Source organism: Lepidochelys olivacea (assembly GCF_965140295.1).
Source record: "Lepidochelys olivacea isolate rLepOli2 genome assembly, chromosome: 6".
Classification (NCBI taxonomy): domain Eukaryota; kingdom Metazoa; phylum Chordata; order Testudines; family Cheloniidae; genus Lepidochelys; species Lepidochelys olivacea.
In genome coordinates, this window is record NC_140416.1 from 21,737,478 (window position 1) to 21,809,129 (window position 71,652).

Here is a 71,652-nt window from a genome sequence, read left to right on the forward strand (position 1 = left end):
AACAACTAACCCCGAGACAAAAGTGCTTCATCATTTGTTTTTAGTAAAAAGAGTTTCTAAAAGTAAGAGATTGTCTTCTAGATACTGCCTGAGTGTCTGAGAGTGTTGCCTCCATGACCATGGGGCCAGATCTTCCATTCATTTACATGAGCTTTACACTGGTGTAATTGCATTGACTTCGTTGCTTAGTATTTACTAATTCACTGCTTTGCAGCAGGGTCAGCAAGAGGAGAATTGGACTCTTGGAACTAGAGTATCATATTTGCTCTTCTGTACATGTTGTGTGTACTGTTTATCTTCTCTGTGATAAGTGGAAAATTTTAATACAGATGAAGTTATCAACTAAGTCAAATGAATTTAGTTGTGGAGAGACAATGCAGTAAGTGGAGGGAGGTGGCAGGGGAAGGGCAAATGAAGCAGGTTGTTAATGTTAAAATTGCATTGCAGAAATTAACGAAATAATGTTGCCGTGCAGGACACAGGTTGAGAGTGGTGGTGGGCATGGAGCCACCTGGCCAGCAGGGTAGAGAACCTTGCCCCAGGTGTAAATGAGGTGCAGAGTACTGGCGAATCAGACATCGTGTGGGCATTCTGGTGAATTTCAGGGTGTTTTGATATGAATATGGGAATGATCAGGGCCTCCCAGTGATGGGCTGCAGTGATTGTTAAAGGTTGGCTCCTCTTCAAGACCAAAACTGCACTAACCCCACCCTCCTCCGCTGCCTTGGTGCTGTGGCCCAATGCAAGTTGCAGACATGTTTTAAAGCATGAGCTCTGCATGCCACTGGCACAACACTACACCTGGGAGCACCCCAGTGGGGTGAGGAAACATCCAAAAACCTCTGCTGGGGGGGCACCAGGCTGCACAACTTTCCTATCTCCTCCCGCAACGGGCCCCATCTCCTTCTTACCTCATGTCTCCGGAAGGCAGGCTGGCGTGCAAGCGTGAGACAGGCAGCGGCCCTCTGGCCCCTTCCAAGGTGATCCGAGGACAGGCCTGTTCTCCTCTCCTATAGCTTTGTGAGCCCTCCCCTCTGCTCTCCCCATCCTGTCACTTTAATGGCCTGATTTTCAGAGGGGCTGAAAATGGGATGGCAGTGGGAGCTGAGCACCTTTGAAAATCAGGCCATTGTTGTGACTCCCCTTCCCTTCTCCCTCAGCCAGCTGTGCCCCCCTCGTCCTTTCCTGTCTTGAGTTTCTCTTCCCCTTCCTTCTCTGCCCTTTCCCACTTCCCTGAAGGAAGCTGAAATCCCACTAGCTGCTGAGGATGGAGAAAGCACTCAGAGCAGTACAACCAGCCAGGGAGCAGTAATTACTGCCAGCCTCTGGAGGCTACCGCAGTGAAAACAGCATCTCCTAGTGGCACGATGAGCAAATTGCTGTGGGGAAAACCTGTGTTTTCAGGCCTAGCTGCCTGGAATAAACAGCCTGATCAGAGGACAGCTGCAAAAACCCAGTGCCCACCAAATGGAGCCTGTTAGCTCATATACACTCTGGCATCTAGGGGTAAAGATGAGCCGGGCAGAAAAAAGGGAAAAGGAGGAGCTGTGCTGCTTGGCTAGGTTGTTTTTCACTGGCTCATCCTTTTTATCAATTATTGTTATTTATTTGTGTTGTGGGACTACGTTGGAGTCCCAGGACCAGGACCACGACCGCGTTGGGCTCAGCGCCGTACAAACAGACAGTCCCTACCTCAAAGCGTTTACAATCTCTTTTGTAGCAAAGGACTCCACCAGCTTGACAATCCCATTTCAAAAGTCAAACATCATTCCCTTTGTCACTAATTACACCAGAAATAATTAAAACCAACCACCCAACCAAAACAAGAACCAATCAACCAACCCCCATAAAAATAAAATAAATCTAATTCCCCATTTCCTTTACTGTGTGTTTAATTTTTTCCATTTCTCGCCATGTAGACTCTGAAATGAGTTTAGGCCCAGATTCTGCAGCTAGATCCATGCAAGCAGGCTCTGGTGCCTGTACTAATCCCCAACGGATCGGTTCTAACCTTGCTTATAACTAGTTTTGTAATTTAGCTCTCATCAAAGGCTAAAAAGATCAGGAAACCATTTCTAGTCACGTTAGGTTTTGTTTCCACTTTTTTTTTTTCAATCTATATTTTGGGCCTATTCTTAAAGTACGCGCCAGACAGTCCCTTTTTAGGTGAGTTATTTTCTTCAGCAAGGCCTAGCAATCCTACCTCTCCCCTTAATGTTAACTAAGTAGAGGGTGACCAGTAGGAGAAAGATCAAAATGAAACCATGGACCCAATAAGGCATGTTAACATCACTTCCGTCACTTCCTTCCATCTTTCCTTCAAAATGTAACTGCTTTGGCCCCAGTTCTGCATGAGTTCACCTGAGGAGCTCTTTTTAGGCTTAGGGCTTTAAAAGGTCTTTGAGGCAGGTACCTTGCCCTCATATTTATATTAATAAACATTTGGCAATTGAGTAAATCTTTTTTTCTGGGCTGAGCATTGCGTGTTTGATAGGCATTTATGGGGACTCCTTTCATACTATAGATGCTAATTTAGGGAAAAAGTTGATTTTGTGGTTAAGACACACAGCCTTCCTGTGTGACCTTCGCCAAGTCACTTAATCTCTTTGTACCTCAATTTCTTATCTGTAAAATGGGGATAATACTTCCCTTTGTCTGTCATGGCTGTTTAGATAATAAACTCTTCAGGGCAGAGATTGACTCTTATTTTGTTTGTACAGCACCAAGCACAGAGGCGCTTCATTTTTCGTTGGGGTGTCTAGGCACCACCATAATACAAAAAGTAATAATATGGGCAAGAGGCTTAGATCATACGTTGGATTTTTTATAAAGCTGAAAAAATGAATAGTGCTCTTCCTAGATCTGAATCCCTTAGTGTCATCCCCATTTCATACATCGTTCAACTGAGGCACAAAGACGTTGGTGTGTGACTTATCTATAGGCACACAGTGCTTCATTGATAGAGCCAGGATTATAAACTTGGGCTCTGATCTGTGGCCATTGGGGGGTGTGTGTGTGTCTGTGTGGGTCTGCTTTATGACATATCTCCAACACAATTAGGTCCTAACGCTGGTACAGCTGGTCACGAGAGGATTATCTTACGGTAGGTGGCTCCTTCATTGTGTACTGCCTGTGTTATATTTGCTGTACTGCCCCTCTTCCTGAGGACCACACAGTCGGGGTGCCTGGGCATTCCCTTCCTCTTGACTGTTATGTGACCGAGAAGCTCAAGAAATGGATTATGGCAGTTCTGTTCCCAGCTCTACTACTCACCTGGTGGGTGACCTTGGCAAGACTCATCGCCACTCTGCACCTCAGTTTCCCAATCTGTAAAATGGACACAACCACACTGCCATCCTTTGCAAAGCACTGTGAGATCTACTGCTGCTAAGAGCTAGGTGTTAGTGTTATAATGGTCAGGGGGAGTGGATGTAAATTAAAGCAGGCATTATGTCAAGCAGAACGGTGCCTACTGTGGTGGTTTCAGAGCTCCAACTTGGCTAGGTCGGGGTGGGCAAACTTTTTGGCTTGAGGGCCACATCTGGGTATGGAAATTGTGTGGCGGGCCATGAATGCTCATGAATTTGGGGGTTGGGGTGTTGGAGGGGGTGAGGGCTCTGGGGTTGAGCCAGAAACGAGGCGTTCAGGGTGCAGGAGGGGGCTCTGGCCTGGGGCAGGGGTTGGGGTGTGTGTGTGAGGGTGCTGACTCTGGGATGGGGCTGGGGAGGAGTGGTTTGGGGTACAGAAGGGTTCTCTGGGCTGGGACCGAGGGGTTCAGAGAGCGGGAGTGGGTCAGGGGTGCAGGCTCTGGATGGTGCTTACCTCGAGCAGCTCCCAGAAGCAGCAGCATATCGTCCCGCCTTGACTCCTAAGCAGAAGCATGGCCAGGCGGCTCTACACGCTGCCCATTTGCAGGCACCGCCCCTACAGCTCCCATTGGCCATGGTTCCTGGCCAATGGGAGCTGCAGAGGCAGCATGTGGAGCCCCCTGGCTGCCCCTACATGTAGGAGCCGGAGGGTGGATATGCCACTGCTTCTGGGAGCTGCATGGAGTCACGGCACACGCAGAGCGGGGCAAGCCCCCAACCCCGCTCCCCAGCTGGAGCTCTCAAGGGCCGGATTAAAACATCTGAAGGGCCCGATGAGGCCCTGTGGCCGTAGTTCGGCCACCCCTGGGCTAGGTTGTATTGGGTCAGCGCTAGGAGGTTAGCATATTGTTCTACAGAATCTCAACCTAACATTTTAATAATTTAAAAATTCAGGACAGTATGGTTCTATCCCTAGTGGCTGAGAGGTAAACCTTCTGTAACTGACACCATTCTGTCTGCCTCTGTTTGCAGAGAGCCTGAACCAACAGGTCTGAGATGTGCACTGGCCCCTGCATCTCAAAGGCATGTTACCTCAGATTCCCGGTGAAGATAATACAAATGTCAGCAGTGTTAAATATTTCACTCTTGCTTGAACTCACGTAAGGAAGGCGAGTAAGGAGCCCATTGCGATGCTCTGCACAATCTGCTCGGATCGACATTTCATAGCAGTGCCACAAGTGGAGTTACCAGTTTCCTCTGCCCCACTCCTCACTCCCACTCTGACCTATGGAACTAGAAGGTCAGAGGGGAAGAGCAAAGCCCAGGCGGGCCTCTGAGCACCTTTAAAGGGCAGCCACGCCTGAAGACCCCAGTGGGACATTCAACCCCCAGCATGGGGAGCCTAGCCAGAGAAGCCCACCTGAACATATTTTGAACATACACACAACGTACTCGCAAAAAGAAAAGGAGTATTTGGGGCACCTTAGAGACTAACCAATTTATTTGAGCATAAGCTTTCGTGAGCTACAGCTCACTTCATCGGATGCATACTGTGGAAAATACAGAAGATGTTTTCATACACACAGACCATGAAAAAAATGGGTGTTTATCACTACAAAAGGTTTTCTCTCCCCCCACCCCACTCTCCTGCTGGTAACAGCTTATCTAAAGTGATCACTCGCCTTACAATGTGTTTGATAATCAAGGTGAGCCATTTCCAGCACAAATCCAGGTTTTCTCCCCCTCCAGCCCCCCAACCCACTCTCCTGTTGGTAATAGCTTATCTAAAGCTATTACCAACAGGAGAGTGGGTTTTTGTTGACCTAAGTGAAATGTTCACTTTACCTTGGCAATTCCAAACCACTTGAAAGAAAACAGCAACACGGCAAAGGGGAGAAAAGACGTTTTCATTTCAATTTTCTATAATAAATCTAGAGACAGGAATTCTGACAGCACGTCAGATTGCCCCAAAAATAAAGTCAAAAAGCATTTCAAGCTCCGGTTGAAAAACACAAGTAAAACAACAAGGGAAAGAGACTGATTTCAGAAGTGCCACAATCTTTGCATTGCAAATGTGTTACATCAAATAAACCACTCCCCCCAGCCTGTCTTAAGATGTGTCTTTTAGGGCATCACTATGGACCAAATTCTTCCCTCAGGTATAAACGTCCTAGGGCATTATATGTTTAACAGCAACTAATGTACAATGGCTCCTTCATATAATGCACTCTGCCTGCTTTGGAAGGGGTTAAAAATAGATCCTTAATAAAATCTAACCTTGCAGTCAATTCCCTGCTAGAGATTTTACCTTCCACCAAATCTAATTAACGGACATCTAAAAAAAGTTCTATGTTTAAGTCACTGTATGGGATAAATTCTTCAGCTGAGAAAGGATTTAACTTCAAACTTTAAACAGCTCTGGGCACTTGATCAATTTGCGAATGGGACTCTCTGGAGGGCAGCTGAGGATTTGTGTTTGATGGTTTTGGGGAACACACTGTTGTTCCCTAGCTAGGTCTTTAGGCTGTAACAGATGCATTCAGCTTCTAATCCGAGGCTGCAGCCGAAGAGCATGCACAGACGGCAGGCCATGGTGGGAACAGCGTATTTATCACTCCTGGGGCTGTGCAGACTGACACATATATTAGCGTTACTTCATTCACACCAGTCACAGCTGCCTCAGGCAGCCCCTTCCAGGTGTCTGAGTAACAGTAATGATTGTGAGCATTAACTATGCACCAACGAAACCCCTCCCAGTCTGAGCAGCAGAGGTTGTTATTAAAGCCTGAGTCAACGTTAGCAAACTCATCACAGGGAGTGCAATGGACTGGAAAAGGGTGGCGCTCAGCAGGCTTATGTGATGGGAATCATTTTAGATCATCTCCACCCCATTCTCTCTGAACATCCTCATTAAGTGGCAGCCCTTTTCTCTCCCCAGATGGCAGGCTCAATGTTGGCTTGGTCCTGGGGAAAAGTGCATGTTCCCTAGTGTGACTAGCTTCCTATATGCCCCCAGGCACATTACTGCTCTCATTGCCTGCTGCTCCCTGGGGGAAATCCTGGCTCCATTAAAGTCAGGGGCCAAACTCCCATTGACTTCAGGGGGGTCAGGATTTCACTCCCTACATTACTCCCAATCCTCTCACCTTACTGCTAACATTGGTGTTACACTGGCTCACACCAGGGCACGATCTGGGTCTTTGCTTTTCTTTTTCACCCTCTGTATTGTGCTCATGCTGCATTATACACCCACTGAAGTCAATGAGAGTCTCCCTGTTCACTTCAGTGGGCTTTGGATCAAAGCCTTGAATAACTCTACCAAGCTCACTCTCTCCCACTTACTCAAAACCCTACTTAAAATCCACTTTATCCTCCTTCCATCCACCACTTGCTCCTTGCAGTCCCTCCCCTGGACTACTGCCCCATGTTTGTCTTGTCTAAGGGCCCAACTGGGTGAACAGTTTTGTATACATAGCTGATGGCTCTTAACTGGATGAGTGTGGGTCTGTGCGCATGACTGTAAGCTCTCTAGAGCGGGCAATGTGCCTCACTCTATATTTGTATAGCACGGTGTACGTTTACGTGGTTTTTAACAAGAAAAGTAAGCCAGGGTTCAGAATAGGGAGCGTAGAGTAGAAATGAATTGGCTTCCAGAGGTTCAGAAGCTTGGTAAAGAGAAACACCTGGAACTTGAGATGCTTCCCCAAACCTCTTTGATCTGGAAGTCTTGCAAGTCTCTCGTCTGACTGCTAATAGGCTGGTTTGATCAGATCAAAAATGCCATGAGTAAAATTTTCAAAAGCATCTAAAGAAAAAGCATTCAAAAGCTACTCTGAAAGAAGTATCTAAGTTACTTGAAAGCACCTAAGCCCCACTGACTGTCAGTAGGACCTAAGGCTTCTAGGTAACTTAAACGCTTTCAAAAAAATGTTACCTCCCAGATCAATAGCTCTGGACAAATTTTCCCAAACCGTAGGACTTTAAGAAAAAACCCCAACCAACCAAACTATTTCAAACCTAAGAAAAGTTTGGGTCATCTCTTATTTATCTGATCTGGTTTGCTCAGCCTTAAGCATAAAGATAGGCTGTTGCAGACATGAACTCAAAGACCATTATCAAATCCTACCATGGTCCCCTTCCTGCTCCCTGAGGGTTCTACGGGCTGGAGCCCCTGTTGTCATCCCTGCCAGGTGAGACACTTCAACAGGGATGGTCACACCACGCCAAGTGCTCCCATTGTGCTGCCGCACAAGAAACTCAGCTAATGTATTTTGATCCTAAACTGTCCCTTGTGCGTTTTAAGGGATGGCTCATGCAGCCATCACTTGACCACCCTCCTCAGCTCCACAAGAAAGCACATTAAAGCAGCACAAGCTCATTGAGAGCCACCAGACTATTGCTTTTCTTCCTCATGTGACTCGGAGCAGCCGTAAGATGAACTTAGCTCCCGCACCCTGTCATTGGTTAGAGAAGAGGAATAAGGAGAAAGTTTTCTGCATGTACATGGAATCCAGAGACTGTTACCAATGTGGGTTCTCTGCAGGAGGAGTGGAATCATCGCATGGATCTCATAAGCTGGCTCTCCTATTTGCAAGACCGGTGCTTGGAGTCATGAGTGGGCATTGTGCAGCTTCAATAGCGAATATTTAAAATGGAGCTGGAAGATCTAACAAGGCAAGGGCTGCTCTAGATTGAGTGATCCGCTACAGCTCTGATTATCACTTATTCAAGAGACGGCAAAGGGTCATTAAAAGGGCACGAATATTGTTTCCTTTTTAATTTTAAATCTATTTCCATTTCTTTTATTTCCTCATTTGCTTCCTAATCCTGGTACTCACTCTCTACAGTGCATGCGTGTGGCAGGGGTGGTGGGGCAGGTACTCAGACACATTTGGCAAAGCCAACAGAGTCATTATCACGGTCAAACACTGTGTAGTAGGGGCCAATGAATACATCTCCCAGGATCCACAGCGGGCCCCCGGGAGGTGGGACGTCCAGGGCTGAAAATCCACTCAGGCAGATGGTCTCTCCCTGTACAGAAATCTACAGGAAAGAGTGAGAAGGTCAGTAGAAGGACGAGTCTTTCATCCCTTCCCCTGCCCTCCCACAAGCTCTGCTCTAGGGCACCGATTGGTGGAACTGACTCTACGTGGGGTGAGGTATTAACCGTGATCATCATCATGATCTATCACGACAAGGACTGGCCCTGAGCTCTCCAAACCTAGTGGCAGATGGACTACAATAGTAGGAGTCACATGACGTCCTGTCCATTATTGCTCACTCTGCCTCCCTAGTTTCACCCACTGCAGGGGCTGATGGCTTTACTCAGTCGTGTCCTACTACTGCAACAAACCAGTGGAGGTCTCCATTGCTCTCTACAGACCTAGCAGCATGACAACATCCTGATTCTTCAGACTCATGCTTCTCCTCAAGTCTGGCATGCAGGGGTCTCAGCTGGAACCATAGTGCATGGAACCAATTCTGACCACACACACAGTGGTCTCACTCTCTGTAGAGTTACTCCTGATTTAGACCAGAGTGAGCAAGGTGAGTGTCAGACTCTGTGACTGAAGCTCTGGGCTGATCCTGCTCCACGGATCATGCTTTGGAGTCTTGCCTGCTCTCTTCAAGAGAGCAGGTTATGATGCGGACTCAGAGATAGGACTGGCAAACCGCTAACCTTGCAGCAGTGAACAGGCACTATCCTGGCAGGACTCATGTGGTCACTGGGGTGAAACCCCCGCTCCACTGAATTGATAAGACTACCACTGACTTCAGAGGGGCCAGGATTTCACCACGAAAGCCCGGCCTCCCACATCTAGGTAAGAACAGCTAGCGTAGGAAAGGGAGCTGGGTAGAAGCTGCTCTGGACTCACCTTGAAGGTGTACTGTTCTCCTGTGAGCCCATAGGGCTTTCCTCCTAGCATGAGAGTGACGACGGGAAGGGACGGCACTTTATCGCAGGGGATCACGTACTGAAAAGGAAACAGCAGCAGTACACTGAAGCATAAGACCCCATGGGCACAGAAAGGCAGCTGGCTGGCGGGCTTAAGGAAAAGGGGGGTCACTAGGGGAGATGGTCAGGCCTCTCCTTCTGTGCTCAGACAACAGCCTTCTGTGGGTTAAGGAAAGGAGGCAGCCTATGGTAATTAGCACCCTCCAGCCTTAAATCAAATCCGAATGGGTTCCTTGCTGAGGCATGGGCCCCTTACGATCAGCAGGGCTCAGCGCAGTTCAGCGTGCAGAGTTTCAGACAGCCAGTGGGAAGACTAGATCAGGAGGCGGTGTGGTCCTGGGGGTAGCACACTGGAGTGAGGGTCAGAAGACCTTGGTTCCACTCCCAGCTCTGCCACGGATCCGCGGGGAGACTTGTGGCAAGTCACCCCATGACTCTGCCTGGCTCTCCTCCCACCCTTTGTCTGCGGTGGCTCTTACGCCGATTCAATGGGAAATGGGACTAGAATGCAGTTGGGCTCCTTTGAAAACCCCACCCTCAGAGCTCCTCACTTTACTAAGTGCACACAGGGCGCCTATGAACAATGGGGCCCCTAGGAGCTGCTGAACTATAAAGCACAAAACACTGGATGAGCAAAGCAGGAGCAGGGGCACAAATACAGGGGTTCAAGTACCTCAATCCCTTGGCCAGCCGGGCCCCAAGTTGCTCTCCACAGACCCAGTTTTGTCAATGGGGCTTGTTAGGAGCTATGCTGGGGTATGTAATGGACGAGTATTTGTTTCATTGTATGTCTAGGGAGATTTTTCAAGGGCTTGTAACACCATATTCTTACATCCTGCCTGGGACAGCTGGGGGATGGTTCTGTTCTAGCACTGAGGAAGCCCTTGGAGGGAGACGCTTTCAACCCCTTTTTGGCATGTCCTATTACTTGGATTGTAAATGCTTTGGGGCAGGGGGTGTCTCTTCATTAGGCATTTGTACAGCATCTAGCATAGTAGGGTTAGGCCCTTCTAGCTGCTACTGCAATAGGAATAGATGGTGTTAAACAAAAACCCCTAGAGACTATGGATAGGTGCAATCCATCTAATTATACATAAATTCTCTGAGTGCTGTTGATGGGGCCTGGAGAGAGCCAGGTCCAGAACGAATGTCACTACATTACAGGCACCCTTATCCCTGCAGAAGTTAATAAGGCTGATAATAAGTTAATAGGTTAATAATGCTCTATACACATTGTTCTAAAACCCTACAGAACTTAGTAGAGAAGGAGATCCTTCCTAGACCTTTATTAACCACCCTACAGAATCCTATACTGGGGACTTGATTCTCTACTAGGTTCTATAGGATGGGAAAAAAGCCCCTGGGAAGATTCTCATTGTACATTAAAACCTGTAGGACTTTTGTGCAAGTGCTCTCAAATGTGAATTTACCTCCGCCCCTTCCCCCACTGCTACAGGGAGGGGATACAGGGTCTGAACCAAAGCCTACTGAAGTCAATGGGATCAGGCCTTAATTCTTGTCCCAGCTGGCCAAGAAACAGCGTGGGAGACTATTAAACTCCAGTCCATTTCCTCACTGGCTGCTTCAGTCTTAGTTTATCCAGAACTGGCGTGATCACGGTTCAGGGGGGGCTGTGATTTCTCCATGGCAACTTGCTCCTCCCACACAAGCAAGTCAGTTTCCAAAGCAGGAGAGAGAATCCAAGCTCACTAGCTGCGGTTCAGGATAGGGAGGAGCAGCGCGTGTGTCTCCCTCTCCCAGGCTGCTGCCCTTAATTCTCTGTATGGGGCTGTAAAGTGTACAGCACCTGGCTCGCCGTGCCAAAGGTCCCTGCCCCAAGGAGCTTGCAGTCTAGAGGCGTGACGCAGGACAGAAAGACTTAAGTGCTGATGGAACACTACCATTGGGTTTCAGGAGCTATGGGCAGGGAGAGGGAGGGCATTTGGGTCATATTAATCAGGAGGTTTTTCAGGAGTAGAAAAAGGAGAAAAGGAATCCCCCCCAAGAGGGGCTTCAGCAGAGCACAGAGAGTGGGAAGGGGCTGTAGGAGGAAAGACAGGTAGAGATGCAGGGAAGGACAGAAATAAGAGATCTACAAAGTAAGGAGAAGCTTGATGTTAACCTGTCTGAAGAGGGGAAGCCAGTGTAGAGATTCCAAGGAGTGGGGGCACCAGTATTTTGGAATACTCTGCCCTCCCCGAGTTTCCAATGCACCACCCAGTTTCTCTGCCGGGGTTTACCTGTCCTTTGATGAGTGGCTTAGCCCCGATGGCAGCCTGCAGCGCCTTCACCTCCTTCGTTGGCCCTGTAATGAGCGAGGTTCCGGTGTCCACAATAGCTTCACAGCCCCCTTTGCACAGGGTCAGGCTGTTGGCAACATCCAGTCTGTGTGAAGAAGAAGATTCCCAGATAATAAAAGCCCTTTGTAAGTTGGAGCCCAGGTTGCAAAAATGAATCAGTTAAACAGGGGAAAAAAAACCTTGATAGAACAGTATAAAAATACTGGCAAACTTGTGTAGGGGAATTAAGAGTTAAAACTCCCAGAATATGATGAAGTATGGAAAAACCTAGGCCTTAATCCAGCAAAACACTTGATCAAATACCTCACTTTAAGTGAATAGTCCCATCAACTTCAACGAGAGCACTCATGTGATTGAAGTTATACGTACTTTGCTGGAGTACGGCCAAAGCTGCATTTGTCCAGACATCTTTAATTTCTGCCTGGTGTCCCACAGCTCGCTGACATGCTAAACCTGTTACCAGGGTGAGTTAACCAGGATGATGACACATAAGCCTGTATGTATTCTGGCACTTCCCCTGCAGAAATCTGAATCCGTTTCCACGGTGCTTTATGCAGCAGTATGTACCACAGTGGACGGCAAAGGGTTAAAAGGGTTGTGTAACATTTCTTACTTTAAAGGAAGTGTATTAGGCCGGTGAGGTGGGGACTGGTTTGGCCTTTGCAGATGTTAAGTATCACAATACTCTGCACTGTTATAAAACCTTCCTGTCAAGGGTCTCAATGCACTTTGCAAACATGAAATAACTTGGGGATAATGATACTTAACCCAGGTGCCAGCAAAGGGTGGGAGGCACTTGGAGATCCTTAGATCCTATCTACACTACAAAAGCTTTGCCGGTGAAGCTATACCAGCAGAGGCCCTTAGTGTAGACACAGCATATGCCCACAGGAGCTTTTCTGTTGGCATAGTGACAGCACTTCCCCTAATGACATTAGCTATGCTGGAAGAGGGCATCTTCGGTCACTATCACTGCAGCTACACTGGGAGGGGGTTTACAGTCAGAGCTGTGTCAGCTGTGGCTCTTTCCACACCCCTGACTGACAAAGCTACGCCAACAAAACTTTGTAGTGTAGACCTGGTCTAGAGCTTGGAATAGAAGTCAGGGCTTCCTGGCTAACAGCCCTTTGCTTGGACCACGCAACCAGGCTCAGTCTCTCTCTCACTTCCCTGAGCAATGCAGAGTGATTACTACTGCATGCCTGTAAGAAGAGGGCCCCTTCCATCAAGTGCTGAATTCTTGGAGCCCCATTCAGCCCTTACGTTCAAGCAACTCTGGGGCTTCGTCCCCTCTGGGAACGATAGCAATCGGTGTAGCGAGGCCCCGGGGGAGACAGGTAAAGATGCCAAAAGCCGTGATTTGGTGGGTTTACTCCTGCTTGAAGTTGGCATAAGCTGCAGCTTATAAGTGTTTGCACTGGTGGCTTGTGCCCAGCACAGAGCAGGCCTGATAGAAAACAATGGGATTTACACCCATGTATTCAAGGGCAGAATTTATCCCATTGTCTTCTGCCTCTCTCTACTTCCCAGGGACTAATTGGCTAGGTGTGCTATGGGATTTTGAAGGGTACAGTCCAGACGTGTGTGTGAGCGACAGAGAGAGAGAGAACGCAGAAAAGGAGGTGGAACTCACTGATCCATGTGGACCTGCCAGTATGCCTTGCGTGTGACATTCACCCAGTTGAAGTCTCCGCTATAATACTTGGGATCAGTCCCCCCCAGCAGCAGCTCCCCTCCAGGCTGAGCTGATGGGTCCCTGAAAGAGAAGAGACAGAAAATCAATTCAAGTAAAGCCGGGGGGGGGGGGGGAAGGAAGGAAGACACTTCTTCTCCAAGCACGCTCATTCTACAAGGGATCCCTGTGCACTCATGCCAGGGGGTGGGAAGAAGAGAGTGCGAGCACACAGGGCACCCACATATGAAAGGTGTAAAAATATTAAACCACCAACATTGTGGCTTAGGCTGTGAGGAGAGAGGGGATATAAGGGGACTCTAGCATGTCTTAGGCTAGCTGAGGGTGGAGCCATCCTGTAACAGCTATGGATGTTGTGTTGAGACCTGGAGAAATTCACTGTATGCAAGGAAAGAGCAATGGAAGAAGGATCATTGCTCACTGACAGCCTAGACTGGCCAACTTTTTTTACCACTAGCTCCAGGACTAAAGAGACAGACATAGACAATTTCTTTATCTCCCTTGCACTTTGGGCTAGGGCTGGGGCAGAATAAGCTCTGTCACCCCATGCACTAGTACAATACCCTGCATCCAGCCAACAACATGTGTTTATGTGGGCAGGGATGCAGCTGATCAAATGATCCGTTGTTATTGCCTGACTCTTGGCCCAGAGAACCAAATTCTCCAGGTTATTTCAAACACACAGATTGCAGCTGAATAGGTGTGAGGAAGCATTGCTATGGGGGATTTTTAGCCTTAACTGAACCAGAAACCGCTCCCCAATAAAGAGAGTTTTCAGCCCAAGGAGTCTGGTCTCTCCCAGGTAAATGGAAAACCATGCTCAAGTCTGGAGGGGTGGTGATGGGTATGACAAAACCAGCCAACGCCATGGAGTCAGGGCCTCCTGCTGCCATGATCCCAGTCCTTCCTCCGTATGGTCTTCTCCCACTCCCCTTGAAACTCACAGCCTCTCCTGGTCCACCACAGCACCACATTCAACCCCTCCTCTTAGAAACAAAGCCCCTGAATCTCCCCTCCCTCACACTGGTTTCATACCAATGTAGCTCTGTGGAGGTACTCCCAACTGTCACTGGTGCAAGGGAGAGGAGAATCAGGCCTCAACTCCTTCAGCAAGGCCCACCAGTGATTCCCATCACTACATGCATAGGGCTAATGTGAACCAACTCAGAAGGAATCCACGACTCCTTCCCAGTCCAGAGTTCGACTTTCTGCCAACATATACAGAGCGGGTAGAGTTCTGCACTGAGACCCCATTCCTCTACCCCCTGGGTAGGCATCCGGGTATACTTGGTCCTGCCTCAGTGCAGGGGGGTGGACTAGATGATCTCTGGAGGTCCCTTCCAGCCCTATTTGGCTATGACACTGTTAATGGCACCTGTGCAAAGTGGATGTGAAAGGCTACCATTTTGATCAGAAACAACAAGGAGTCCGGTGGCATTTGAAGAAGTGAGGTTTTTACCCACGAAAGCTTATGTTCAAATAAATCTGTTCAAGTCTTTAAGGTGCCACCGGACTCCTTGTTGTTTGCATGGATACAGACTAACACAGCTACCCCCCGATACTTGCCATTTTGATCAGATGGCATTAACACACCCACTTTGCACAGGTGGAAGTGACTGCCTAAGGGGCCAGACGGGGAAGAAACTTAGGGCTGGACAAAGGGAGCTGCTAAGCATCCTCAAGTCTTTTTGGGGACGCTCATCTCCTCAAAGGATCAGGCCATTCGAGTGCCAGAGCCTCGGGGCAGGACGTACGTGGACTTTGCCCGGTGACAAACACGCTGTAGGCATTCAGGAAAGGGAAAGCTTCGCAGATGATGTAAATCAGCGGAGCTCCAGAGAACTGAAAGAATCAGGTTTTTTTTGTTTTTTTTGTTTTTTTTTAAAACAACAAAGCAGCTATGTCTGGAGCGCCTCAATCAGTTGCCCGATGCCAAGCAACCTGTGGGAAGTAGCTACAGCGAGAGATGAATGCTCACTCTCCCTGCAGGAGTAAGGGACCCTATTGCAGGAATAGGATTCTGGAGCCAGGCCCTCCTCTGGTGTAAAGGGATGCCAATTTCAATACAGCTGCACCCCAATCAGCTGAGGATCTGGCCCTTGGAATGAGGGTGGGAGGACAGGAGGTGGCCCACAGGTTGGAGACAGCCAGACCAGATGTCTCAAGAATGAGCTCCGTGCCCCCTACAGCGTCACCTGTTGAGGTAGAAGGAAAAGATGTTCTTCTCCACCAGCTTCTGCTGAATGACGTTATCGAAGAAGGGTGTGACTTTGTCCACAGAGATCTTCGGGAAGGCCATACCCAGAATGCCGTCGAACTTGGCAGCGATGAAGGTTATGCCAGGCTGCTTGGTTGCTTCACCAAAGATCTGGTCCTTGACAACTAAGTCACCAATCTGCAGGGGTGGGGGGGAAGTCCACCAAAAACCAAGATGGTTAAAAAGAGACAGACAGTCTCAGAGTACCTGGGTGGGAGAAAGCACTTTCCTAGAAACAGGATGGAGTCAACGTGCGAGAGCTGTTCTCTGGTCTAGCATTGGCTAGAGAGATCCTGCCCCTTAATGCGTGCCTCACAGAGAAATCATGGGTGGATCTCAGGTCAGAACGCTATGCTACAAGTACAGGCCACTGGAGATACAACTCACATCTACTGCAGGCAGACCGACACTGGACCCTCTTAGCTCCCTGTGAATGGCATGACAGGAAATGCTTATGCTCCCTTCCCTGGATCAGACTTACTCCTCTAGCTGCTTTTATTTCTCTTGGCTCGCCCTCCTTGAGCCCCTCGGCTCGAACTGTGCCCCCTCCACTGAACTGAAACAGCCCAATTGCAGGTCACCAATAGCTTAGCTCCTTGGGGCAGGGAGTGTCTTTTTGTTCAGTGTTTGTACAGTGCCCAGCACAAGGGGGTTCTGGTCCAGGACTGGGGCTGCTAGGTGCTTACTATTATTGTAAGTAACAATAATAAATCCCATTCTCTCCTGGGCTTTCACCTCATGGCTTCCCTGGGCCTGCGCTTTCCCGATTCGCCTCATGTCCTCAGAGTGGTTTTTTAGTAACTTCTTGGCCTCCTCTCTGCCCCACACGATTCTGTATTCTGTCCCCGCTTTGGCATCCCCTAAAGAGAGGGAGTACCTCTCCCACCCATTCCCTCACCTACCACAGCGACCACCACCCCTACTGCCCTCCTCCCTAAGCTCTGCACTAGCGTGTCCGACTCCAGTTCAGACTGGCTCTCAGGTCCCCCCCAACCACTGGCAGTGCCGTTATCCTTCCTGTCCCCACACACATCTGGCCAGTTGCTGAGTCCTGTAGCTTCTACCTGCCCTTTCCTTGCTATCCCCTTATTGAGGTCATCCCCTGCAACCCACCCCTGCGACAACCGTCTCCTGTCTGGCTTGACTGCCTCACTGCTCTCCCCCATCAAAGGCATGTCTGAAGCAACCACTGCTAATGGGAACTCCCATTCTGACCACATCACTTCTGCTCTTTCAGTCCCTCCACTGGTTTCTGGTCACTTACTGCCTTGTATTCGAGTTCCTGTTCCTTATCCTTGAGGCCCTACAGAATCCTGTCCCCAGCTACAACTTCCCCTTGCATTCCCAACGTGCCTCCTCACCTTTCCATTCCTTCCGCTCTCAGCGGCCACCATGCTGCCCCCTACTCCTGAAACAACCTCCCCTCCCCCACCGCTCTCTTTCCTCCTTCAAAACCCAACCTACCTTATTTTCCTAGCTAGAATCTGCAGCCTCCCCTCATGAACTGTTGCTCTGAACCACGTTTGTCTGTCTAGTGGGATTTGGATGGCATGTCCCTCAGTTTAGGGAAAGTTTCCCCATCTACGTTTACGGCCCTACTTATGCCCTTTGAATTAGGAGACCCCAAACATTCAGAGAGCAGACACCACAGATGCTGGCTCCCACATTTCTCAGGAAAGCAGGTCATGAAATTGAGGTGGGCACTGAAGGGCTGTATTGGGGTGGTAGGAGGGGCAAAGTGGTAATCAGACCGATGTGAATTTAAGGTCAGCGATCTTGCCAGACTCATGGCTAGAAGGATTGACATGGTGTAAAGCACTAGGAGATCAGTTTGGCCCCAGTGAAGTCAACGGAGCTATGATGATTTATACCAGATGGGGATCTGGCCTTTGGTTTCTATCTCTAGCTGTTCACGAGATCTCATGGCTTAAAATGAGCCCAGGCAATTTTACCAATTGGACCAGGATGCTTTCAGAGTCCATCTTTCCTCAGTCCCTGCTGGTTGGGTCTGAAACTCCTATTGACGGCATTACAGTGAGATGAACTGTACTGAAAAGGAAAAGCTCAGCCTCTCTGACCTGACATCAGAAAACGATCCCTTGTGAATGACTAAAATCCCCCTAGGGTTAGATAGTGCCTCGCTCTGTGTCAGTGTGTAAGGGTGTGTGCACAGGCCTGCTTTGTGTGCAGAGAGTTCTTATTTTAACTGCACTAAGGACACTTTGTTTCAAAGTGTCATTTGCGTCACAAGAGAGAAAACCCACAGAGCAGGATGTGGGACAGAAAAGACCCGAGTGACATGTCCGGTAATGCAGTGAGAAGAGGGAGGTGTTTTCAGAAGTTATAAATGCACCACCACAGAATTACTTCAGTGCTTAAACAAGAGCAATGAAATATCTGACAGGCCCGATCCCCAGCTGGAGCAACGCTGATTTACGCCATCTGGGAAGCTGACCAAAAACTGCTAACATTTTGACATGCACCAAGGTAGCCAGGCATGCACGCACTTTCAGGCTTGAAGCCTAAGAGCATCTTTAGCAGAGCAAAGGCATTGGGTTACAGAACTTTCCCTCTTTAAGTCACTTGTCTGGCTCCCATCCAAGTACATAATGATCAAAAATCATTACTAGTGGATGCTCGGTTGGTGGCCTCGCTCCAGTTCCTTGCAGAGAGGTCTCCCGCATCACATCCTGCAATTGGCACCATAGTTAGCAGCCTCAGCAGAAAGACCAAAAACTGAAAGGGGCATGAAGGCTGAAGGCCAAATCCTCAGCAGGTGTAGGGCAGGGTAGATTCAATGACTTCAGTGGAGTGGGGTCAATTTACCCCAGCCAGGAATCTTGCCTTGAACTCGCCCTTCCTGCTGTGTGGCTAAATGAGGACTTCACTGTGCAGGGCCATCGGCCTAGCACTCAGCTGTCTGTGTTTTCTGTCCTGTTCTTGTAAAGCACCCCCTAAGCTTCCTGTGAAGCTAGAATCCCCTTGGCAGAACTTGGGATCACTAGCACTCTGGGAGGCAGGGGTTCCCCTGCTACAACTGCATTCATCGTTTGTTACTTGGAGTACGATTCCCACCTCCATCAGGAAGTCAGAAGGTTTTCTACAAGGCTAGTGAATCATGGGAAAAGGCTTCCAAAGAAGGTTGTGAAATGCTCCTCACTGGAGGTTTTTAAGACCAGATTGGACAAACAGCTGTCAAGGATGGTCTTGGTTGGTCCTCCCTCACTGTGTCGGGATGGACTAGAGGACCTCTTGAAGTCCCTTCCAGCCCTACATTTCTGTGTTTCTATTACCTCTCATGGGGTGTGTTTCCCTAGGATGTTCAATAAAGGTTCAGGATGCCCAGAATTACTGTTTAGGGGCAGGGGTTTAAGGGGAAAGCAGAGAAGTGAAAGTCACAGTCCTCCATTCCCTCTCAGCTAGTCAGCTGTCCTTGCCAAACACCCGCCAAGGCAGACCAACAGCTGGCAAATAGTGACTTTGATGGAGCTTTGCTGATATCAACCAGCTGAGGATCTGGCCCAGCTTGACGGCTGCATTTTAGGTCTGGCCTCAGACATTGACAATGGCCCCCATTTCACATCTCTTGTGCATCCCAAGCCTCTCTCGGACATCAGTGGGAATTTGGGCTGTGTAATGAAAGCAGGAACAGGCCCAGCACGGGAAGCCACTTAGGTTTCCAGCATTTAGCGCCCCACCTCTGAGAGTGCCAGGAACCCACTGCACTGCTCCCTTGGATTGTAAACTCGGCTCATCACAGGACAGACTTCGATCACTTAAGCACACAGGGAAGCTGAACATTGAAAGTTGCAATGGCTGCACAGAGCTCCTCCCCCCCCCCGGCAGGCTCAGGAACAAACTAATTAAAAAGAAGGCATTCCAATGATAATTTAAAAAAGCTGCAATTTTCCTTCTGACTCATTTCACTCCCTCCATTAAACTGGAGAGCACTGAAACCTACCAACACAATCCCATAAAGCCAGCTGCTTTGGATCACCGCCCCACTCCATCATTGGAGCAGCTCCTTTCAAATTGCCTCTTCATCTCTCCCGTCACCTGCGCCCAGCTCCCCCCGCTGCTCTCTCCCTGCAATCCTCCAATCCCACGAACAGCAGCCGACTGCACAGGGCAAAAGCAGACATCTCTATTGGTGCTAGACTTTTTTTTTTTTTTTAAACCTAACAGAAGTGGAACATTTATTGCTAAATGCAAAATGACTTCACTGGGCAACAGCCACAAAATCCTTGGAAGGGGTTTTAGTGAATCCTAGAAGCTGCAAGGTTGAAATGGAATGACTAGGGTCTAGAACAACTCTTAGAGGTGAACGTTGTGATGCCAGGGATCTAGGCATGGGAGCAGGGACAGAGCGCTAGAATGGAGGGACAGGGATAGCATTGGGCACTGCAGATCTCCCAAGACCAGTGCAGTACTTGGGGGTGGGAATAGGGGGAGGAAAGATCTACTGGTTTTGAAGGTCAATCCTTGCTTATTGTGGGGTGGCAAATCCTCTCACTCGTCCGGGCAATACTGACAGTGAATCTTAGCAAGAGAAAACCTCACTCATGGTGTCATCTGACCACAGTGAGACTCTGCCCATTGAGGATTCATTCCGAATCAGTCCCAGAGTCTCCTGTTGCTTACGGGGATAACACCTACAAGGGAACGTTCTGGCTGTAAGTCAAGTATTTCTGCACTAGTCTAGAAAAGACTCTGGCAGAGGGGAGCTAGAGTCTAGTCCAAGCCAGATGGGAAATTCAATTCAGGCTGTTCTTCTGCTCAGTGTGGGGGGGGGAGGAGGAGGAGGAGAGAGAGATCCCCTTCTTTTGATACCAGCAGACTTTGTTAGCCAACACTTTTCAACTGGGACAGGCACAGAAAATGCCAGTGGATTTCTGGGCCTACCTAAAATAGGTTTATAGACTATCTATTTTGCTAAGCAAGTTTAGGGCTCTCAAGCCAGCACTGAAAACTAAGGCCCAGATCCTCAGAGGTATATAGGCTCCTAATTTGCATGGATTTCAACACCTTTGAGGACCTCGGCCTACGTAATTTGGAAGCCCAAGTCCCAGTGACTTTCAACAGGACTTGAGCTCTAAGTCACAGCTGTGCTTCGGAAAGCCCGGAGCCCACATTTTCAAGAGTGATGAGTGATTTCGGGCATCTCATTTTCTGAGTGCCTCACTGGAGACACACTGAAGTAGCCTGATTTTCAGAGGGTGGATGCTCCGCACTTTCTGGTAATCAGGTCCCTTCAAGTTGTCTCAAGTTGAGTGCTGGGGTGAAAAAAATAAAAAGATGCAGTCCCTCCCCCCCAAAAAATCACAGGTCACTTGAAAGTGTAGGCCCCAAGTTTCTACACAGAAGCAAAACTAATGCAATACAGGCAATAGCAGAGCAAGCTTACTCCGGACTGCCTCAAGTCTGATATGATGGAAGTACCCCTAGTGGTGGTAGAATGGAGATTAAACTACACTCACTCAATGCTTAGCCTCGCCAATGAGATCTGCCAATTGCAACGTGGACATGTGTCCCTAGGGGAGGTGGACTGAGATCCCCAACTAAGGCCCTGACTCAGCAAAGCACTTAAGCATGTGCTTACCTTTAAGGAATAGTGGGATGCAGTCTTTCCTAGTGACTAGAGAACTGGACTGGGAGTCGGAAGACCTGGGGTCTATGCCTAACTACTACTGGTCTGCTGGGTGACCATCGGCAAGTTGATTCCCCTCTCTGTGCCTCAGTTTCCCCACCCTACAATACCGACCTGTGTAAAATGCTCTGAGATCTGATGAGCAGTGCTAGGTATTACTAAGTCCCATTGAAATCAAGGGCACATGCCTGAATTCCTGGCTCAACGAGGGCCTACATGGGTTGCAGAAGTGAAGTACAGTCAATACTAACCCCCACAACATCCTGGCTGAGGTATCCAGACAGGCTCCCAGTTCCATAATGGATGGCGAAAGCTGTGCCGTTCTTCTGGTATGTACTGGATTTGGAGGAGTCGTATTTGTGATGGATCACTGCAGCGAGGAATAGGAACACAGGAGGTACACACAATATGAATGCTGCTCAGCAATTTACACAGTGCGTTGCCTGTCTGAAGCACTGGTCAGGCATTAGCTAATTAACTGAGTGGGTCAAAAAAAAAAAAAAAAAAAACTGTCAGGAACTTCTAGAAATTAATGTCACAACCCACCTGAGAGATGTGATAGAGGATCCTCCTTTTACAAATGGGGAGTGGGGGGGGAGGGGAAGAAGCAGAGAAGTGAAGGTCACACTAAAGTCAGTGGTGGAACATAGATCAAGAAACTCACGACTACCAGACTCCTAATCCCACCCTCATAGCTCCAGATCATGCTGCTTCCCCTGCTCTTAGAAGTAAATGCATGTTGAAGGAGAGGGTAAGCAGAACCCTCATTCTTACATATGCCAATTCCAGAATGCCTTATAAAGCATTTCTAACATGTGAGCAATTCAATGATGAGATCCAATTTAGCAGTTGAATAGGATTTGGCTACCGGATTTGGAGACTAGACTACACATGGCTGATATGTCAGCGGACATTAGAAACCAAGAGAGTGATGCTCAAGTCACCATAATGGCCCCAAGAGGAAGATGCTTTGTGCTCCGGAGAGTTTGGGTGAATTTAAGTATATACAGGTATTAAAACATTAATTTTTGTATTCACTCATTTAGATCACATAGCGTTTCTTTCTTAAAGGTGACCTGGAAAAGATTTTTTTAAAATATAGGGTTTCTGCCCTTCTTTATAAATATGGCCTGGAAGGTTTTAGTTTAAAAAATTTTTTTAAAAAAATTGGGGGGGGAGGAAGAAGAGGGAAGAAGGATGTCTTCCCCCATTAGAGTGACCAGATAGCAGATGTGAAAAGTCAGGACAGGGAGCAGGGGGAGGTGGGGGTAATAGGCACCTATTACAAGAAAAAGCCCCAAATATTGGGACTGTCCCTGTAAAATTGGGACATCTGGTCACCCTATCCGCCACGCCTATTTGTTTTATACCTTAGAAAGCTCAGGAATTTTATTTATTTCTTCCCCAGTTTTGCTCAAGGGTCTAAATGGATGTCTCAGCAGACGTTGATTGTTTTTAATTATAAGGCTGGAGACAAGAAGTCATTAGCAATGACATCCTTGCTCCCAAATGTTTTTTCATCCCTGGAATTAAATAGGTCAAAAGACAAACAAGCCAAAAAGATGGAGCCTGATACATCACTGCCTGGCACCTTGTGCATAATCACATCTGTGCAAACTCAATTCCAGTTTGGGAGCATTTTACATTTGCTTTGCACTAGAGTAAAATGAGCGATGCAAGGTGCAAGTTGAGAATCAGGACCACAGAGCTGTGAACAGACCAGCTAAAAATCTCTTCCCCTCTCAAATGCGCAGCTATCTTACTCCTGGCTCTTGGGTTGTCAACCTTTCCCTAGCTCTCTAGTTGTACAAAATCTCCAAGACAGACCAGTCCTGAATCAGAGAGTCTCCAGCCTAGACAGGGCCCAAATCTCCAATATATAAAAACAAATGGGAAACAAACCCACTAAAAAATAAATAAATAAATAAATAATTATATATATATATATATATATATGTTATACAAATATTTTATATAAAAATATTCATCCACCTGCCAAACCACTATGAATCACAAAGGGCACAAGTCCAATATTCACCTTCTTCCCCCCGCCCCCCGGCTTTGCAGGTCACCTTTCACGTTTGGAGAAAGTGGAGCCAACAAATATGCATTCTGCTTAAGTAGCACATTTGGTGGCTTTTAAAAGGCATTTTACCACAGTTGGGTTTGACATCTTCTTCTTTGGAGATTTGTTATACTGTAACATCACAGGGCGAAAACCTTGTAATTTGTAAGCCTTTGGTTCTAGCCACAACATTTTTAAAAACATAGTTATTATTAATTATAGATCCATAAACATGTGCATGCATAGTCTGGGCAGTAATAAACTAGAAACTAGGACAGTTGGTATCAGATCTAGCAAGATAGGCTTTTTTGACAGCATTGAGCAATAGGACAACACAGCTATAATTTGGGGAGAAGCAGAGCGACACATGGAATGGCTCATTACCCAATCAAGGTCATTCCGAAAAGAATTAATGTGAGTGTGTGTGGGAGATGGGGGCGGGAAAAAAGACAGAACAGGAGGAGAGATGGGAGAAGGAAGGGCCATTAACTTGATAGCTCACGGGACCGGGACTCAGGACACACAGGTGCTATTCCTGGCTATGCTTGTGACCTTGGGCACGTTGCTTCGCCTTGTGTGTCCCATCTGTAAAATGGGGATAACGATATTGACATCTCCTTTGTAAAGGGTTTGACCTCTACAGAGGAAAACGGCTGTAAGAGTTGGAACATTATTGGTGTTTCTATTTCACTCACCCCCCACCGCCAACGCCACTCCCCCATTTTAGGTGGGCCATTAAAAAAACGTCAGCATAGACTTTCCTTGTCCCTTGCTCCTTCAGTCAAAGGGAACAAGGGCGCCAATGCCCAGATATCAGCACCGTGCTCCAATAATGCAGTGAAACTATCATCACAGGGCAAGAAAAGGGCTTGCTCTGGTGAGCCTGAAAAGTGCAAAATATAAAAGACTACAACCTCCAAACCCCTGGGATTGGACAAACTTAAGGGGAAAGAGAAAGGGGATTCTTATTTTGAAGACCTAGTGGTTGCAGGTGCCAAAGACAGGGACTGTTTCGGTGTATTCCCAGTGCCGTGTCTAGCTTAGCCATGCTGCAGCTGCCTAAGCTGGGGAAGCCATTCTGGGGACTGGCGTGCAAAGGAGAACACAGAGAGCCCTAAAGCATTCAGTGCTTCACTTGGGTTATTCTCCGTGACTGCTCCAGCTGGCCCACTCATGGGCCAAGAAGTCTGCAGGACAGACTTGTTTGGAGGATGCCGGTTGCCTTCTGGGTTTCTCCCTTGAGTGGTCTGACCTTCCGTCCCTGGTTTGCAGGGTGGCTCTTTGGTGCCTGTCCTGGATATGCAAGGAACAGGAGACTGCTAAAGGTCATGAAGACAGGCAGCTATACAGCACAAGAGCTACTTACAGCAGGCGATGTCCAGGAGGTTGCAATGGACAGAGGGCACCCAGAGGTTGGATGATCCAGTGTCAAAGACCACGGTGAACTTTTGCGGTGGTGTCCCAATACCAATCTCGCCATAGTACTGAGCCTGGGGGAGAAGAGGAGCGCAGAGAGGAGTGTTAATACAGATGAAAGTTTCTGGAGACAAGGAGGGTATTCTCGCTCAAAATTGAATTGAACTGGATAATCCTCTGGGATTGATGCATAAATAACTTAGTGGTGTAAGACTGCAATTGCAATCCCTACTTCTCCCAGCAGGAGTAGGGAATGGTGTAGACAAGTGCTGGCAGTAGCGAGCTCATAATCACTCCAGTACCAGCCTCTTCCAGAAGGAATCACTTATAGCGAAGGGCATAGTAGTGGTGAGCTCACAGCTGCTCCAATCCCAGCCTCTCTCAAGAGGAATTAGTGTAGGAACGTGGGCTGCGGTAAGCTCACAAACCGAGATCCTCAAAGGTAACTAGGAGCCTAACTGCCATTGATTTCAGTCCTACAGCAACCTGAGCCTCACACAGCAAGAATCACTGAAAGGAATAGCAGGGAATCCAAGAGATACAGGAGCATCGGAATAGGTTACAGCGTTTGCAGGTTGGGTAGGAGTCTCCCTCTCTCTCCTCCACCCAAGCCACACAGTTACAAAGTGCTGTACAGAGAGATGGACTTGTGATGAAAGCCCTACAGTACAAGTCATAAGATCTGGGTTCTGTTCCCAGCTCTGCTACAGACTTCCCGGGTGACGTTGGCCAAATCACTCGATCTCCTGGTGCCTCTGTTCTCCTTCTGAAAAAAAAATGGCGGTAATAATATTCCCTTCACCTGTCTTGTTCATTTAGAATGTAAAAGAGTCTGTTTCTCACTAGGTATTTGTACAGCACTTAGCACAATAGGGTCAAGGCCTCTAGGTGCTACCATAACACAGACAGAGGGAAATTCCTCAGAGAATACCTGGAAGTTACTACACTTAGACATGGAATGAGACTAATAAAGAAATATTACAACTGGAAGTAAAGTGACTCTGTCATCTCTCAAGTACCTCACCTGCTGTCAGTTCTTAGCAGGTAGTAACTAACGTCAGCCAGGAAAATCCTGTGCGAAACAGAACAGGTCCTTCTAAATCAGTACGTGAAACCCCTGTGTTCTATGCTCTTCCAGGTGCCCCAGCATGGATATGGGGCTGTCGCCTTCGAGCTCCTCCCAAGCATAACAAAACTGTACATAGATCAGTTCCTTTGGCAGATGGATGTGCACCTCTGTGGTGGTTTTATCCTGCCTAGACAAGCCTGACATCCCTCTAGTTTCTTACTAGCTCACTCCCACTCATTTTAAAAAAAAAAAAAAAACACATTTATTTTTTAAAATGTAAAACAAAGCATCAGCCACAAAAAGTTGGCTGCCCGCAGACAGTACCTTGGGCATCCACCTCCCTGAGCTTTTGTTCTAACTCCAATATGCAACTGTAAGTAGGGCTAGATTACACTTGCTTGCTCCTGTGTGCTAGGTAGGTAGATTTCCCAGGTTAGGGCCATTAGCTTCTGCTCATTTGAAGTTTTCATTAAAATAAGAAGTTTCTAATCCTTAGGACAGTGAAGAGAACCCTGCAGCTGTGAACCAAGTGTGTACTGATGCAGTGCAGTCTGAGTCTGGAGACAGCCAGGTGCCTCTGCAGCTGATCTTCACTCTGCCATGCTGCAGCAGAGTGAAACTGGACCACAGGTTTGCCAATTTGCATTGTTGCCATTCCAAGAATCAGGTTAGTTTCAGCCCTCTTGACACTGGGGAAAGTTGTAAGTAGCAGCAGCATACATGAAGCTAGTCACTGGGCAGTGGAGAGGAGTCAGGACTCGTAAACAGGCTGAGATAGAGGTAGAGTAGCAGTGAACTTTCCAAGCACCCTTGCAGCTTAAAAAAAAAAAAAAAAGGTAGGTGTGAGAGAGAGAAATGCTCAGTTTCCCTTCCAGCAGGGAGGGGATAGGTATAATAGGGAGTACACAATGATCACCTACTAGACCTGCAAGCCAGGGATTGGTATGAAAGAAGCCCTTGAGCAGGGATCAAAGACAGAGATTCCAAGTAGGACTCCAAGGAGCTAGACATGGGGCTGGCTTCTCACATGGGTCATGCCTTCCCTTCGTTCTTACCAGGCTTTGGCTAGACAAGATGGGAGAGGTAATCTCTTTTATTGGACCAACTTCTGGTGGCTAGTAGTTTTAGTACAATGGTACACAGAAGTCTGGAAAGATTTTCAACCCCTATTTGTGAGTGAGTGAGAGGGAAAAGATAAGTTAGGAAACTCACAGAGACAGGATGATTTATTTGTTTATTGCAGGGAGGTGAGGGGGAGGGAGAAAGAAAGCAAAGATAAAAAATAGAGGCGAGAAGGCAGAGAAGTGGTGGAGGGAGAGAAAAGGAAGATCCTAGGCAAATGCTGAAGACACACCTCCATCTACTATAGGAAAGAAACAAAAAGGTGGAGTGAAGCCAGGAAGGAAACACAACTATTACAAAGTGAAAAGAGGGAGTAAGGTGAAAAAAAAATTAGAAAGCCAACTGGCATTGTGACAATTACAGTGCACAAGAGTCTGATTCCCGCAAATTGCAAGAGGTAGGAGCGGCAGCACAAGTATTTCCCACCCTGGCTGGCAGGCTAGTAGGGATCAGAAACTTTTCAAGCGGCAAGCGTAGGAGAACACAGCTCCCCTGAGCCAGGGGGTAGCAAGAGATTGCACAAGATGTGCCTGAAGGAGTTTAACGAAGGGGGGTGGGAGAGGCGTTGTCAGTATTGTGGGGAAAGAGCTGGACCAGCAGTTTAGAAGCAACCTTGGAGTCTAGTTTATCAGCCAGCTACATGTGCGGGTGGCTGGATGCCCTGGACTGCAGCATGCTGAACACAGAGATGGCGGTACAGAGTACACCAGTTAGGCAGGCCTGGTGCTCCTGTTCATGCGCCATAGATGGCATCCCCGAGCAGCAGCAAAATTTTGCTTATTGTTATAGGAGCGATTGCAGGGAGGGAAGGGCAGTCCCCCTCCAATTGATGGCAGAAGGAAGTTGAGAGCTGGGACAGCCCTTGGGTGTGAGGCACACAGATGCTCTGGGTTTGCTTACTGGGACTCTCACATGATGGAGGACATCTCCCCACCGTCCTAAAGTTTATTCCTGGTGTTGGGAACCATCAGGATTGGGGGCAAAGGAAAGCCACACACCATGGACTGTTGCACTGTGCGGAGAGGGTAAAATGGGGTCCAGCTGGAGCTGCTCTTCCCTCTTCTTCTGACCCAGAACTATGCAAGGAAACGCCTCACCCCAAAACACACACTCCGGGGGCACGAGAACGCAGATGGTGACTTCCCCTGGCCCTTCCTCCCCCATGTGGTCTTGGGGAAAAACTGCAGTGAGAAAAATCAGCCGGAGGCTCCAGTCTAGCTGGTAGGAGCGGCACTGAGGCAGCCAAAACCGGGACCAGACATACCAAGGACTTCCTCTGCTGATTGATCCGACCCTGTCCCACTGCCCAATCTCTTCACCCCAGTTCACTCTGCACCTGCCCCTCTTAGCCTTTTGTTCTCTGTCCTGCCCCCTCACTCCTCTTCCCCTCACTTTTCTTTCCTCTGAATTTACCCTTCTCCCACGCTGCACCGGTCTGGTCAATTTGGACTGTAAACTTGTTGTGGCAGGGACCATCTGCTACTCTGTGTTTGTACAGTGCCTAGCACAGTGGGGGCCCCAGGCTTGATGGGTGCTTAGTAATAAGGGAAGGCTGGGCAACTAAAATAAAAATCTCAGGCCCTGATCCACAGACAATCAGGACCTTAGAGGGAAAGCTCTGAGGAAGGGAGGTCAATTTTTGCCCTAAAACACCCTCCAAACCTCAGGGTCCTGATTAAAAAGGACACTGCAGTGTATAGCCAGCTGCAGTGAGGCAGGGTCCTAAGTATTTAGCAGTTTTGTAAGGCAGCTCAGATCACTAAGGAGTTAGTGATCCATTATAATAAACTGTAATGGGGAGGCAGTGGTGCTTTCCGATTATTGCTAGAACTCAAAAAAATTAACCCCTTATTGCAGGCAAGGAGGGATTAGCACGGGACACATGCCTGACTACATCAGTTTATGGAATCCTGAGCATGATTCTCTACTGCCTTGCCCCTGCTGTGCTCATTTATACTGTCCCCAAGTGCTAGCCAATAAACATCCCACTAGCTTACAGTGGAGTAGGGTTTGTAAGGCATAGCCACATAAGGAGCAAGGTAGCACAGGATCAGTCTTCCCCTGACCAGCAGTTCTGGGAGACGGACCAGGAAAGCCCATTACTAACAGCATGGCAGTGGGCTGAATGGAAGCATAGCCAGAGCGCAGCAGGGGAGGCTGAATAAAATGAAATGCAGATGGAGCGATGTTGGCTTTTTGTTTTTTAAATTGCCTTAACTGAAGGGGTTTCACACACAAGAACTCATCTGATCAGAATAGCCCTGGACCAGCTTTCCACCGGTTTGCCAGCAATACGCTGACTTGCAGTCACAAGGGAAGGCAGCGTAGATGGGCCAATGATTCAGCACTTTTCCTGTGTTGTTTTCTATGTTTTTTATTTTGCATGGTCACCAAAGTTTGTCCAAACCCAGCACGCCTCAAAGGTCACCCAACAGCTGTGCTGAGGATTTTCACTTCTCTGCGTTCTTCCAGTGGGGAAAAGGAGCCACTAGACAGTGACCCAAAGATCAGCTTACTTTAAAGCACTTCCTTAATACTAGAAGAGAATGACCCTGGGTCGATGCAAAGACCTCATCTACACCTTAACTAGAACCAAGTCAGGGGACCCAATTACAATCTTGCCCCGTGACCAGATTACAAACACAGATACTAGTTGATGTAACCAACACGTAACCCTGTAGTAATTGAGTCAGGTGACCAAAGTGTTGTAACAGGTACTTGACTGGGTTAAAAACTAGAAGTGGTCACAATCTGAAGAGAAAAATCTCCCAGTCCTTTCTCCTTTATTTGATCTTTTGAAGCATCCTTCTGTAACCCTGCAAATACCTCTCCACTAAGAGTGACAGATTTCCACTTGTCACTGACAGTCATGGTCAAATCCCCTCCATGTAATGGGCTATTTAAATTTTTGCACATTGCCAGCCAGAGCACTGTAAAAGCCTAATCTGTTAGCAAGGCAACAAGGTGGAGGAGGTCGTATTTTTTATTGGACCAGCTTCTGTTGATGAGAGAGAGAAGCTTTTGAGCTACACACAGCTCTTCCACCAACAGAAGATATCCCCTCACACTCCTTGTCTCGCTAATATCCTAGGACCAACATGCCTACAACACCACTGCAAATAGTAAGAGGACAGACAAGAAAAGCTTTGCAGACTCCCTGACTTCCAAAGGGAGCTTGAACTTTGGGAACGGAGCTGATCTTAAAACAAAAAACAAACAAAAAAACCCACATGCCCATCCTACAAGGCTGACTTTGTACTGAATTTGCAGCAAATCCAGTACAAAAGTACTTAAAAACTAACAGATACTTAAGTGCTTCGCTGGGTCAGTCTCCATCACAGGATTAGCTGGGCCTATATGGACTAATGCCTTCAGTCACATGACTGTCACCTGATCAAAGTGTAGGCTAGAACTGGGGGCTTGAATCTTTGACAGGCCCAACTCACCCTATGACAGGGCCACAGAACTTAGACTCAGGGTTTCTTTAAGTTCTGCCGGCTGCAATGGAGCCCCACTGGGCTGTTCTGGGACCTGAGACAGGAATGCAGCTGTACATTAGCCACACACCCCTTCTGTACATCACACCCCTATGTTGGAAGTGGGATGGGCGGCCCACAGCTGCTAGGCCAGTTCTATGCCATCTGGAGATTCCTAAGGGGAAATTCTTAAGGTAGCCGGTTAAGCCGGCTATAAGATTGCACCAGTCTCACAGCGCAAAGCAAAGCGTTCTCCGTGTGAGCCATGATCTGGCCAATAGACGCTGCTCAAGGAACTAGACAGCTAAATGTATACACTAGAACCAAATAGATGCTGGGAAACCCAGAGGAAGTGCTATGTGCTTTAAATACTGATGAGCTTCACAGAAGAGGTGCTTGAAGACCTGACTGCAGAGATACTGCTTCCCTCGGCCAGGGAGGGCATCCTAGGTGTAGGGATGCAGGAGAACTAGGTCAATACAGTTAAGAAAGCCATGGAGATACCACCTGTCATGTCACTCTCATGACATGACCCACATCTCAATGGCATTGCAATGCAGGGTGTGCAGTCTCCATTGTGCATCATGCCCAAATGGCTACTTCTGCTGAGGAGGTTTAGAGGCTCCCCCAGTCTCCTAGCACTTTGGGTGGGGTTCTGGCACACTGTCAGGGTCTCCCTACCTGAAGGCAAAGGTACAACTGACCCCCCCCACCCCATTCCCCACTTTCTTGCACCAGAAAGGGAAAAACCAAAACAAGCCATTGGAAACAATACAAAGCTGACTTTAAGGCATGAGTTGTCCATTAACAGGAACAGACGCAGAGTATCCCCTTATGAGTCAATACTGGGTACCATTCTGTACCACCTGTGGGCCACAAGTTCTGGGGGGAGGAGAACAAAATGAGTCACCGGCATCCTGGTCAGCGGCAACCAAAACTCTGAGAGGGGCCTCTTGGGGAGACTTGGGCAGGATCTTCTGCCCATCTAACCAGGGGACACTGTCCAGATTGGGGTGACAAGCAGCGATGAGCGGTAGAAGGAGGGTATATTTCAGGGGAAGGGATGAAACCTTGTTATTTTTAAACTCTTCAGTCATAGGGCATGCAGAGCTGGGTGGGAAGGAGAGGGGGCATTGCCCGGAAGGGAAAAAAAAAAAAAAAGGTGGGGGTGGGCTAAGAAAGACACAGCTGATATCATGCACAAGAACTACAGTGATCCCTTCTGCGAATCCTCTCCCACCCAGTGGTTGGGCCCATGCTACATGCTCTTTCAGATGGAAGGAGAATGTGGTCTGAGCTACATCACTGCCCATCACACTGACTAATATGGTCTCATTATTTCCTTTAACCACCCCACGCTCATCTGTTTCCACCTGTTGTCTCTGGCCTTTTTGTTAGTTTGTAAGCTCTTTGGGGGCAGGGACTGGTTTTGCTGTGTTTGTACAGTGCCTAGCACACGGGGGTCCTGGTCTATGACTTGGGCTGCAAGGCGCTACAGTAAGACAAATAATAAATCTGCCCTGCCACCGCTCCTGGGATCCAGTGTTCTAGCCTGATGTCACAAGAGCAGCACAACCAAATCCCTCTGACTTTCTTGTGACTTGAAAATAAACCAAAAGGGGGTTGAAATCATTTCTAGCAACAAGATTTGAAGATGGAAAAAAACAGCACCTGAGAAGTGACTTAAGTGTCAGCTCCCAACAGGCAAGAGCTGAAAATGAGGAAAAAGGTCTTTAGAAGAAGAAGCCAGAAATGTTTCGGAATCGCAGCCCCACTGTTGTGTAATCCCCACCTCCCTCTGTTTTGACATCGCTGATTAACCAATTGCGGTCCCTCCTTGCTGATCCCAAGGAAGTTGAGGGAGGAAGAAATTGGAAGTCTGACAAGAGCCCAGGGGGCTGGGGAGTGCAAGTGAAAAGCTGCCAAGATATTCCCGTTCCCAGGAGAGCACTCCACATATGCAGGACGCGACATGTATGGTTGTTCATAAGTCTGATGCCTTCAGGTCTGGGAGCTTTAAAATTCCACCTGTCCTGTAGGAACCAAGGCTGAATTGCCACTGAAATTTAGAGGTCTCATGTTTTGGGTGCCCAACTGGAGGCGAATTTTCAGAAGTGCTGAGCACCCACATATTCAACTGAAGTCAACAGGAGCTGCAGATGCTTAGCAACTCAGAAGGAAAAAAAGAGATGAGGCCACTTATTCACAATCAGGTTGGGTGTTTAATTTTCAGCACCCCAGTTAGAAAAGTTTGGCATAACTAAACAGTCTAAACCTCCTGTCTGGGGAGCAGCGTGTCTGGAAGGTCTGACGAAGCGAGTGAGAGAAGGAACTAGGCAGGGGTGAGACTAGCACAGCTGTGGGGGAAGAGGTGCGATGCAATACGAATCAAGAGCAGAAACATGGGCAGCGCCAGAGCTGGGCAGATCACCGCAGCTGTGCTGAGCCCTGTTCTGGTTACGTGAAGCAGCTAATAGGTAACTTTCTAGAGGACAGCAGCATGGCTACTACGTAGGAGAAAGAACCTGCTTCAAAGGTGGGCCCTTCTGGAAGGTTCTGCCTGCAGTATGAGAGCTGAGTCATTTACCGAGGGTGGATAAAGCCCTCGAATGAGGGTCTCTCACAATGAGGCCCTGTTTGAAAACACCGGATCCAAAGCCCATTGAAGTCAATGGGAGGCCTACATTTTTAAGAACCAGGGATAATGCTGGCAAGGGTGATTCAGCAGGATCCAAGCTGCGGAGGTGGGAAATGACCTCTATCCCGGCGGAGGGTTGCCTCTCCTATCCTCCCCTATCATTCAGGCACCCATTGCCTCCCCGATGTTTGCAAGGCATTTTCTTTTCCATCTGCAGGGAAAACACTTGCCTAGATCCTGGCTGACAGTGTCACACAACAGCCCTAATCATGTTGCTGATTCCCCATCAGATGACCCAAGCTCACATCCCCCTTTTGTAATCTGTTTCCGGTCATGTGCCAAGAGGAGACTTCAGTAAACAATTGCGGCCTTGAATGCTTGGGGTTTTTCCCTCATGCTAGTGTCAGCACCACTGCTATCAAGGGGTTAATATTATAATGAGCATGTGTGCCAATGCCCCCTACTGGATGGAAGAGGACTATAACCATGTTTCATGGATACTATACTGCTAAAAGCTAATGCAGGTTCCCCTTAATCCACAAGGGGACAATTCCTTTTGAAGTGGGTTCTGAACCTCCCTCCAGCATTCAAGTTACATAAAGTCCCTAGCGAGGCTGAGGATAGGCAGCTTCCTGAATATCCAACATGTAATTTGCTCCATTAATGAACTACAAAGCGTCTGTGTGTGTCCAATGCAAACCCAGGTAGTGAGCTTTGATGAAAGGAACCCTGCACTCTCAAAATATATGCAGTGTTTTACTAAAGCAAAATGGCACATACATTCTGTTTCTGGATTCCCTTTTCACTTGACCCTCATCAGTGCTGCTGCCAGTGTGTGGGTGTGTAACATCTGCCTTGTTGTTTTCTTGAGTGCCCAATTTCAAGTGCACTCGACAAGCCAGACTTTCCAAAGAGCTCATGGCCATTTTGACAAATGCTCAGCACCCTCATCTGGGGCCAGACTTTCAAAACAACTCAGCGCCCAGCAGCTCCCATTGTGATTCCTATGGGCTTAGGCTCTGATCCAGCAAACGATTTAAAGCACATGCTTAACTCTAATGGGACTACTCAACAGCTTAAAGTAAAGCAGTAATGCTTTGCTGGATCTGGGCCTCAAACAAACAGCAGTAATTGTTCTTTTCATCCAGAGATAGCACGGCACTTTACAAAGGAGATCAATATCGCTATCTCCGTTCTACAGATGGGCAAATCACTTCCCACCTTCATTTCCCCAGCAGCTCAGTGATAGAGCTGGGTTCTATTCTTGGCTCTTACAGATTCCAGCCCAGTGCCCTGGCCACAAGGACTAGTAATACTAACGGCTACCTCTCCCTCCTGCTTGATGCATTCAGTGAAAACTACAATTTGTTATGCCCTTGCATCACAGACAGCGGATTGGTGGCACCACCAATCAGGCAAGAAGTTGAAAGGTCTGATTATAAAGGAGAAAGCTTCTACTGACAGTCAAAGTTTGGGTAATTAGCAATGAGGGGAAAAGAAATAGGTTACTGAAGCTGTGAAGACTGTTTTAAAGCTCTCTTGGGTGTGGCAGCGGGTTTATTAAAACTGCAAATAGCTGTAAATAAGAGGAGCTCGCCCTTCAAACTGTTGGCTCCTCCATTCCCTGGGACTCTGTACTGCATCTGTGTACTCATGTAGTGCTACACTTAAAGGCCTTCTCCTCCCCCTGAAGCCAAATGAGGCATCGCCATTGATGTCTGTGGAAGCAGGACTAGAGTCTAAAGGATCAAATCTTCAAAGAGAGAGTTAGGCAATCCCTGCAACAGCTCTGTATAGGAGGTATTATCACTGTTTTACATGTGGGTAAACTGAGGTAGAGTAAGGAGCTTGCTGCAGAACTGAGGCCCTGACTTTGGCAGGGTGAGTTTCCTCGGGAGTGGATTTCCACAGCACTGGATGAGAGAATGTGTCTGCAAACAAATACTACCCATGTGCAGGGGCTGTTGAAGGGATAAGGCCTGAGTGCAATTCAATATTCACAGCAAAGAGTCAGGCACTTGAGAAGCATTTGCAGCAGGATGAGTCAGCTATCACTGTGGGCAAGCAACAGCCTCTTTTTCCTGTCCTTGCATGCTGCAAAGAGGTGCTGATGACAACAAGTTTCCAGGTTAATGGCAGACCCTATGCATTGAGACAGGGAACTCCCTGCAATACCATGCTGCCAAATAGAGCAGTGACCCTGCAGAATCAGCTGCTGTACTTACATCCATGTAGTTCTTGAGGGTCTCCGGGGTGGGATCCCCTATGCCAGGCACACCCAGCTTGTATTTCAGGAATTCGCCCATGGCATTCAGATCGGGGATTTCGCTTCCGGCTTCATTTAGGATGCGGCGCACCGAGGGGAACTTAGTCAGTGGGATTCTGTTTGGGAACGAAAGAAAAGCACATTGCCAGGTAAAGCAAGTAACCCTGCCAATGCCACACAACAGCATCCACCTCCCCTACAGGCAAGGCTGGGCCCCATGCAAAGCAAGTGATCGTCTGGTACGCAAGGAGCGCTCAGAGGTTCAGTAGCAGTCTTACAAAAATCCAGAACATGCTGCTGTTTAATGTTCTGAGGGACAGAATTTTCCCTCCTCCTCCCCTCTCCCCAGGGTGACAGCACCTGTTTCTGTTGATCTGTGCATACAAAGAAATGCACACCAAGGCCTATAGGGTTCTCAGGAACACATCTTCTGCTGGTGCAAAATGGCACAGTTCCATTGGAATTAACGGATCTGCCAGTTTACATCAGCAGAGAATTTGGCTCCTAATGTCAGCAATGTTTACAGCGCAACTCCCAGCCTGGGGCAAACTTCGACAAAGTTTATATTTTTCTGAAGCCTACTGTCGGGTCTTCTTTCTGGAGCCTTAATAAGAATACCTAGCTCTTCGTGCTTTTCATGTGTAGATCTCAAAGTGCTTTACAAAGGAGGAAACGGCAATTATCCCCCAAGATGGGGAAATTGAGGTAACTGAGGTACAGAGACTGACTTGCCCAAGATCACACAGCAGGTACTTGGCAGAGCCAGGAAGAGCACCCAGGTCTTCCAAGTTGAAGCCCAGTGCCCTATCCAGAGAGCCATGTTGTCTGTCTCTCTCGATTCCCAAGGCCTGTGCATGAAGAGAAGCACTCATTGCTTTCCATCCGGGGCATGTCTACTACACTTCCAGCTGGGGAAGTGTGCGTCCTTGAGCTTGGAACGGCACCCCAGGTCCTACTGTAGACATCCCTGAATGAGCCAAACTTAAGGTGTGTCACAATCCAGCATTTCTAGCATGGGCTGCTTCTAAGAGTTGGAAGCCTCACCTCAACTTCAGTGACCCACGTGAGTTTGTCTGTGCGTGGAGGGGAGGTGGGCTACCAGCACCGGAAGAAAAATAAAATATCAGGACGTTTGGGTATCACCGTTATTCCCTTCTCCTCCTTCCTTCCCTCTTTGGGGAACTCCCCTTGTTCTTTAAGGCCCTCTTCATACCAGAAGCAGAACCACGCTAGTTCTAGCTATGTTCCAACACATAGAACAGGACATTGTTTTCATGACAAAGGCCTGGATCCAAAGCCCACTGATGTCAAAGAGAGTCTTTCCATTGACTTCAGTGGGCTTTACACCAGGCCTCCCATTAGCAGGGTGCTGGATGAATATAGAAAACAGAACATTCTTGCCCTGAAGGGCTTATAAAACCATGTTTGGGGAGGCGGCAGGAGTGGTGTACAGCGCTGTTTAGTTTGGGAAAAGGATTCCCTGTTCACTTGAATTAGGGAACCATGCTAATGATAGTTACTGATCCAGCCTCCAGATCCCAGCATAGGCGACGCCTCAGCGATTTCACTCAAACAGGGAAAGCACTTTAATGCTCAAGGCCCCTGCGCTACTAATGATCTTCTGGAGCCAGTGGCTTTGCTCAAGAAAGTTGCCCCTTAAAGTGTGGCAGTCAGCCTGCTCAAAACCATCCATTCTCCTCTCCCAGGGAGACCATGCATCTGGATGCTGCTGTGTGTAAGGACTCTGCCAACTTTTCTGGAGTTTCTGTATTTCAGGCCCTGTCCACACTGGGAAACTGACCGTGTTCTTGCCAGCGGTCAGGTACCATGGCTGTACTGGTTGCTGATGGCCAGCAACAAGAGTATAATTTTGTTGAAACAGTTGTTGAAAACTGCTCAGAGTCCAGAAACAAGGGAAGCACAGGAGGGGCTCTATGCAGCAAACGATAGCTCCAGTATCAGGCGGTTTCCCTAGGATCGAAGAGTGGTAAAGTCAATACCTATGTAAAGGCACTTCCTTTGTTGGTCATGATCCAGTGCAGATAAGAAAAAAGTTAGTATATTGACAGAAAGCAGACCACAGCTCACAGAAAATGAAATAAAGGAAGACAATTTACAGCTATTTTGCTTATGATTTAGAACTTTGTAAAGACTCCACTGAGGTTCAATTTGAGAGGACAACTATCCCAGCTTGGCACTCCCTAGATCAGACTCCTGACTCACAGGCCCTCATTCACTGCTGTCCAGCACCTAGAATAGTTATTTTCACCAGTTGGGGGTTGTGTGTGTGTGTACACTACTATTCTGATTGCAAAGCATTTTACACACACTTTGCGCTGGTGAAACTGACTGTGCAAAGTGCAGGGCCACAATGATCAGGCTCCTGATGTGTCCGGAAACTTCCACTTCTGTATCACAGATCAAAGCAACAGACTTCAACAAGAGGGCACATTGTTTCCACAACACAAATCCCCTGGTCAAGAGCTGCTTGCTGCCAACAAATCCCGCAAATTCACTGCTACCTAGTTCCAGAATAAATGTATATTTTGTGGAGCGTTTTGTTTGAAGTTAACATATTGACTGCCAGTTTCAGCAACAAGAGAAGAATATTCCTGACCACTAAATAACTCTCAAATCTTGATGATCTCTCAGACGTTCCATTGGCCTTCACAGGAGCCAAAGCCTTCCAAGCCCTGATTTTCAAAAGGACTGAACACCCACAATTCCAGCTGAAATCAATAGCAGCTGCAGGTGCCCAGACCTTCTGAACAATCAGGGCTTGGAAAGTTTTGCTCCTGTAAAGGTCAACAGAACTTCTGAGAAATCAAGACTTGAGGTTTTACTTAGTGGTCAGGAATTTTCTCCTCTTGACTGTCAGTTTCAAGTGAAAGTTAACTCAAAACAAGCCCCACCCCACCCCCAATATACATTTACCTTGAAACTATGCAAGAATGAATTTGGGTGAGCGACCTGAGCCCGACAGGGTTTGTTTCCTGAGGACCACATCCTGCTCGACGCCGTGCACCCTCAACTCTAACCAGTTTCAATGGGGAGTTAAGAGTGCTCAGCCCGTTTGCTGGATTTGGCCCTGGGGAAAGGTGACTGGGGAAACAGCTGCAACACATCCAGGGTGGCACACTACATGCTCCTAACTTCTGCTTAGCAGTAGGAAGACACTATAAAGCGCACCTCATGCCTCTTCCTGAGGCGAAGTGTGCCCTTGGAGAGGCAGGTGCATTTCCCAGGGGGGAAGCCCATAGAAAAAGTCCGGGTCTAGCCCAGGACCAAATTTGAACTCACGCTGGGTCAGATTTTTTTTTTACTTCTTTGCTTAATTCTCCCATTTCCAGCCCCTGCTGGGATGCAGGGAGGCCGGCTCTTTGATTTGGTAGGCGTCTACCTGAGTCTGCAGCTAATTCCTCACGTCAAGCCCTAATCCCCCATGAGCTCATGATGGCAGAGAGAAATCGCAACCGCCCAGGAGCGAGAGACACACGCACATTCCTAAGCAACAAAGACCCTGCTTTCCTGCAACCCTCCCCAGTTACCGCAGGCAGCCGGGCAATGGGGCAAGCCCAAGCAGGAGGGCTTCTAACACAGACGCCCCCAGCAGCTCTTTGGCGGAAGGGGAGAGCGGCTGCTGTAGCCATCGGGCTCCCAGCCAGCACCTCTGTTTACAAGGACCCCACCCCGGGAGCCCCTAGCGCCTGCTGTCCAGCCGTGCCCAGCTGCAGCCCTTCGCTCACCTGATCAGCGCCGAGCATGGGAGCACAAGGGCCAGGAGTAGGAGAAAGGAGCGGAGCCCCATGGCTGCTGCGGAGCGGGCTCCCGGCGTGACCTGGGCGGCAAGCCGATCCGTGCGTTACCCAGGGCAGGGGATGACTGAGCATGGAACCCTGTGACTTTGGGATCAGCTGACGGGCTAAAAGTGCCACTCCGTGTCACGTGATCACCGGGGAGGCGGCAGCTGGGGAAGGGATTTAACCCTGCAAACGCCACAGTCAGGCGGAGGGAGGTAGCCGAGGGCTGCCTGCGGCCAGACTTTCCGGCAGCAGTGTCGCTAACCCAAGCCTGCAAACACCATGAGTCAGCCCCTTCCTACCCCCGACCCCCATCCCGCCACAGAATATCACGAGGCTGCCTTGGATTGCTTTGCTGTCTGGCTTGTAATTTGGACCTTGGTCACAGGTTTCAGGCTTTTCTCTGCAGTCAGGAAAGCTCAGAACTTAAGGAAAAAAAAAGTGAAGAGTGCGATGCTGGTGGACTCACACTGTTTACGAAAAACACCAAACGTGACAAGACTTGCACTGCGATTGCAAGAATTTGCAACACTGGTAGAGAGATTGTGCCATGTCTACCTCCCACTCACAATCATATAACCTTCCTGAGGCAATCAGGGCAGCTACTGGCATGGAAAGATGAGATCGGGGAAGTATTTAATGTATTTGTACCTGCCTGTTAGTCTCTCCCAGCGTATGCAGTGTGCCCAGCCATTTCATAGCCTCGTTATCAGTCAGGTGAGGAGCCCCTAGCTCACCGTGGAAATAAGTCAGGGGGCACTCATCGAGGATATGCCACATAGCCCGAAGTTAACTGCATCTACCTGGTGGTGGGTCGTTAGAGGAACCCCCTTGGAAGAGACTGGCTGCACAATGGTCCTGTCCTGTTCGAAATCGGTTCAGGGATGACCCCAAGTGTCTTGGCAGGTCAAAACGTGGTGGGCAGATGGCGAGAGTGATTATTAATGACGGTCGTCATCACAGACCTCTCGTTACGCCAAGCAGATTCCACCATGTCTTGTGGTGGCCCAAATGACCACAAAGGGCGCCTAGAAGATTGGTGAATTGGCAGGTGGTTGAAGAGGTCAGAGTACTGAGGCAAGTTGCTGTTCTCACAGCAGGAGAGTCCAGGAGCATGATGTAGGCCCCTTCACGGCGAATATGGGGTGGTACAGTGTTGCTAAGTATTGGCAGCCATGGCAATGGAGTTGCACAAAAAGTCCCCATAATATGCATAGCTTTGTTAAGCTCTACATCGAGCAGCCTCGTGTGGGACAAGCGACACCAGACAGGAGCATGCACTCTGCAGCTGAATAGCAGAGGGTAAGGGCTGACGTTCTAAGCATCCCTGCGCTTCGAACTAAAGATTGTTAGTGCAATTTAGCAGCTAGAAACGAGGAGGAGGAGGGGACAGCAGCACGAGAGCTGCTAGCTCCCTGCAGACCACTAGCAAGGGTTTTGTGGGACACCCATGGTGTATGGACCACAATTTGGGATCCCTGCTTAGGACCTTAGCAAAATTGCAGTACCTAGACTCCCTGGTCCTGTAGGTTTGAGTTTTCGTTGGGCAGCTGCCCCATTTCAAGGCAGATAAACCAGATTCCCTGGATCTTTTAGAGAATACCCTGAAAAGCCAGGTGTAGTCTGGTTTGCCTGGATGTTAAAGGTCTTAGAGCACTTTTTAGGAAGAAAGGGGCCTTTGACCAAAATTTTAACCACTCTGTAGTTAGGGGGCATGGGGGGAAGAAGGGGTTGTGGCTGCTGCCCTCCAATCTAAAGATAGTAAAACAAATCTTGGCTGCATAGACTAAAGGGATCCATCAGGATGGGATGTGCTTTATAATGGCTAGCTGCAGGCCTCCTGCCGCTGAGAGAATTGGGCTCTAAGCCCATCTGCGAAGCCCTACTAGAGAATCATCTGAGTGGAGGGAGAGGAGAACCTCCAGCCCTGTCCACATAGAGACTCCTATGCCACTCCCCTTACCTACCTTGGCCAGTGGGGGTGCTGGAGGAAAAGGAGTGTAGCCAGGATGCTCCCCTACATTATATTGATCCTAGGGTCCATTTTCATTCTCTTGATTGCTTAACAGCTAGCATAGAGGAGTAAGAAAAACATCAAATATAATTAGGGACTGGGATTTTCACAGCCTGAAGCACCCCCTGGAAGCGTGGCTCCTTTCCCACACCCCCACCTTGCTATTATTATATTTTTCTTGGAGTAGTAGAGAAGCCATTGTAAGGATTCTTTTTTCCCTGCACAGTTGCATTTGGAGAGTTACTCTGCGGTCAATGAGAAAAGCAGGAGTCCCAGCAGGAATAAAGGCTTGGCAGGAGATGCGGCTTTGAGCAGCACCAACTTTGCAAGGGGACTTTCAGGGAGGAAGGGGCAGAGGTCTAACAGCTGGGAGGATACTTCTGCTAAGGAGATTGTCTGTGAATTTGAAGGATGGCTAGTGGTGCCAGACAGACAGCCATGGCTGTTTTAAAAAAAAAAATCTACAGCACACGTAGAACAGGGGCTTCTCCAAACTTATGGGAGAAAAGGGAGCGGAGTTTCCAAGCCCATTCAGTTTATGGCCTCCACTGAGGCTGCCAACAGGGATCTCCATTAATAGCAATTGGAGTGGTGTGCTTGGTGTTATAGATACTCCATTCCCTGAATCCCTTTATCAGCCTCCATCAGATTCAAACACCTCATCCCAGAAGGCCCTACAGAATCTCACCCCCACCTCCGCTGAAATTTCTTCCTACTCTCCTGTGTTCCTCCCAGTTCGCTCTCCTTCCTTTGCCTTTTCTCCCACTCTCAGCGTCACATCCTTCTTTGTACTCCCCCGCCAAGTTTCAGAGAGTCAGCCAAGTGTCCTTCCTCCACCTTCAACCTTCAGCAGAATTTGTCCTGCCTCGCTCTCTGTACAATCTCTGCACACCCTCCCCTGTATGAACTTTTATACCATCTTTTGCCTGGGGTCCCCTTGTCCATTGTAATCTCTTCAGGGGAGAAAACATGGCTCCTGTGTGTTTGTAAAGTGCTGGAGGAAAGAACAGTTCTATAAAGATTAATAAAGCAGATAAGCCAAGATTTTCAGAAGTGACTAATGAGGGGTGCTCACCTTGGGATTAGAGCCAAACATGACAGATATGTAATATTCTGGATAAACCCTCTTGAATTAGGTTTAATACTATTGGGGGCCACTGTATTAAAAATGCAATTGTTTGTGTGTTATTGTGAGATCTGGTCTACTTTACACACTTACATGGATATAACTGTCTCTCGGGTGTGAAAAATCCACACCCCTGTGCAATGTAATTATACCCACCTAACCTCTGCGGCAGACAGCACTAAGTCCGTGGAAGAGCTTCTCCTGTTGACATAGCTACTGCCTCTCACAGAAGTGGATTAATTACGCTACCGGGAGAGCTCTCTTCCATTGGTGTAGAGGGTCTTCATTAAAGCACTACAGGGTGCAGCTGCATCTATGTGCTGATGCAGCAGTTTAAGGGTAGACCTGCCCTGAGATTGTGTGTAACTTCACTGGGAGGCAGGGGTATGCTAATGTAATCCCTTGAGTTATCAGCCCTTTGAAACTTTGTCCTGGGAAGGGGATCTATTGTCTGGCTCATTACCTAGTCACACTCTTCAAAAGTTCAAACTGGATTCTCTAGATTCCAGCCCACAAAGAAAGGATGTTGGGATAAATCACCTGGTGGTAAACAGACTCAGGGCCTGCTTTCTGATCCAGCAAATTGACAGGACCTCTGGTCGACTGAAGGTCCCAGTCCTTAGGGAAGAGTTGGAAGGACTCTAGCCTACTAAGTTCCCATAAGACTGCTCTTGTGCTGAGCAAAGGGTATGATGAACTTGAAACCACAGGAGAATCCCTAAGTGAGTTTTGAAGGACTGCTCCTGCCAGAGCCCCTGTTGGAAGCAGGGGATGATCTTGGGTAAGCTTATTAGCATGCATGTAGGTTCATTTATTGTTTTTAATATGTTTCCTCTATAGTGCTTTTGCCTTAAGAATAAAATAGGCTTGCTTAGAAAGAGCTGTGCACTAGCTTACAACTGTAGCAATTACATGGTGTACTGCCTCTGAGGAAAGAGAAGCAGGACTGTTTAGAGAGTCTGTCTTTTGCTGGGAATAACAGAGGGAAGGCAGGGAACTCTTGAGCCTGGAAATAACCCAGTCAGGAGGGGGAAGAGAGAAGTTGGTCTCCATCTAAGAAAAGGAATAGTTAGGGAGCCTTTGCTGGGCCACTGAGAGGAAATACAAAAGTGCAGGTGCCCAGAATTGTGACACTGGGCAAATTAATTTTTTCCCATTAGAAATTGGCTATTTAAGATATATTTTTTTGAATTTTAAGCAAAATTAATGAAAAATGCTATTAGGGTTAAAGAAAATATTTTATGATGTTTTTCAGAGTTTACTTAAAAAATAAAATTTAGGCACATTCCAAACAAACAAAAAACCAACAACTTTCAGAAGCATTTAATTTCAGAAATGCTGAAATGAACAATTTCAGCATTTGGGGGGGGGTGGGGGGGGAGGGACCAGAAGTATTGGCCAAAAAAATCAAGCTGAATTCACAGTTTAAGTCAACCTGAATCTGGAGACCCAGGCTTGAATCCCCACCCTGGAGCAGGTGTGTGCCTTTGCCACTAGGTGTGGAGTCATTCTCGCCCTCTGCCCCAACAGCTGCTCAAGTATTTTATAGAAAGTGTAACGGATTGCACAGGAGAGATTGCAAGCTACTTAACCCAGAATACACAGCCCAGTGCTTTGGGCATCACACTGGGCTAGGGGAGACATGGCTTCAAATATTTGTGTGGGGATTCCAGCCTCAGTCTTCCCCATCCCAGGTGGGTACCTGAACCATTAGGCTAAAAGTTATCAGGGAGGCACCTCTTCCCCTAAATGATTTGTGAATCTAGCCCCCAAAGTTCTTTCTGGCCAAACCTATTCAGCCAGTTTGCAAATAGTTTCAGGTCAACTAAAACTGCATTTGTCAGTGAATAAACTATTTGCCTAAAACCTTTTGCCCAGTGCCGGGCGAGTGCTCGGCACTGCCTGCAAATGTGGGCCCTTGGCAAGTGTTTCTGGCTGGACACCCAAAAAATCATTAGTCACTTTTAGGGGGCGGGGGGGGAGGAATCTTGGTTCTCAACCCACATTGAGTCCCCAGACTAGAACTTTGCTGATTTTAACAGATATTCAGCCCCAGCTGCTCTCGGACATTAACAAGAGCAGAAGGGCTCAGCCCCTCTGAAGGTCTTGCTGCTGGTTTAGGTGCCCGGAAGTAAGTGGCTTCCGAACCCCAGCCAGCACAGAACTGCACCGGTGTATAGTCAGGAATCACCCCTCTGAGGTCTGACCGATTAACAAAGAGTGGCTGCCAAACTAGTTCTACATGAAACTCCCATCTTGGCTGGCTGGCGAGGTCCTTCAGCCTCAGGCTTCTCCCCCACCTCAATGCCCTTAGCATTCCTTTCCTCAGGGTGGAAGTCTGCCAAACCCCAGTTCACCCACTGCCTGAGAGAGCAACTCCTACCTCCCTTGTATGCCTGAATGTGTCATGTGCCTGCTCTACCAGTGACTCAGCAAAACCCTCAGCATGTAACTGCCCTACACCTTAGTGCTCTCTCTATTCCCCGTGTCCCTTGTCTGCTGTAGCAATGTCAGCAAAACCCACTTAAAACTTTCCCAGAAGGCTGAAGACCTGCTAACAGCTTGGGGCGTCTCAGGCAAACAGTGCCAACCTGTTACATTCCTCCCTGCTTGAGCAAAGCCCAGGCCACCCTCCTTAGTTTCCTCTCTGCAGTGATCAGATGCAAGCACCCCTCAGTGACCCCTGGAATTGCCAAAGAACCTGGCCACCCTTCCACCACGGACACTACTCAGTTCCAGGCTGTCAATTCATCCCCTGACCCTCAGGATGTATGAAAAAGGTTTTCAGGTAACATCCCACAATAACAGCAAAGGGTAACAAGGGGGCCACCCCTTCTGAGTCAGACTGAGGTCCCTTCTCCGTACAGCCATCGGGAATTACAGCCAAAGGGTATGAGAGGCGGACTCCCAGGATGCAACAGGCTCCTCAAGCTGAAGGAGCTCATGGCAACCCCTTCCTCCCACCTCAGTGTGTAGTTGCACCCCAAGTCCAGCAGGCTATTTACTCTTTCTCCATCCACCTGCATGGGCACAGTGACATCACCAAAGACCCCAGACTCTCATATTGGTCAGTTGCCTCAAAGTTGACCTCAGTCTAGGGGCAGAACTGAGAGTGCTACGGCAGGAACATACAATCAGAGGTGCTTGGGGCTCCCGCCTGTGGTTATCAACCTTTCCAGATGACTGTACCCCTTCGGTCTGATTTGTTTTGTGTACCCCAAGTTTCATCTCACTTAAAAGCTACTTACAAAATCAGACTAAAAATTACAGAAGTGTCACAGCGCATTATTCGTGACAAATTGCTGACTCTCATTTATACCATATAATTATCAAATAAATCAACTGGAATATAAATATTGTACTTACATTTCAGTGTATAGTATATAGAGCAGCATAAACAAGTCATTGTCTGTATGAAATTTTAGTTTGTACTGACTTCTCTACTGCTTTTTACATAGCCTGTTGTAAAAACCAGGTAAACATCTGGATGAGTTGATGTACCCTCTGGAAGACCTCTGCGTACCCCCAGGGGCATGCATACCCGGGTTGAGAACCACTGGGATAGGTAAGCAGCCTCATCTGATTTTGCTACAGCTTTGAGCTCACCAAGCCCTTCTGTTTCCTGGATAGCTCTTCTGCATCAGGCACTAGTGTCTCTCGCCAGTTGCTCTGCCTGCAGATCCTTCTCCATTACCAGTGGTGCCTCAGCCAGCACAGACTGTAGGAGTTAGTGCACCAAAGCCTGGACCTTCCCAAGTAGATGGTCTCAATACTGCTCTGCAGGCAGCAGCTCTGTTCGCTCCCCTCAACACTCTCTGCAGCTTGAGCCACCCAGTCTGATGTCAAACCAGTGTGCACAGTAATGTCCCCCTGAACAGTCATCAGTGCTTCTTTTCTGAGAGTCCCAGCCCAGGGGGGATGGCAGCTTTCATAGCTCATTTGGGCTGCCTCCTCACCCAGGAGGTGATACGTTGCTTGTCTCTCCTTCATTAGGCACAGAGATAACTGGATTGGCCAGGACTCCTCCTCCCATTGAGCTGCAGTAGCCACCCATACAGACATAACCAGATATGCCCCTGGGACTATCTTCCTGCCCCCTTGTGGCTACAGATGGGCTGGGACTTCCAGGCAGCCTGGGCACCGCCCCAGGTTCACACATTGTTGCCTCCAGTTTCCCTTCCTGGACTGGAGAAGGGTCTCCCGATGGTACCAAAGAGCTGCCGTTTGAGCTTGCTGCTGCTCTCCTCCCTGCTGGTCCATTAGCACCTTAATTTCCCCCTTGTGTCTCTTTTGCAGAGACAGTCTGAAAAAGTCTAAGTCAGGGCAAATCCCGCTCACTCATCCTCTCAGTTCCAGCAGAGCCGCATGGGTCCGCTGCATAAAGGAAGGCGGGCAGCATCCTTACCCCCACCCAAACAAAACTACACTCTGAGTCTAAATAAAGTCATCCCCTGTAATGGGCAGAGAGTCTTCCCCATTTAAGGCAACCGGGCTGACCCCAGCCTAGCACAACTGCCAGAACTGTCAATCATGGAGGCATGCACTCATAGCTGGGCCACTAAGGAAACAAGTCTAGGTATAAAGGAAGGGTAACAGATTGCGATGGGGAGGCAGGAAGGCCTGGGATGGTGGATGGGCAATAGCCCCATGCCAGGCTGTCCCTAGGAAACAGACAGAGACAGAGAAAGACTACAACCCCTGGAGTTTAAGTGCTGATTGACTCATTTTAGATTAAATTAATGGATTGGTCTAATTTGAGATGAATAGAGGGAGACTGCTCCAAGAACAGTTAGAAATCTGCTTTATAAACAAAAAGGGACTTCCAAAGTAAACCTATGCAAGGCCCCATCCAAATCCATCACGGTAGTAAACTGTACCTTACTTTACCTCTTACCATCTAGCTCACACCTTAACTCTATGCCCAAAGGCTACACCCTTGTACCCTTCTATCCAGGCAGTGGAACAGGCCACAGGCACTACTGACTCAGCAAAACCCAGCAGGATCATTGTGGGGTGGGCACTGGAACGGATATCAACTATCACTCTTCAACATCTAAGGGTTTAAGAGAAAACAGTCTCTGTGGGCAAGTGTAAAAGGCACATGTTATCCCCACCCCATCCTCCCTGTCTTAGTCTCCCCAATTGGGTCATCAGTAAGATCAGCCAGACTTTCATGTATTAGACAGCACCCCTCTTCAGAGGGTTTCGGTTATTAATAGAAAGCTCAACAGAAATACAAGGCAGACCTTCACCTAGGCAGACTCCACCTGAAGTTATCAGTCTTACAACCAGGCCCTTGACCCACAACACATTGCCCAAAATGGCCCCCAAGGCACTCCTTCCCTGGAGCCAGGGCCTTCCCACAGACTGCAGCTCTTCTCCAGGCAGCATGGAGCTCCTTGAAGAAGAGGTCCTACCGCAGTGATCTGGGAGGTCCATTTCCTTGAAAGTTATCCTGCTTTAGCCCTTGGGAACATCTCTGTCTAGAAGCACCTCTCTCTATGCTGTGGTAGTCCTTTATCAGGTTCAAATACTCATTAGCCATTTAGCTGCCAACCAGCCACCTAGGCAGTTAATTACTTACAGGTGGGTGAAGATGGGCCTCTTCTCTTTAAAGAAGTCTGTCACAGGTAGACCGGGCCCTGACTCCCCTTAAAGGGATCAACCCACCGTGACAGCAGACCAGTCCATAACAAGGTGTGACAATCAGGGTCTAGACACCCCAAGGAGAGACCCTATGGGGAGAACTGCCAAAAATAAGCAGGGAAACCAACTGATTGCATACTGTATTATTGTACTATAAAAATATATTGAGTAAGGCCTTTTATGAACGCTTGTAATGTTCTGAACTTGATGGTCATTATGAAATATGTATACACACTGGTTATGAATTATGTATTTGTGTACATAGAAAACAGTGCTCACAATCTGGGGTGCAACTTCAGCTGCACCTCACAGCAGGGCGGTGAGCAGTTAAGCAGGGAAAGGCACGTCCCGAACATGAAACCGGCATCAAGTAACTATCCCTTGGCCAGCCTAGGAAAAGACCATGATGGACCATTAGAGTTAACTGAAAGACATTGAGACAACTCCAAATTGTGAAGAACATCCCAGCTCTCGAACATCCTGCTCTGACTAACCGTGAGTCTAAAAGGAAAAAGTCTTTTAAAAGCAGGCTTGGAAGTGAGGTGTTTTTTTTTTAAATGGGGGAGAGGCTCAAGGCTGTCTGTAAATCCTAGATCCCTCCTCTAGCTAGGGGTGTGCTGGGAAATGGACATAGGGAAATCAGTAACTTTTATTGGAAAAGGGATTTTATCTAATATGAAAGTGTAAAGCCTGAGGTTGTGTCATTTTTTGTATTTTCTATGTAACTGGCATATATTTGCTTTCCCTTACTTTGATTTTTCTATTAAATACTTCTTTTTATCCCAGGCAGGTCTCTGGTGTGCAAGCCGTGTGGAGTGTGTATGCCAGAGGGAGCTGATAACTGGGGGACTGAGGTCACCTTTGCGGGCGATGAACCACAGAGGAATGGTGCGAGTGTCTGGGGTTAAGAACTCAGGAGGACTATTTGGAGAGACTCAGGACTTGAAGGGCTGTTGGTATCACAATGCAAAGAGTAACGGGGCTGGTGGGAGCCAGGGTGAGACCTTATGCTTATGGGCTGGCTACTGGCATTAGGGATCTGAACCATAGCTGCACAGCACGAAGACCCCCAAGGTGACAGGTCAGGCAGCGATAGAACCCCTCACTGGTCTGCGTGATTCCCAAAATATCACACAGGGGTTTTATTTTTTTTCCCCACCTTCCACTGAAGCATCTGGGACTGGCCACCGTTAGTCAGGATACTAGACTAGAGGGACCATGGGTCTGATTTGGTATGGCAGTTCCTGTGCCAACAGAGCGCTGCATTTCAGGCTCATTGCAAACCTATCACAGTGCCTAGAAATTATGGAGCTGGCTTCCCAAACGTGGCCTAGAACTCTGTTTGATAGAGGGTCTTTGCATTGTTAAATAAAGTATTGAAAAGCAAACCAAATATACAGATGCAAACAACATGACAAATCAAACACAGTACAGGAGACATTTGGACAAGGGAGGGATGCTGAATCCCTCGTATACAAAACAAAGGAACCAGGATGAATGAGGAGTCTCTGAAAAACAAAAATAATCATCACCCCCCAAAAAACCCAAACCACGCACAGCAAGAAGAAGGGAGGAGAAAGCGGAAAAGAAAAAGACGGGAATCAAGGTGGAGAATGCGACGGCATAGGGGGGCCTGCATCAACTGCTGCAAGCTGGTCGTGGAACTCAAAGCTGTCACTCCTATGCACAGTAAAAAATCGTGGCTTTAGGCTCTGCCTACACTACAGACCTTACAGCGGCACAACTGCACCGCTGCAAGGCCTCCCAGGCAGCTGCTCGATGCACCCCCAACGTGTGGCAGCATCTATGCTGGCAGGAGAGTGTCTCCGGCCGCTGTCCCACCCTAGATCCACATAAGTTTCACTGACAAAAGTGCTAGTGTAGACAGAGCCTATGTCAAAAAAGAAAAACTAATATGTCTGATGCCTATTGTATGATCCCAGGAGCAACTGGAGGCTTTCCCAAGATCCAGGAGTGCAGTGCGTCAGAGCTGGCTTGTGGGCATTTTTTTTTTTTTTAAGATTTCCAAGGAACTTCAGTATCATAGAATATCAGGGTTGGAAGAGACCTCAGGAGGTCATCTAGTCCAACCCCTTGCTCAAAGCAGGACCAACACTGACTAAATCATCCCAGCCAGGGCTTTGTCAAGCCAGGCCTTAAAAACCCATAAGGATGGAGATTCTACCACCTCCCTCGGTAACCCATTCCAGTGCTTCACCACCCACCTAGTGAAATAGTGTTTCCTAATATCCAACCTAGACCTCCCCCACTGCAACTTGAGACCACTGCTTCTTGTTCTGTCATCTGCAGCCACCACTGAGAACAGCCGAGCTCCATCCTCTTTGGAACCCCCCTTCAGGTAGTTGAAGGCTGTTATCAAATCCCGCCTCACTCTTCTCTTCTGCAGACTAAATAACCCCAGTTCCCACAGCCTCTCCTCGTAAGTCATGTGCCCCAGCCTTCTGATCATTTTCATTGCCCTCTGCTGGACTCTCTCCAATTTGTCCACATCCCTTCTGTAGTGGTGGAACCAAAACTGGACACAATACTCCCGGTGTGGCCTCACCAGTGCCGAATAGAGGGGAATAATCACTTCCCTCGATCTGCTGGCAATGCTTCTACTAATACAGTCCAATATGCTGTTGGCCTTCTTGGCACAAGGGCACACTGCTGACTCATATCCCGCTTCTCGTCCACTGTAATCCCCAGGTCCTTTTCTGCAGAACTGCTGTTTAGCCAGTCGGTCCCCAGCCTGTAGCGGTGCATGGGATTCTTCTGTCCTAAGTGCAGGACTCTGCACTTGTCCTTGTTGAACCTCATCAGATTTCTTTTGGCCCAATCCTCCAATTTGTCTAGGTCACTCTTAACCCTATCCCTACCCTCCAGCATATCTACCTCTCAGATGGGACAAAGCTGGGGGGGGAGAACTTGCTGAGGGTGCAATTCATCCCATCATCTGGATCATTAATAAAGATGTTGAACAAAACCGTCCCCAGAATCATCCCCTGGGGCACTCCGCTTGGTTTTCTATTGGGAAAGCTACATGATTTTGTGTTGTGTCAGCCTTATGTTATTATAGTTGAAATCATAGAATCATAGAATATCAGGGTTGGAAGGGACCTCAGGAAGTCATCTAGTCCAACCCCCTGCTTGAAGCAGGACCAATCCCCAATTTTTGCCCCAGATCCCTAAACGGCCCCCTCAAGGATTGAACTCACAACCCTGGGTTTAGCAGGCCAATGCTCAAACCAGTGAGCTATCCCTCCCCCCATGCTGGGATATTTCAGGGGATAGTGGCATTAGAATTCTAACCATAGCCGGTATTTGCAAGGGGACTTCTCACCAGAAAAACCTCTGCAATTCAGGATGATTCAGTCCTACTCACCTACCCCTTTCTCAGCCGAGTCCGTGTGGTTCTGCTGTCCTTGAAAGATATGCCCCATGCACTCTGCAGAACTCATCTGCAACAGACACTGTGCACTAGGGTGTGGGTCAGGTTTGAGGCAGAAAACCTACCTCTGAATGGTTCCAAGTGCTGTGACCATAGAGCCCACTCCATCTCCTGGACTGAAACGGTGGCTACACGGCAGACCTCCTACTGCTCTGTAGAGGGCAGGGGTGATGGGAGCAAGTAGGATTCCCTCCACCCTGCCCCCATAGAAATACTCAGCACTCCTCAGTTACTTAGGACTTTCATGAGAAAAGGGGAACATATCAAGCTAATTCTCCTCTTGGTGCTCATGACAGAGACACAAGGCAGGTGCCTCTAGCCAAAGGAGCCAGCCGAAGAACCACATTAGAGACCCTGTGAAGAAATTCATCAGCTGGTGACTAACATGGGAGGAATTCCAGGCCTGCTGGAACTCATCTCCTCAGCCAACCCAATGGCATTCAAGTTCAGATCATTTGTCTAAATGCAGCATCTCTTAATTTACGAGTACAAAGACCGATGAAGAATGTGCAGATCCTAGTGGCTGGACAAGGCAGTGACTAGTACAGCGTCCTCCATATAAACGCTATCCCAAAATACTTTACAGTTAAAACGTTAACATGAGAGGGGGATTTTAATACTATCAGACATGCACCTCCAAATATCAGGAACCTCTTCTCTGAAGGTCAGGCAGCTGTCATGTGGGATAGATTGAGTTATGGCCCCTTACCATCACCTGGGCTGGGCACTGGGATAGACACTGTAAAAACTACACATTAACAAGAAGGTTTAGAATTGTAACAAAAAGGTGGTTAAATAAGGAATTGCAGACTCCGTGGGCCAGACGGTTAGGTCCTTACTTCACTGTGTTTTCTGATGTACTCAGGATAAACTCTCACTGACATCTGTGGGAATTTTCTTGAATAAGGACTGAATAAACACCCAAAGCTGCCAGCTGTTAGAGCTAGTGAGCCCAAGCTCCACTATGCAGACCGTGATTGTTCTTGGGGAACCCAGGACTGTGCGTCACTGTGTTTCCCCCCGTGTGAGGAAGACACAGTGTGGTGTTAGCTCCCTGCCACCGCCAGCTTGTGACCCACCCGAGCACTCTCCTCTGGGCTAGGCCAGCTCTTACTTTGCCTTGCACGTTCACAATAGTTGCACCCAAATTCTCAGCTTTGAGGAATTCCGCTGTAGTACCCAGCCCCTTATCCACTGAACACACACAAATACCTGGTCTGATGTCCCCAGGGGAACAGCATACACACCAGCTTGAGAGAGTCAGGATCAGCACCTTGCTTAATATCACCACACTGACACATTTATCATAAAAACAAGGATAAATTTATTACCAAAGATTCAAGAGATATTGAGTAAGGATAATAGGAAACAAAGGTTACATATAAAACAAAATCATAATGTGTTGTAGAGATCTAGCTTAACTATTAGGTTGATCTTCTGTCTGATGAAGTCTATCTTACTCAAATCCTGCAACCGACTGGTTGTGATCCCATTTTCATGAATGTAAATGCATTGCCTGTTTGCTTCCTACGTGCAGGATGACAGGGGCTCTTCTTTGTTCCCCAAGTATAGTCCAGGAAGCCTTTGAAGTGTATCTCAACATAAGGTTCTCTTCCCCTAGGTGTTTCTATCCCTGTTCGCTCCTGTCTAAAATTCTTACAGTCCTTCATCTACATTCAGTTTGGATGGGTGGTGGGAGACCCCTTGCGAATGAGACAATATTTAATTTACATTCCGACAAAAAGACAGGCAAATAAACAACTTTTGTCTGACAGATGACCTCTTTCTCCACCTCTGCTATGACACAGAATCGAAAAAACATATTTTCAGTACGCATACAGACCTGCTTATATAATATCCGTACATACATTTCACAATGATATTAATGACCAGCATGACCCTGGTTTTTAAGACCTCACATGACATTCTTTGCTGACCCAGAATGTACCTACCAGAATCAGGACATTCTTGTAACCTCTGTGCCAGTTGGCACAGACAGGTTCTTGGGTCACACAGACACACCAAAGTTCAGAAATGTTTGGCTCTGGGACGTGTGGGAGATCAGCAGAGGTGATCTTAGTGTTCACGCCTGACCTTAATGTGTGCTGTATATTTAAAACGTAGGGTGTGGGATGCAGGTCGTTCTGCAGACTAGATCATTCCAGATTGCACAATGTATCATCTTCAAACGTTAAAGTGTCTCTATTCAGAACACTTCTTGGTGCCTTGAGTTTTCTGGATAGCTCCCCTTGTTTACTAGGCAGGCTTTATAGATCTGTAGAGATATTCACTGGGCCAAATTCAGAGGTGATGTGTAAGGTAGTGTTAGAGGGTGACTATATTTCCGCATGCTGAATACGGGACACCTGCTAAAATTACTCATATTCAAGTGAGTTCAACGGCAATCAATCAGATCTATGCAGTGCAAACGTTCAAATTAACATCAAGTTGACTGATCTCCTGTTAAAAAGAAATACTGCGTAGTTGGATTCTTTTTATTTATCTTCTTATCTTTGAGGCTTTAGGGTTCACATGGGGAGGGGTGCCCCCCCGCACATGGGAAGAGGTAACACACACACCCCTCCACCTCTCTCACACAGGAGGGGGTGACTGACTAATCCTCCCTTCTTGGCGCTCACCACCTGCCATGCTTGGCTGGGCTCCCAGCATGGACCTGCCTCTTCTGGCACCACGCCATCCCAAGTCAACAGTAGGGGGGGCACACAGGGTCCCATGCCCCCCTCCCCAGACTTCTGCCAGGGTTCACACCAGAATGTGGCCAGCAGCAGCCTGTTGGCACTGTGCGGGAGGGAAGGGATAGGAGCTGCTTCCAGCCACAAGGGAGGAGCGGTGAGGGAAGGGATGACCTGGCCCGTGTCTTTGCAGAGCTCATCTCTTCTTTCCTCCCACCCCCCAGCAGCTGGAAGCAGCTTGTCCCTTCCTGCCCACATAGTGCTGCTGCCGGTCACCAACATAACCCAGCCTGCTGAAGTGGGTGAAGAGGGCGCTAAGCCTCTGCCCAGGGGCCTGCTGGGGAGCCTGCAGGGCTGGGGCGCAAACAGGCTGGAAATTGCTTCCCCCCCTGCCCCTCCAGAGCTTAGCTGAGGAGCGGACAGACTTCGCCATGCCAGTGCTCTGCAGGGCTATGGCATATGCAGGGCTCGGCTCTTCCTGGTCAGTGCCCTGGACTGTAGGGTCTTGGGCTTTCCCAAGCCCAAGCCAGAGGCAGTGGGAGAAGGAAGCGGAGTACAAACCAACCTAGATTGCATGGGTATGTACTTGGCGCGGCTAGCCCATGCTGCTGCTTGCTGCTGCCCTGGCTATGCTGCTATTTTTAGTGTGTTACTCGAGGCGTGCTAGCAGGAGTCGATCTACATGAGTTGGGAGTCACAGCTCTAGCTCCAAGTGTAGACATAGCCTAAGACACCCTGACACTCCAATTCCCTTAGATCTGCTTGCTTCCACTTCCCAGTGTGCAAGGGAGACGACGGGAATACATGGACTGGCGCCAGAAGGAGCTGCCAGGAGTGGCCTCCTTTAACTACTCACATTGTTATTCACTCTAGTTCATTGCTTTCCTTGCTACATGTTCTCTCCTGGCCACAGGCGGGATGTAAGGGTGGGGTGGGGATGGAAACTACAGGTTGGAAAGTGGGTGTGTGCCTAAATCTAAGTGAACTTAGATGGAGTCTAACTTGATATAAAATGAACATTGAGGGGGCTGCAAGAAGGCGTGAATTACACAACCCTAGACTCCCTCTAGTCAGGTTTGACTCACTCACCCTGAATTTGGTTCATTGTTTTAGCTGAGATGCCTTTTAAAAGTTCTTTCTATTGAAGGCACAAAGGCCCAGATCCTCAAAGGTATTTATACCTACAAATCAATGGGAGTTAGGCACCTAAATACCTTTAAGGATCTGGGCCGAAGTGAATGCCATCCATGACCAGCCATTGTGAATTCCGGATTAGGGGAGACTTAGCTCTTTCCATTTAAATCACAAAAATTCTTGATTAATTAGATCTGCAACAAGTTGTGGTATCTCTCTAGTAACAGTGACCCCAGCTATGACAGCAATGAGCATGGAATAAGAAACTACCACTATCTTGGTCATGACTGGGAACCTCTCTCTGGAGCAAGGAGAATCAGAGTTGTAGGACTGGAAGGCACCTCAAGAGGTCATCTAGTCCAGTCCCCTGCACTCATGGGAGGATTAAATATTATCTAGACCATCCCTGACAGGTGTCTGTCTAACCAACGATGGAGATTCCACAACCTCCCTAGGCAATTTATTCCAGTGCTTAATCACCCCTACAGTTAGGAAGTTTTTCCTAAAGTCCAACCTAAATTGCATTTGCTGCAATGTAAGCCCATTGTTTCTTTTCCTAACCTCACAGGTTAAGGAGAACCTTTTATGTACTTGAAAACTGTTATGTCCCCTCTCAGTCTTCTCTTCTCCAGACTAAACAAACCCATTTTTTCCTAATCTTCCCTCATAGGTCATGTTAACCACAGCTTTGGCGATGGAGTTCTCGGAGAGGGGTGTTTTGGAGTGGGGAGTCTGAAGGATCCTTGCTGCATCCAGAGGGCCTAGGAGGCTGGACAGCAGGTTCCAATACTTGAAGGAGGGTGCTAGATAGAAGGTCTGCATCTGAGAGTGCGACTAGGGACCCTGAGATTGGGGCAGTGGCTGGACTTCAGTCACGTTCCAGGAGCTGAATACACCCCTGGGAATCCCCTTACAGCAATCCTAGAGGGTGGCCAGGGAAGGGTGCTTGCTAGGACCTGTGACAACAAGTGCGATGGGGCTGACACAGAAAAAAAATTGGTAGCTAGACTGTGAACTGAGTGTTGGCTCTGAGCACTGGGAATCAAAGAGCTCTCCTACTGTACCATGCCACTGGAAGTCAGTGGGGTTTTACCAAACATGATTCCAACTGAGTGATGAAAAGATCATGGACTCAGAGATCCTGGGATGTCAGTGCAGCTCAGAGAGGCTGTGTGTGTACAAAGGAGGCTAGAAGACAGCTCTGAGACCCCTTCTGGCTGCCAGCCCAGTTCCCAGCATAAATTGGAGCAGCCACAATGCTGCTCTCACACAAGCAGCCAAGGATCACGGGGTGTAGTGACATTCCAGCCATGACCACTTCTTCCCATGCTGGGGCAATGGGGATCCTCAAAGAGCCAGTTAGCCTGGCTCTCTGGCTGCATTGTACCACCGGAATGGTGCAAAGCAGCTGGAATCAGGAGGTGGATCTGGCTCAATATGCCTTGACTATCTGAACCCAAAGTTTGGGCCAAGGGTGGCTTTCCCTTACTCATCTGAATATCCCAATGGGCTTACTCCTGTGATCAGGGGAGCATGATTTGGTCCTTTATGTATTCTTCTAGGCAAAGCAAGTCCAGGGGAGCATATCTACCTATCACACATGTCTAGGTCAGTGAGCTGTTACTTGCAACTTCCCTGGTGTCAGCATGGGGGATGAGGAGAGAGAGAGAACCAAAGTGATAGCACCAAACGGTGGGTGCTTGGACCAAGCTACAGCGCAGAGCACTGGGGATTCAGAACTGGCTGGCCAAACTGCTAGACTTGGGCAAAGGACACCCACACCCATACACCAGGGACTGAGCATGAGCTCACTCAATACATTACTGAGGGGCCGTCAAAGAGTGGAACTACAAATGCTCCCTTCAGTGGAGGAGTCACGTAGACAACACAGTGCGGCAATTGGGGAGGTGTGTGCGTGAGGCTGTTATGGCAATTCTCTGCAGTATCCTACACAAACCTTACTGAAATACCTACGATACCCATGCAAGGAAATAAGGAAACAGATCAACAGAGCCAGCTGTGTACCCAGAAGCCTCCTGCTGCAAGACAAGCCCAAGAAAGAAACCAACAGAACTCCACTGGCCATCACATACAGTCATAAGCTAACACCTCTCCAATGCATCATCAGTGATCTACAACCCATCCTGGACAATGATCCCTCCCTTTCACAGGCCTTGGGAGGCAGGCCAGTCCTAGCTCACAGACAACCCGCCAACCTGAAGCATATTCTCACCAGCAACTACACACTGCACCATAGTAACCCTAACTCAGGAGCCAATCCATGCAACAAACCTCAATGCCAACTCTGCCCACATATCTACACCAGCGACACCATCACAGGACCCAACCAGACCAGCCACACCATCACCGGTTCATTCACCTGCATGTCCACCAATGTAATATACGCCATCATGTGCCAGCAATGCCCCTCTGCTATGTACATCGGCCAAACTGGACAGTCCCTATGCAAAAGGATAAATGGACACAAATCAGATCTTAGGAATGGCAATATACAAAATCCTGTAGGAGAACACTTCAACCTCCCTGGACACACAATAGCAGATTTAAAGGTAGCCATCCTGCAGCAAAAAAAACTTCAGGACCAGACTTCAAAGAGAAACTGCTGAGCTTCAGTTCATTTGCAAATTTGACACCATCAGCTCAGGATTAAACAAAGACTGTGAATGGCTAGCCAACTAGAAAAGCAGTTTCTCCTCCCTTGGTGTGCACACCTCAACTGCTAGAAGAAGGCCTCATCTTCCCTGATTGAACTAACCTCGTTATCCCTAGCCTGATTCTTGCTTGCATATTTATACCTGCCTCTGGAAATTTCCACTACATGCATCTGATGAAGTGGGTATTCACACACAAAAGCTTATGCTCCAATACGTCTGTTAGTCTATAAGGTGCCACAGGCCTCTTTGCCGCTTTTACAGATCCAGACTAACACAGCTACCCTTCTGCTACTTACTGAATTAAGTTAATCCTAATTAAATTAAGTTTAAGTATCTTAGGAGCAGATTGTATTAAAATGCAAATGTTTGTGTGCTATTGTATGTAACTTCCCTAGGAGACATGACTCATGTAAACCTTGGGAAATGCTATGAGCTTCAAAGGACTCTTTGAAACACTGTGCTAGACAAAGACAAGTGGGGTTCCCAGGAAATACATAGTGGTGCAGGTTATGCAAAACCCCAGCCTTTTGAAGCTTTGCCCTGAGGAGAGGACCTTTGTCTACAAATTATGTATTTCCAGATCAAAGGCCCAAACAGTATAAATGAGAGACTCACAAATTCATGAGTGTTCTTGTTTGCAGTGAAAGGAATTATGAAATTGTAACCACACAAACACCCTTTGGTGGTGTTTGAAGGACAGTTCAGTGGCCAGAGCCCTTGGTGGGGTCAGGGGGTGATCTCTGGGCAGCTTATTAGCATGTGTGTAGGTTTGGTTAGAGTTTTTTAAATATGGTCTCTGTAAAGCTTTTACCTAAAGAATAAATGTGCTTGCTTAAAAAGAGCTGTGTGATAACTTATACATGTTGGCAATTATGCAGTTTATAGCCTCTGAAGAGAAAGCAAGGCAGAGACTTAGGCCTGCTGAAGCAGTCTGTTTTGCTGGGGAATTCATATTATAGGTAGGAGACTGTGCAGCCTGTAAATAGCACGGTCAGGAGGGACAGAGTCATGGGTCTTCGCCCAAGAGAGCTGATGGCTAGGAAGCTGGAAGCCTAAGCGCAGGTGCCCTCATTGGACCACAGAGGGGGAACACAGGTGCAGTTGCTCTGACCTATGAAAGGGTACCCACATGCAGGGGGTAACACAGGGGGCCAGATCCCTGCTGGAACAAGTGTACAACTCCAGGGTAGACAATAAAACTACACCTGCTTTGGCCAGGGGTGAGTTTGGGCCAGAATGTTATATCAAACCAGCAAAACAAAATAGCTCTGGGTCAGAGCATCAGCCAGTGTGAATGGGTACAGCTGCATTGATTTCACAGCTCTCTGCACTTCACTGCTGATTTACACCAGCTGAGGATCTGGCCAATGTGATTTTGCAGCCTTTTATAGAGATCTAAGGGGAAAAATAAAATACCACTCAGAGGGCAAAGCATCGCCTCCTACACATTAGCAAATTATGTGGAGGACAAGATGAAACAAGCCCTGGTGCTACATGGGTGTGGGAACATTCACACACCAACCAGAAGAGCAAACTACTCACACTGAAGGGAGAAATTAGCTAAAAAAGGACATGCATCCCATGGCAGATTGCCTGCGTACCAGCACCCAATAGACACAGGGATAATCGGAGGCTATGTCTACACTAGCACTTTTGTCGGCCAAACTTTTGTCAGTCAAGGGTGTGAAAAAACAAACACACCCCCAACCAACCAAAGTTTCACCAACAAAAGCGCTGGCGGGGATAGCGTCTCCCACTGACACTGGGGGTGGTTTAAGTATGCCGGTGGGCGAGCTCTCCCCACCTGGCACAGAGTGGCTACACAAGAGACCTTACAGCAGCACAGCTGCAGTGGAACTGTGCGACTGTAGGGTCCACGGCGTAGCCATAGCCTGAACCTGCTTCCCCAGCTCAGAAGTCAGAGTAAAGTTGTAGTGATCTCTCCAGAGGGGTCTCAAGAGCCACTCCCAGGAACTGTTCCAGTCACACTCAGTATCAATGAGGGGGAGGAACATTTTGAGCCAGCTGCTATCAAGTGACCAACTGCTTTATATCAGTGGAGCATCTTGTCCTTTGTGTTATCGTTATTTGTATTAAAGTAGTGCCTAGAAGTCCCATCTTGCTAGGCCCTGTACTCAGACACAGCGAGAGAGAGTCTTTGATCTGAAGAGCTTACAGTCTAAATAGGAAAGAGACAAAGAGCAGGACAGGAAAGAGAAGCACAGGGAAGGGGAGTGACTTACCCAAGTCACCCAGCAGGCTGGTGGCAGAGCCAGAAATAGAATCCAGGGCTCCTGAGTCCCCATCTAACACCCTGCTCATGGGCCATGCTGTTTCTTAAAGGTAATGGGTTTGCCTAGACCATCAGAACTGAAACTTCAGCCTCTTTCGCAGACCAGCTATTAGTGGGCTGTGATGACTTAGGGTGGGGAATATGATATGGCAAATTCAAACATGTTCAAATTAAGCTTCATAGAGCTCCTTCCTCATGCAGCAGATGAAATCCTCCAACAGAGACAGAAGTTCTAGCAGCAGTTTGGACAAGTGGGCAGTTCTCTCTCAATGGATGTCAGTGGCCATTTATAGCTTATTCGGCTCATAAGTCACTGTTTTTTGTATCTGAAAATCCAACATCCAAACCACCAGCTAAAACTGAGAGGTGGACATCTCACCTCCATCTGTATGAGGTCACCATAATTTACAGGACAGGGACCAAAAGCCCTACAAACAGGGGTAAACAGAACTGCTGCTGAGGAGTAAATCACTTTCACGGCTGTACAGGTGATGCCCAAAACCAAAACATTGGCTAGACATTAAGGCCCCCTTCTCCAATACATTGGGGCTGCTTTGTGTTGCTCAGTTGCATAAAGCTGGAAGACCTCACTGTCAGAAGATTCCCCTGGTACAGGGGAATCTTTGGGTGGCAAAGAGCCACGGCATTAGTTCATATGCCATCCCCTGTCCCTGCAGTCTGTGCAGGGGAGGAGCCATGGAAAAGGGGCAGTGGCTGGGGAATCCGGTCACCAGCTGCTGGAACAACCACTTATGGCAACCGGCACAAATCAGAGTAGCCTTCAGCTTCAGTCTCAACCTAGATGGCAGGGAGTAATGACTGGACACTGATGGAGGTGGTAGCAGCCCCGCAATGAGCACTTTAAGTCAGTTCTATATGGCACGTGGCTTACTAAAGATCCATTCGTTAATGCCACTGGGCCATATTCATCAGCATAAGGGGTGAAGTCCTGGGGACAGCCAAGGGTATGGGAGGTAAATGTTCTTCCACATCATGGGCAGGGAAAGGAGAGCCAGGCGGGGACAGGGGACAAGAGGCAAAGTCCAAGTCTCCCTTTAGCCCTATACAGTGTCCCTCTGCCACTGACCAATTCTCCCTCCAGCCTGCTGCTGAATCTTGTCAACTCTGGGAAAGCAGTGATCTGTGCCTTAGGAAGCATCACCTTTGGCAAGTAGAAACTAAGGGTCACCTGCGAATTGTGGTCAGGATGGTCAGCAAAAATCTCAGTGCTCACAAGAATCCCTCTGTAGTAATTGCCTCGCATTATTATGTGGCCACCTGCCAGGACCAGAACAGTCCCTTTAGCAACTAAATTTCCATTTAAATCTCTGGGATTACTGCTTAAAGCTTCAGGCGGGATCAATACGCTTTCTCCTATGCCAAGAGGTCAGCAGTGTTGGGGAGTGGCTGCCATAGATAGCCAAGTGCTTTGATTCCTTGTGACAGGGTGCTCAACTCACCACTAGGATCCTCCTGGTCACTATGGGGAATAGCCCAGGAGATCAATGCCACTTCCCGCAGTTGCGCACCATCCTCCGCCTCTCTCTCTGGGGTCTGCAGCACCTCTCTTGCTCCTCTTTGTGACTCAGACCTCCAGCCAAGTCACTACATCCCTTTTCCCCTTCCAGGGTACTAAAATCTTCCTTCAGCAGTCCTAGGCAGTCTTCCCATTCACTGCCTTGTTGTGCTACCCCTTCAGTAGCTGGCAGGGGAGCCCAGGCCCGCTCTCTACTCCGGTTCTGACTCAGGGACCCTCTAGCCAGCAGTCCAGGCCTGTTCCCATCTAGATCTCACTGCCTTTCTCTGAGCCTTGTTCTACCCTCAAAGCTTCCCCCACTCTTGGTTTTCCAGCCCAAACACACCTCCCTACTCCCAGGAAACAACTGCAGACTTTCCCAGCAGCCTCCTTCTGCTGCCAATTTCCCGCCTTTATAGTCCCAGCCCAGCTCATTCCTCCTCAGCTGGATTTCCTCATTCAATCGGGGGATTGCCTAGTCACCTGATTCCCCTCAGCTGTGGCCTGTTGGGTTAATTAGCCCCCTTTTCAGTCTGCCTTAACCCTCTCAGGGCAAGTGTGGGGAGAACACGCCATCATACTCCTAGATATATCCTGGGTATCTGATCCGAATCTTAATACTGATTTCACTGGGCACTGGATCTGACCCTAGGAACTGATTCTGCACCAATGGAAGTCATTGACAAAATTCCCATTGGCTCCCATAGGTGCAGTGTAAGGGGTGAAGGCACATAGCCAATGGCTCACCTACACACATGTTAGCGCTATCAGATTTAACAAAACAGGTTACCAAACCCACGCTCTGGACACTGAAAACACCTGACGTGACCCAGGATATTTTAAATATGCATTCAACCCCTTTTGGGGCAATGCATGGAAGTTTCAAGAACTGTTCTCCCCTGTGGAAGGCATGCAAAGCAGGAGGAAGAGCTTATGCTGTGGACTCCCCTCCTTTTTCCTGGAAGGTATCACAGAAATGATCTGAGGAGAAGCAGGAATTTGCTGAATAAGCATGGGAATGTTGTTCAGTCCTGATCCCTAGCCATAGTAACTTATCCTGTTGAGCAGCATCAGCAAATATCAGGGGCGTGTCACCCAAGATAAAGTTAATTGCTTACTATGATTATAACTACTTCTATTTATCCCTCTGTAGTGCTAAGAGGCTCCAGCTGAGATCAGGGCCTCATGAAGCTGGGTGCAGATTTGCAGCAAAGGACATTCCCAAAGAGTTGATGCCAACATGTAGGGTGCGAGAGACAAACCTAGGGGGTGGGGCGGGAAGGGAGAATGAGTTAATAGCAGAACAAGGATGTTTTTTCCTAGACTAGCTGTAAGCAGATCAGTGGGAGTGGTCTCCCCTCCCTACCTGTCTGATTATTTTCGTCTGGTAACACACCATAGCACATAGCAGTGAGTCCCAAGCAGGGAGCTGATGAAGGATAGTGAGGTGGGTGTACAGGGCCAGATTTCTAATTAGGCACTGTAGGCACGTGCCTTGGGGCACCAACGTTCTAGGGGTGGCTTACCTCTCTAAAACTGTGTGCAACACGACAGTCGGTGGTAGGCAGCGGGGGCGCTGAAGATGCTGTGCCTAGGGGCGTGTAAGGTGTAAATCCTGCCTTGTGGATGCATGGATTGTATCAAGGAGGACGTTCAATAGGTATGGGGTGATATGGAAGGAAGGGCAGAAGTAGACAAAAGTCAGCTATTGTCCAAAGCGATGGTGAGAGCAGTTGAGGATGTGATAGGTGGGTTGGGGCTAAGTAAGGAGGACAAGAAGCTTGTGATTGGTATGGTGGAGGAGGGGGAAGGACTCAGGGAGGGAGGCGATGTGGTCAGAGTGATGGGTTAGGAGGAGGATCTTAGCAATGGAGTTTGGAACTGTCTGGAGGGGGCTGCAGGCATGAAGGCCAGAGGGAAGGGGGTTGCAGTAGCTGAGACGCGAGAGGTGAAGGGCCCGGATGAGGGTGTTGGTGTTGCAGACACAGAGGAAAGGCAGGATCTCTGAAGTGATGAAGGAAAAGCAGCAAGATTTAGGATGGAGGTGTGCCGGCCAGAGCTGAGCATATGGGGGACAGACACAGAAGAATGTTGGCCGCTCAGAGTGGGAAGCTGGCCCAGTACCTGCACATTTCATACCTGTGCTCTTACCTTTCCATCAGCCTTCCAGTCACCCAAACTTTAAGGGGGCAAATAAGTTTGAAATAGATGTGCATATGCAGGGGTGATATTTTTGCTTCGCTTGTACCTTTGATAACACACGGCGGGGCAACGTGATGATTCTGTTTGAGATGAGCTAACTTATATAGACAGCTGGGCCAGATCTTCAGTAGCTATGTGGAAGTCAATAGGTCTGCACAGATATACTCCACCTGGGAATGGGTTCCCAGAATCAAATTGGACTCCCCATGTGACCCTGTTGAAGTTAGTGAGAGTGCACAGGATGTCATTCAGAGCAATATTGACAGGTTTCAGAGTAACAGCCATGTTAGTCTGTATTTGCAAAAAGAAAAGGAGTACTTGTGGCACCTTAGAGACTAACCAATTTATTTGAGCATAAGCTTTCGTGAGCTACAGCTCACTTCATGCATCCGATGAAGTGAGCTGTAGCTCACGAAAGCTTATGCTCAAATAAATTGGTTAGTCTCTAAGGTGCCACAAGTACTCCTTTTCTTTTTTCATTCAGAGCAATAGTTGACCCTTAGCTGGGCATCTAGCTAATTCAATGCCCTCTCATTTCCTTAGTGTCCCAGCAGCACTGTCAGCTTCCTTGCCTTCCATGAGCCAGCCCCAGAATCCAGTAGGACAACTGGTTTCTGCAGTGGCTGCAGAATTTTCCCTCCTGTCTCCCCTGCAGGGATGACCTGCTTTTCTGAGGGCGGGAGTTGGCCATCCACACAGACCGCTTCAAAGAAGGTTTAGCCCTTGTCCCTGTGTTTTGGAGGTAAAGGCGTTTGACCCAAATCTAGTTCTTTGATGTCTTGTGCCTGCTAGATAACTGGCTGGTTGCATCCAGTTCTGATACAGACCTGGGGATAAGCCTGAGCAAATAGTTACTCTCAGCAGGAACTGCAATGACCTCAGGGAGTTACTAAGTGTAGCTGCCAAACCCTTGTGCTGGATCTTAATTATCCCTTCTGTATCTCTCTCACTGAGGGCCCGATGTTGCTAGTGGCTCCTGGTGCTGAATGGCCTTCATTCCCACTGTCATCACGCGGGTGGAACTTTCCCGCGAGCGGAGGACCAGCACCAAGCCTATGTACCACTTAATCTCATCTAAGCCTTCAGGGCGCAGAGCAGCCTTCTGAACAAGAGTGAATTTCACAATGAGAGTCAAAGGCTCTCAACACCTCGTGGGATTAGGCTGTATAACACAGCGATATGCCCTGCTCCTTTGAGGGGTGCAGCTGTGCCTCTGTTTCCCCTCCTCCTGCACCCTTCAAATACTCCCATGCTGGCATTTCAACTGAGGTCTCCCCTTTTGGGTTCTGTCTTATTAGTGTTATTAACAATAACTATTTTCCCTTCACCCTTGTATCTGGTCTCCTCAAGCTGTTTCCAGCCTTTTCTCCCAAGGCTTCACAGTCACTTCTGTATCAGAGCTCTGGCTAGTCTTGCTTCTGATCTGGGTTTCCAGCCACTTTGGACTCTAATCCCAGACCTTCTGGCTGGCCCTGGCCTCTCCCAAGATCTCTCTTATATAGTCCCCACAGGCAGTTACTTGATTTCCTGCTCATTTTACTTTTCCAGTTGTGTGATTCCCTCCAGTCAGATGCTTCACCTGGGGAGCTACCATAGGTAGAATTTGATCTTTTAAAGGGCCATTGTAACAGGTGTGTTGTCCAAGCATGTGCTTAAGGACCAGTGCCTGGATTAGCATCAGGAGTTTGGTCTTCAGATGAGTGACATTGGGCTATTATTGGCAACAAGACCTGCTTTTGACAATGGCTGGCCTTGCTTTAATGTGTGTAGATGGGAGTGGGGGATCTATCCTCCACGACAAAAGCTTTTCCAGAGATTGTGCATCCCCTGCTATGAACTGTGCCAATGCCTTATGGACGTAAAATGTATCCATGCAGCTGAACCATACCGTCCCCTTAAATGTATGTCAGCATCCAGAGCATCTTCAAGTCCCTTTGGGGTAAAGCCCCAAATATTACAAATGTAAGTTCCAGATGCCTCCATTCTATCTCCTTCCCCTTCTCTGTCTGTGGGGTAAAAGAGTTTCTCTCATGCTTCCTCCATGACACCACTCTGGGCCTATTTAATGCCCTGACTGCCTCTACTTCCCATCACCGACTCGTTTCTTGTCAGCCTATGGCACCCAACACTCTAATTACACCCAAAATTAACTCTAATTAAATCCACTCATATCCTCCTAGCCTTGGAGCTCTCTGAAATTTGGCCACTCTGCTCTTTTTGTCCCAAGAGCTGCCAGAGATACAGAAACTGCCTGCAGGACATATTGTCCCCTGGATAGCTCTCCTATCTCCACCCAAAACAAAGTTGCCAGAGAGCTCAGATACTATAGTGATGTGGGTGCACATAAGCATATAGCTACCTAATCTTCCTTTCCCCCTACTCAGGCCATATCTCCTTACTACTCCAATCCCTGCACTGATTTCCCCTGCCCTTCTGCATCAAGGCCTCAGTCTAGCAAAACACTTAAGCATATGCTTACCTTTAAGTACATAAGTAATCCCAATGACTTCACCAGGACTATCCATGTGCTTAAGTGCTTTGCTGGCCAAAGTTCCAGGTTCTCCTCTTCGCTTCAAAGCTCTCCACAATTCTGCCCTGCTAAAGTCCCCTCAACTCCTACTATACTCCCTCTTCTTCCCTCCGTTCTGCCTTCGCATCCTCATGACTCTCTTTATCTTTCTTCCATGCCACCGCCATAAACTCAGAACAGCTCCCACGCAATGTAGGCTTTGCTGGCTCCCAGCCTTACTTTCAAAGAATGCATCCGAAGACCCACCAACTGTAGTAAGCATGCCGGCTATAATGAGCTGACAAAATCCTGTGTTTGTTTTGCTTTGTTCTGTATTGTGCTTTCTGATTCATCCGCTCCTTGGGGCAGGCTTTGTTTGTGTCAAGGTTCCTTCTCCACTCTGAACTCTAGGGTACAGATGTGGGGACCTGCATATAAACCTCCTAAGCTTACTTTTACCAGCTTAGGTTCAAACTTCCCCAGGTACAAATTATTTTACCCTTTGCCCTTGGACTTCCACTGCCACCACCAAACGTTTAACCGGTTACTGGGAAAGAGTTGTTTGGAAATGTCTTTCCCCCCAAAATCCTCACGAAAACCTTGCCATCCCCCTTCCTGGGGAAGGTTTGATAAAAATCCTCACCAATTTGCATAGGTGACCACAGACCCAAACCCTTGGATCTTAAGAGCAATGAAAAAGCATTCAGTTTCTTAAAAGGAGAATTTTAATAGAAGAAAAAGTAAAAAGAATCACCTCTGTAAAATCAGGATGGTAAATACCTTATAGGGTAATTAGATTCAAAACATAAAGAATCCCTCTAGGCAAAACCTTAAGTTACAAAAAGACACAAAAACAGGAATATCCATTCCATTCAGCACAGCTTATTTCCTCAGCCATTTAAAGAAATCATAATCTAGTACATATCTAGCTAGATTACTTACTAAATTCTAAGACTCCATTCCTGTTCTGTCCCCGGCAAAAGCATCACACAGACAGACCCAGACCCTTTGCTTCTCCCACCCTCCAGCTTTGAAAGTATCTTGTCTCCTCATTGGTCATTGTGGTCAGGTGCCAGCGAGGTTATCCTAGCTTCTTAACCCTTTACAGGTGAAACAGTTTTTCCTCTGGCCAGGAGAGATTTTAAAGGAGTTTACCCTTCCCTTTATATTTATGACATGCCCCCCAAATCACAGCTAGGGTGAAACGCTGTCTGTGATTTCTTATTGGAGCTCTAGGAGAAAACAGAGTTAATAAGACACATGCACCTCTAAATATACTACTAACTGCATGAAGACTAACAAAATTTTCCAGATTTCAAGGACAATTTTAACCAGTTGATTCTGGGAATTTTTCATGGGAGAGTGCATCAGCCACTTTGTTAGAAGCTCCTGAGATGTGTTGGATGTCGAAATCAAAATCTTGGAGAGCTAAACTCCACCGAATAAGTTTTTTGTTATTTCCCATGGTGGTATGAAGCCACTCTAGTGCAGCATGGTCGGTTTGTAGGTGGAAATGCTGTCCCCAAACATATGGGCGTAGCTTTTCCAGAGCGTAGACAATGGTGTAACATTCTTTTTCACTGACTGACCAGTTGCTTTCCCTTTCAGACAGCTTCTTGCTGAGAAACACTACAGGGTGGAATTCTTGATCCGGTCCTTCCTGCATTAAAACTGCTCCCACACCACGCTCGGACACATCTGTGGTTACTAGGAATGGTTTGTCAAAGTCTGGGGCCCTTAGTATAGGGTCAGACATGAGTGTTGCTTTAAGCTGGTTAAAAGCCTTCTGACACTCTTCAGTCCACTGAACGGCATTTGGCTGTTTCTTTTTGGTTAGGTCTATCAGTGGGGCGGCGATTTGGCTGTATTGCGGTACAAATAGTCTGTAATAACCGGACAAACCTAAGAAGGATTGAACCTGTTTCTTTGACTTTGGGTCAGGCCACTTTTGGATAGCATCCACTTTGGCCTGTAAGGGGTTGATATTTCCTTGACCCACCTGGTGTCTAAGGTAAGTCACTCTGTTTAGGCCTATCTGACACTTCTTAGCCTTAACAGTGAGTCCTGCCTCCCTTATGCACTCAAAGACTTTTTGTAGATGTTCCAGTTGTTCTGCCCAGGAATCCGAAAATATGGCCACATCGTCAAGGTAGGCGACTGCATATTCTCCTAATCCCGCTAGGAGACCATCTACAAGTCTTTGGAAGGTGGCAGGTGCATTCCGCAGCCCGAAAGGGAGTACATTAAATTCATACAGCCCGACATGTGTGGTGAAGGCTGACCTTTCCTTGGAGGATTCATCTAGAGGTACCTGCCAGTACCCCTTCGTTAAGTCCAAGGTAGAGATGAACTCAGCCTGTCCCAGTTTCTCTAATAGTTCATCTGTGAGTGGCATTGGATAGTTGTCTGGGCGAGTTACAGCATTTAGCTTATGGTAGTCCATGCAAAAGCATATCTCCCCATCTGGTTTGGGAACTAGAACCACTGGAGATGCCCATGCACTGCGAGAGGGGCGGATTACCCCCATCTGTAGCATATCCTGGATCTCCCATTCTATACCAGTTTTAGCTTGAGGAGACACCCGGTAAGGTTGGACTTTAATTAGGTGAGCATTACCTGTGTCAATGGAGTGGTATGCCCGTTCAGTCAGTCCTGGGGTGGCTGAGAACATCAGTGCATAGCTAGTGCACAGCTCCTTGATCTGCTGTCGCTGCATACGCCCAAGGGTCATGGAGAGGTTCACCTCTTCCACGCCACCAGCACTTTGCCCTTCGTAGCAGACACCTTCAGGCCACTCAGCGTCATCTCGTCCCTGCACTGTAAACTGACAAACCTTTAATTCTCTGGAATAAAAGGTCTTTAGAGAATTAATATGGTACACCTTAGGCTTTCAGTTGGAGGTAGGGAATGCTATGAGATAATTAACACCTCCCAGGCGCTCCTGGACCGTGAATGGCCCTTCCCACGATGCTTCCATTTTATGAGCCTGGAGCGCCTTTAAGACCATGACCTGGTCTCCTACTTTGAAGGAACGTTCTCTGGCATGTTTATCATACCAGGCTTTTTGCTCTTTTAGAGCATCCTGTAGGTTTTCTTTAGCAAGGGCTAGAGAGGTTTGGAGGGTGTTTTGTAGGTTGGTTACAAAGTCCAGAATGTTAGTTCCTGGAGAAGGTGTAAACCCCTCCCATTGCTACTTCACCAACTGCAATTGCCTCTTAACCTCGTGGCCATATTCAAGTTCCAATAGTGAAAATCCTAAACTGGGATGTGGTACAGCTCTGTAGGCAAAGAGCAACTGCTGCAACACTAGGTCCCAATCATTGGAGTGCTCATTTACGAATTTACGTATCATGGCCCCCAAAGTTCTGTTAAACTTCTCCACCATGCCATTTGTTTGATGCTGGTAAGGAGTGGCAACCCAAGTGATTTACCCCATGAGCTTCCCAAAGGTTTTCCATAGTTCCTGCCAGGAAATTAGTTCCTGCATCTGTGAGGATGTTGGAGGGCCAACCTACCCTGGCAAAAATGTCTGCTAGTGCCTGGCACACACTTTTAGCCCTGGTGTTGCTTACAGCTACTGCTTCCGGCCATCGGGTGGCAAAATCCATGAAAGTCAGTATGTACTGCTTTCCTCTGGGTGTCTTTTTCGGAAAAGGACCCAGGATATCCACAGCTACTCACTGAAATGGAACTTCAATGATGGAGAGTGGCTGGAGAGGGGCTTTGACCTGGTCTTGGGGTTTTCCCACTTTTTGGCATACCTCACAAGTCTGGACATAGGTAGAAGCATCCTTGCCCATTCCCTCCCAGTGGAATGACCTCCCCAACCAGTCTTTGGTCCTGTTCACCCCAGCATGGCCACTAGGATGATCGCGGGCTAAGCTCAAGAGCTTGACCCAGTACTTAGTTGGAACTGCCAACTGTCTCTGTGGATGCCAGTCTTCCTGGTGTCCACCAGAAAGAGTTTCCTTGTATAAAAGTCCTCTTTCTACAACAAACCTAGATAGATTAGAAGAGCTGAGAGGCAGTGAATTTCTCCGTGCTACCGTCCAAGCTCTCTGGAGGCTTTCATCTACTTCCTGTTTGGTCTGGAACTGTTCCCTTGATGCTGGAGACATCAGTTCCTTATTGGATTGTGGACCTATGCTTGGTCCCTCTGGAAGCGATGTAGGGGATGGGGCTGTTTCCGTTGACTGTGAACCGCTTTCTGCTGGTGCACTATGTTGGGGTTCAGGCTCCGGCTGAGCCTCTTGTGTAGAGTTATCAGCTGCTGCCGGTTCAGGTTCGGTGGGGCCCTCTGGTGTTGGGGTTGCAAGTACTGGATTCAGTGCTGGCAATGGGTCTGGTGCTAGTTGTTCCACCGGTTCTGGTTCTGGCTCTGTCTCTGTCTGGGTCTCTGGGACTGGATCCACTACTGCTGTTGCAGACATTGGCCTGGTGTCCGGGTCCATCACCTCTGACTGGGTCCTGGTAGAAGTTTCTGGAACAGAGCTAGGCGTGACGGCTTATTTAGCCTGGCTGAGGGTGACCATTCCCACCCTCTTGGCTCGCTTCACATGATTGGCCAAGTCTTTCCCCAACAGCATGGGGATGGGATAATCATCATAGACTGCAAAAGTCCACATTCGTGACCAGCCCTTGTACTGGACAGGCAACTTGGCTGTAGGCAAATCGAAAGAGTTTGACTTGAAGGGTTGAATCATCACTTGGATCTCTGGGTTGATTAAATTGGGGTCCACTAAGGAAGCATGGATAGCTGACACTTGTGCTCCGGTGTCCCTCCATGCAGTGACCTTCTTCCTGCCCACACTCACAATTTCCCTCTGCTTCAAGGGTATCTGGGAGGTATCTGGGCCTGCGGATCTCTGGTGTGATTCCGGTGCAATGAACTGTACTCTGTTGGGGTTCTTGGGGCAGTTGGCCTTTACATGTCCTGGCTCGTTACATTTAAAACATCGTCCAGCTGACGGGTCTCTGGGGCGAGGTGGGTTGCTGGAGAACGGTGTGGCAGGACAATAAGGTGAATGGAGGGTTCCTTGGGTGGTAGTTGGGGCCTTGAGCGGCCCCCGGTAATAGGGGGTGGTCTGAGGTTGTCCCTTCTGGTATCTGCTCCAACTGTGACCAGTTTTTTTCTTTTCTGCCACCTTCACCCATTTGGCTCCAATCTCCACCGCCTCAATTACAGTTTTGGGCTTCCCATCTAGGATGTACCTTTCTATTTCCTCAGGAACAGCCTCTAAGAACTGTTCCATTAGCATTAGGAAGGGCAAATCTGCTGGAGATTTAACACTTGCTCCTGATATCCAGGCATCTCAATGTTTCACAATGTGGTAGGCATGTCAGGTAAATGACACGTCTGGTTTCCACCTTAGGGCTCTGA

The 71,652-nt window shown here is 48.2% G+C and overlaps 1 protein-coding gene across 1 annotated transcript; it reads right to left on the minus strand.

Annotated features, from left to right (window-relative positions):
* Window positions 1–4,791: 4,791 nt before the first annotated feature.
* On the minus strand, window positions 4,792–39,131 carry CTSD (cathepsin D). Its single transcript, XM_084630585.1, has 9 exons — window positions 38,960–39,131; window positions 35,173–35,329; window positions 24,593–24,716; window positions 21,413–21,531; window positions 15,453–15,652; window positions 13,198–13,320; window positions 11,505–11,649; window positions 9,185–9,283; window positions 4,792–8,351 (listed from the first exon to the last, which is right to left on the minus strand). The coding sequence occupies exons 1-9, from the start codon at window positions 39,019–39,021 to the stop codon at window positions 8,190–8,192; spliced, it is 1,191 nt and encodes a 396-aa protein (XP_084486711.1). The 5' UTR covers window positions 39,022–39,131; the 3' UTR covers window positions 4,792–8,189.
* Between the last annotated feature and the right edge of the window lie 32,521 nt (window positions 39,132–71,652).

Coding starts and splice junctions, on each gene's coding strand:
- CTSD (XM_084630585.1), bottom strand. CDS start 39,021: ATGGGGCTCCGCTCCTTTCTCCTACTCCTGGCCCTTGTGCTCCCATGC. Junction 15,653..21,412: donor TCAGCCAGGATGTTGTGGGG/GTTAGTATTGAC, acceptor CCACCCCTGCAG/ATTGGTGACTTAGTTGTCAA. Junction 9,284..11,504: donor AGCCACTCATCAAAGGACAG/GTAAACCCCGGC, acceptor TTTCCTTTTCAG/TACGTGATCCCCTGCGATAA.